Genomic DNA, 72,089 nt, shown 5'->3' on the forward strand with positions numbered 1-72,089 from the left:
TAATAAAAGTTAAAATTTTAATGCATGGGATTGTCTTTATAATAAAGAAGGCATAAGGAGAGATAAACCACAGAACTTATATGCATGTATGCATGAACAATGGACATGGACAACAAAGGGCAGGGTGGGGAGGGAGGGGGATAGGGGGATCAGTGGGGGAAAAAGGACAAACATCCGTGACAAAAATAAATAAATTAATACTTAAAAAAAAAAGAAGGCATGAGGAGTTTAGGATATTCTCAACAGAAATTAAATAAAAAATAAAATAAAATTATTAAAAGCGACCTATTCTGAGAAACATCCAAAAGTAAGCAACAACTTGAAAAGTAAACACTTTTACTTTTCTCGTTGAAAACTGCTAGAGCTGCCCTGGCCGGTTTGGCTCAGCGGTTAGAGCGTCCACCTGCGGTCCGGAGAGGCCCGGGTTCGGTTCCCGCTAAGGGCATGTACCTCGGTTGCAGTTTGTCCCCGGCCCTGGTTGGTCGTGCGGGTGGCAGCCACTCGATGTGTCCCTTTCACATCGATGTTTCCCTCTCTCTCTCTTCCTCTCTCCCTCCCACTCTGTCTGTACAAAAAATGGAAAAATGTCCTCGGATGAGGATTAAAAAAAAAAAAAAGAAAAAGAAAAAGAAAACTGCTAGAGCATTGGATAAGAGCAATACTCATAATATTCTTCCCTGAGAACATTTTTTGGAAGTGAGAGAAGCATCAAAAGTCTCCACACATCCCTCACTGACTGTTGAAGTATGTTAGGGAGCATAGGTAAATTGAAAGCCTAGGAAGACTGCAATTTGGCTATGCTATTTAATGTGTTCCTTAACCTACACAAGATCAGAGGGCACAAAGTGGTCTTACAGACTTCAGTTGTCTGAGAATAATCTCTGCAAATCATTGACTGACTACTAAAATACAGACAAGTTCAGCAGACACTCCCTAGGGAACTAGACCCAAATATGTATGTAATCTCAAAATGAAACAAAACAAAACAAAACAAAATCTATGTAGAGAAAGAGTAGCTCCACATCACAAGGTAGAAAAATTGCAGTGTTTGAGTCTATGCAAGTTAATTGCTTACTAAAACAACAAAAACAATCCTCATAAGAACAAAACAATATTTAGCATCATTAAAATGTATTATTTGAGGTGTTCTGTTTTGAATCACAAATTAGACATGTGGAGACCAGAAAGAAAATAAAAATTGTCATTCCAGGTTTATACAGCCAATGTAACTTTAATTAAAAGATGAAACAAATTAAAGACAATTTTATCTTACATATATATATATTTAAAATATTTTTTCTTTATTGATTTTAGAGAGAGAGGAAGGGAGAAGGAGAGATAGAAACATCAATGAGAGAGAACATCAACTGGCTGCCTCCTGCATGCCCCCACTGGGGATTGGGCTCACAATCTGGGCATGTGTCTTGACCCAGAATCAAACTGGTACCTCTTGGTGCATAGGTTGATGCCCAAACAGTGAGCCACACCAGCTAAGCTTAAGACAATTTTACATAAATGAAAACTATGAAAATTGATTAGTAGTGCACCCGGACTACAAAAAAATGTTTTTAAAAAACCCAAAGTCCACTTGGCTAAAGAGAAATGACAAGAGAAGATATTGAAAATATGCAAAGGGATATCATAAGTGTCAGATAGTATATATTTTTGTAACATTAAATTATGTTTATACTGTATATTCTATGGTTATGTATTATATATTATTTCCTTCCTTCCTTCCTTCCTTCCTTCCTTCCTTCCTTCCTTCCTTCCTTCCTTTCTTCCTTCCATTTTTAAAGATTTTGGTGCATTTTAAAAAAAAAATTTTTTCTTTATTGACCTTTTTAGAGAGAGAAGTGAGAGGGAGAGAGAGATAGAGAATATCGATTGGCTGCCTCCTGCATACCCCCACTGAGGATCGGGCCCATAACCTGGGCATGTGTCTTGACCAGGAAATGAACTGGTGATCCCTTGGTGCATGGGATGACACTCAGCCACTGAGCCACATCAGCCGGACTTTCTTCTATATTTTAAAAAAAATAACTATTGAACCCCAAACTAATTGCACTATATTGTTGGGTTTGCACATGCATATAAAACTAATATTACAAAGGTGGGATGGTGCAATTCTTGTGCAAAGTAATGCAAGAAAAAATAAGCTAAGAAGTTAATTAAGAAAAGAAAATATGCACAAAACTTTTGTTTAGCACCAAAGATGACAGTAAAGAAGGAACACACAAAAAATACAAAAAAGAGCAAATAACAAAGGAGTACATTTAAGTCCAATTTTATGAGTTACATTAAATGTTAATGAGTAAGCATTCTATCAAAAGGCAGAGACTGTTAACTGTATAAAAAAAATTTAATTCTTTGCTGTCTGAAACAAATGTACTTTGTTTAAAAATCCAAAAAGATTGAAGATAAAGGATAAAAAATGTAAGATGTAAGAAATTAACATATGAGAGAGAAAAATGGCGGCGGAGTGAACGGAAGCTACACAGACTGTCTCCCAGAACCAAACTGGAATTACAACTATAACACAGACAAATTGACAAGAAAAAGCAACAGAAAAGCAGCTTGTGAGGACCATAAAACGAGGGACACTGACTCGATCCTGGTAGGCTTCCGAAGGCACGAGACGGGGCCTGGGAGCCCACGGTCGGCAGCTCGGCAGTGGCCTTAGCTGGGAGCAGCGCCCTCGGGTCACACTCCCAGGCGGCCCCACAGCGGAGCCGGGACAGAGGCTAAAACAGCCACAGCCACTCACCCTGGGCTCCAGCAGAGGGAGGGCAGACTGGACTGGAACTGTGTTGGGACACTCGGGATTTGGAGGGCGCTCAGAACTTTTGCTGATTGGAGCCATGCAGGATGGTGGCCATATTGCTCCTTCCCAGGGCTCTGGGGAGAGGCAGCAGCCCCTCCCTCGGGGATCCAACCCCACCCTGTGGGCCAGTGAACTGCTAATTGAGGCTCATTAACAACCAGCATCTGCCCCATCCTCCTGAAATCCCCTTGTGCTGAGCACATGAGGGAGTTTTTCAATCAACAGACAACCCAAAACTCATCGAGTAACCTCGACTGCTAGCCTCCAGGCAAAAAGCTAGAGGATAACAGAACGTTTCCTGGGCGAGCCACTTTAACCAGGAAAGTAAGACTTGACAGTGGTGTTTAACGTGGGTCCTCCCTCGCTCATCTAAACACAGGAGAGGGAGCCACAAACAGCAGAACACCAACACCCAAGGGAAAACTTGACAGGCTCCAAAGACCACAGTGATAGCCAAAATGGCGAAACACAGAAACAGAAGCCAAATGAAATCAATGTGGAGCAATTAGGCATGTTAACAGAGCTAGAATTCAGAGCGATGATCTTGAGGAAGCTGAACAGCATGAGTAAGGACATAGAGACACTGAAAATAAGCCAATTGGAAATTAAAAACCATCAAGAAGAGATAAAAAATGACATATTAGAAATGAAAAACACATTAGAAGGTTTAAAAAGCAGAGTAGAGGAAGCTGAGGACCGGATCAGTGAATTAGAAGACAGGGTAGAAAAAATCAACCAATCAGAAAAACAAAAGAAAAAAACTATTAAAAAACAGGAAGACAGCTTAAGAGAACTGTGGGACAACAGGAAACGTAATAATAGGAGACCCCGATGAAGAAGAAAATGAGCAAGGGATAGAGAATATATTCAAAAAAATAGTGACAGAAAACTTTCCTAATTTGGTGAAGGAAGAAGGCATTCAAGTTCAAGAAGCACAGAGAGTCCCAAGTAAGAAGAACCTAAACAGGCCCACACCAAGACACATAGTAATTAAAATGCCACAAATTAAAGACAAAGAGAGAATCCTAAAAGCAGCAAGAGATAGGCAACAGGTTACCTACAAAGGAAACCCCATAAGGCTCTCAGATGACTTCTCACAAGAAACACTACAGGCCAGAAGGGAATGGCATGAAGTAATCAAAGTCATGAGAAACAAGAATCTGAATCCAAGACTATTCTACCCAGCAAGGCTATCATTCAAAATAGAAGATCAAATAAAGAGCTGCCCAGACAAAAAAAGGCTAAGGGAATACATTAGCACCAAACCAGCACTGCAAGAAATGTTAAAAGGACTGCTCTAATTAGCAGTAGAAATGGGAAGAAAAATGGAACCACACTAAACAAAAATGGCAATAAATAAGTACATATCAATAATCACCTTAAAGGAAAATGGGTTGAATTTTCCCATAAAAAGACACAGAGTAGCTGATTGGATAAGAAAGCATGACTCCTCTATATGTTGTTTACAAGAGACCCACCTCTCAACAAAAGACTCACATAGGTTGGAAGTGAAGGAATGGAAAAAAATTTTACAAGCAAATGGAAAGCAAAAAAAGTTGGGGTAGCAATTCTCATATCTGATAAAATAGATTTCAAAATGAAGACCATAACTAGAGACAAAGACGGCCACTACATAATATTGAAAGGATCTATCCAACAGGAAGATATAACCTTGATAAGCATATATGAACCCAATATAGGAGCACCAAAATATATTAAAAATCTTCTGGAGGACTTCCAAGGAGAAATCGACAACAATACAATCATAGCAGGAGACTTCAACACCCCGTTGACAGCACTGGATAGATCCTCTAGGCAAAAAATTAGCAAGGAAACAGAGACTCTAAATGAAGCACTAGACCAAATGGATTTAATAGATATCTACAGAGAATTACACCCCCAAACTACAGAATACACATTCTTCTCAAGTGCACATGGGACATTCTCAAAGATAGACCACATGGACACAAACTAAATCTCTACAAGTTCAAGAAGATTGAAATCATATCAAGCATCTTCTCAGATCACAATGGCATGAAACTAGAAATCAAGTGCAACAAAAACATGCAAAGACATTTCAACACATGGAGGCTAAATACCATGTTATTAAACAATGAATGGGTCACCGAGGAGATCGACGAAGAAATTAAAAACTTCCTGGAAACCAATGAAAATGAACACACAACAACACAAAATCTATGGGATGCAGCGAAAGCAGTTCTGAGAGGGAAGTTCATAGCACTATAGGCCTACCTCAAAAAACAAGAAAAATTTCTAATTGACTGTCTAACCTCACAAATTAAAGAATTAGAAAGCAAACAAAAAGAAAACCCCCGAGCAAGTAGAAGGAAGGAAATAGTAAAGATCAGAGCAGAAATAAATGACATAGAGACCAAAAAACAATTCAAAGGATCAATGAAACAAAGAGCTGGTTTTTCGAAAAGATAAACAAGATTGATGGACTCTTAGCTAGACTTACCAAGAAACAAAGAGAGAGAACCCAAATACACAAAATCAGAAATGAAAGAGGAGAAGTAACAACCAACACCACGGAAATACAAAAGATTGTTAACAACTACTATGAACAACAATATGGCAACAAATTAGACAATCTAAGCGAAATGAACAAATTTCTAGAAACACACAGTTACCCAAAAGTGGACCGGGAAGAGATAGAAAACTTGAACAGACCAATAACAACTAAGGAAACTGAAGAGGTAATCAAGACTCTCCCAGCAAACAAAAGCCCAGGCCCAGATTGCTTCATGGGGGAGTTTTACGGAACATTCAAAAAAGAACTAACACCCATTCTCCTCAAACTATTTCAAAAAATTCAAGAAGAAGGAAGACTTCCAAACTCATTTTATGAGGCCAGCATAATTCTAATTCCAAAACCAGAAAAAGACACTACGAAGAAAGAAAACTACAGACCAATATCCCTGATGAACATAGACGCCAAAATCCTGAACAAAATATTAGCAAATCGGATCCAGAAATACATCAAAAAAATTATTCATCATGACCAAGTGGTATTCATTCCAGGGATGCAAGGCTGGTATAATAATTGCAAATCAATAGATGTGATACACCACATAAATAAGATGAAGAATAAAAACCACATGATCATATCAATAGATGCTGAAAAAGCATTAGACAAAATCCAGCATCCATTTCTGATAAAAACGCTCAGCAATGTGGGAATACAGGGATCATATCTCGACATAATAAAGGCCATATATGAAAGACCTACAGCCAACATCATACTCAATGGACAGAAACTAAAAACATTTCCATTAAGAACAGGAACAAAACAGGGATGTCCACTTTCACCACTCTTATTTAACATTGTACTGGAAGTCTTAGCCACAGCAATCAGACATGAAGAAAAAATAAAAGGGATCCAAATTGGAAAGGAGGAAGTGAAACTGTCATTATTTGCAGATGACATGATATTATACATAGAAAACCCTAAAGACTCCTTCAAAAATCTGCTAGACTTAATAAATGAATTTGGCAAAGTAGAAGGATACAAAATTAACTTCAAGAAATCGACGGCATTCTTGTACACCAATGATGAACTCACAGAAAGAGAAACTGAAAAAACAATCCCATTTACCATCGCGCCAAAAAATTTCAGATACCTAGGAATAAACTTAACCAAAGAACTAAAGGACCTATTTGCAGAAAACTACAGGTCATTGAAAAAAGAAATAGAGGAAGATATAAAAAAGTGGAAGCACATACCCTGTTCATGGATTGGAAGAATTAACATCATTAAAATGTCCATACTACCCAAAGCAATCTATAGATTCAATGCAATCCCCCTCAAAATACCAACGACATATTTCATAGAACTAGAACAAATACTTCATATGGAAAAAAGTTCATATGGAACCAAAAAAGACCCCAAATAGCCCCAGCAATCTTGAAAAAGAAGGACAAAGTAGGTGGGATCACAATACCAGATATCAGGTTATACTACAAAGCGACTGTAACCAAAACAGCCTGGTACTGGCACAAGAACAGGCATATAGACCAGTGGAACAGAACTGAAAACCCAGAAATGGACCCAAGGCAATACACTCAATTAATATTTGACAAAGGTGGCAAGAGCATACAGTGGAGTAAAGACAGCCTCTTTAATAAATGGTGTTGGGAAAATTGGACAGCTACATGCAAAAAAATGAAACTAGACTATCAACTTACACCATACATAAAAATAAACTCAAAATGGATAAAAGACTTAAATGTGACCTCTGAATCCATAAAAATTTCTAGAAGAAATTGTAGGCAACAAAATTTCGGACATCATACGGAGCAGAATTTTCACTGATGCATCACCTAAGGCAACAGAAACAAAGGAAAAAATGAACACATGGGACTACATCAAACTAAAAAGCTTCTGCACAGCAAAACAAACAATCATCAAAATGGAAAGGCAACTCACTGTATGGGAGAACATCATTGCCAATGATGTATCAGATAAGGGGTTAATTTCCAATATATATAGAGTGCTCATACAACTCAACAAAAGGAAGACAAAGAACCCAATTAAAAAATGGGCAGAGGAGCTGAATAGACACCTCTCCAAACAGGACATACAAATGGCCAAGAGACATATGAAGAAATGCTCAACATCACTAATCATCAGAGAGATGCAAATTAAAACAACAATGAGGTATCACCTCACACCTGCCAGAATGGCTGCCATCAACAAATCATCAAACAACAAGTGTTGGCGAGGGTGTGGAGAAAATGGGACTCTAATACACTGCTGGTGGGAATGTAGACTGGTGCAGCCGCTGTGGAAAACAATATGGTGTTACCTCAAAAAATTAAAAATTGAACTTCCATTTGACCCAGTGATCCTGCTTCTAGGAATATACCCTAAGAAGCCTGAAACACCAATCAGGAAGAATATATGTACCCCTATGTTCATAGCAGCACTATTTACAATAGCTAAGATCTGGAAACAGCCCAAGTGTCCATCAGTAGACGACTGGATATAAAAGCTGTGGTACATATGCACAATGGAGTACTATGCAGCGGTAAGAAAGAAAGATCTCTTATCCTTTGAGACAACATGGAGGGACCTGGAAAGTATTATCCTAAGTGAAATAAGCCAAGCAGAAAAAGACAAATAGCACATGATCTCACTTATTTGTGGAATATAATGAACATAACAGTCTGAGGAATATGGTAGACCCAGAAACATGGAAGTAGGGACAGACTGACATCCCTCAGAAGAGGGGGTGGGGAGGTGAGAAGAGATAAACCACAGAACTTATATGCATGTATGCATGACCAATGAACATGGACAACTAAGCCGGGGACGGGGCGGGGGTGGGTTGGGGCGGGGGTGCCAATGGGGTAAAAAAGGTGAAATATCTGTATCAAAAAAATAAATAAAAAATTAAAAAAAAGAAATTAACATATTCTAATTAAAATTGCTATGTTTATATCAGTCCAAAATATTCTAAGATGACAACTATTAAAAACAAATAGGAATATTTCAAAATTATGAAACAAGTAGCATAATAGGAAGATTTAACAATTATGAATATACACTAAAAACCGAGCTACAAAATACTTAAATACCAAATTGAAAGGAGAAATATAGAAATCAAAACTAGTTGAAGTTTTCAGTATTTCTCTCTAAGTAATTGCTGGAATAAGCAGACAAATCAGAGAACATACAGAACACTTGAACTATACCATTAACCAACTTGACCTAATTACAAATATAAGAACCCATCACCCAAGAATAGTGCACCTGAAACATTCATCAGGATTGATAATGTGCTTTCAATAAAACAAGTTGTAATAAATTTAAGAGAATTGAAAGAATATAGAATATGTTCTCCAATCCCAATAAAATTAAGTTAGAAATCAATAAGAGAAAGAAATCTGTAAAATCCCTAAATGTATAAAAATTAAACACTGTACTGCTTAATAACACATTGTTCACATTTGAAATCACACCAAAAAAAAAAAAAAAAAAAAGTGAGAGAGAGAAAATATACTGAATTAAATAAAAATGGAAACAATATATTTATATGTATGGCATGCAACTTAAACAATAATTGTATTAAGAAAGAAAACTCAGATCAATGTTCTATGTTTGAACTTTAGTGAACTAGAAAAATGAAAGCAAATTAGACCCACAGCATGTAGAAGACAGAAAATAGTAAAATATAAGAGTATGTTTCAGTGATGTAGAATAAAGGTCACCACTTTTTTTGTAAACAATGAAAATAGTAAGTGATTTAAACTTTACAGACAATATGGTCTCTTTCACAGCTATTTAACTCTGTTGTATATAATTAATATATAAATGCAGTTATTTTAACATCTGAATAGCTGCCATAGATAATATATAAACAAATGGGTATGGTTTTGTTCCAATACAACTTTATTTACAAAACAGGCAGAAAGATGAATTTGTTCTGAGACTTAAAGCTCATTGACCCTTGATATAAATTATAGAAAACAAAAAACAAAGAAAGTGAATAAGGTCAAGAACTGGTTCTTTTCAAATAACAAACATATAATAAAACTTGGGTCAAGAAAAAAAGAGAAAATATAATATTAACACTGAAAAAGGTCATCTCTACAGATTTTAAGGGATTAAAAGGGTAACAAAGGGAAGAAATCTATAAATATATTAATAAATTTGACAAGAGGTTAAATAGATCCATTTCCTGAAAGACACAAATTACCAAAACTAACTCAAAAAGTAGCAGAAAATCTCAACAGATCTAAATCAAGCAAAGAAGTTGAATTAGTAAATTAAAATAATCCACAAGAAAAGTTCAAATTTAAGTGGATTTCACAGTAAATACTATCAAACATTTAAAGAAAAAATAATATTGATCTTTAAAAAATTTATTTGAGAATGTAAGAGGGGAAGAACATTTCTCAACTCATTATATGTGGCTAGTATTATGCTGATATTAAAGCCAAAATTATCACAAGAAACAAAATAGCTCTGGCCTGTTTGGCTCAGCAGTTGCGCATCGGCCCGTGGACCAGAGTGTCCTGGGTTCAGTTCCTGCTAGGGGCATGTACCCCCCCAAAAAAAATAAAATGGCAAAAGCCCTGTAAACCAAGAGTTCTTATAAATTTAGATATAGTTTCTTAATAAAATATTAACAAATTGAATTTAGAAGTATATAAAAAGAGTAACTTATCATAAGCAAGTGGGGTTTTGTCACTGAAATGCAGCTATTTTAACATCTGAAATCAATGTTAAATATCGTATTAATAAAGGAGCAGAATCATCTGATCATTTCAATAGATATGTAGGAACCTTTCGACAAAACTCAAATTTATGATAAAATCTTTCAGTCAACCATCAACAGAAAGGATAGTCCTCAATCTTATATGGGTATCTATTAAAAATTTACAGCTAATCTTACACTTAATGGTGAAAGACTGATGTTTCAACTTAATTAAAGGAAAAAAAGGCAAAAGGTCAACTCTCAATATTTCTTTTTAGAAATCATCACCCTTACTGATGAAGGTGCTCTGAGGGTGAGGGGTGTTCCTGGGATCCCACTATCTGTGACCCACTGTGGGTTCTTGGCTTCACACAGGAAAGAATTCAAAGGTAATCCAGCATAGAGTTTAAAGTGGAAGAGTTGATTCGTGAAGCAGTGGGACCGAGAGAAGGCTACTCCACAGAGAGGGCAGCTCCTCTGGAGTGGGATTTACTTCTTTCATCAAGGCTCATTTAATCAAGGGGTAGGGCACTCAGTAACAGGGAGAAAATTCAGAATTTTGTGGGAAAGGGGTGGACTTCTCAGAAGAGCTTGTTGGGCCATTTTGTCATCTTTTATGGGCTTTCTGGTTTTGATTTTGGCATCATGATGTGTATCCTTTATTATGCTTATGTAATACAATGAAGTGCATAATTTCATGGTAAGGTGAAATTAATTGCCATGTTTGATCGAGTTGGTCTCTGTTGGTTCTAAGCCATAAATTCATTGAGGGTTGGTCTTCTTGTTTCTGTGACAGTCTTTGTAGTCCTCAATAGTTACAGCCATGTTGCCACATACCTTAGACTTGGAAGTTTTATTGTGCTCTGGTAATCAATTTTGTGGATAGCCAAAATACAAATAAACTTTATGTTAGTAATTATATGGCAATATAATTCCTAATGGCCAGTTCGTAAGCCTCCCTGCCACAGAAGAACAAAGACCAAACTTTCCACCTCAGGAGAACTGACCAGACAAGAAATGCAACTGGACACCAGGAACCAAAGAAGCACCCAATTGCACATCTGTGTTTCCATAGACTCAACCCCCTGCCCAAACCTACCAACCAGGGCCCCAAAACCCTCTGACTGACAAAAGCTTCCCACCAGAGGATGTGTAAAAGGATGAAACTCCAGCTTCTAGGGACTGCCAGTACCCTTGGCTCGATAATGTGTAGCCCTTCCCTTTGGATATCCTCATCACCCACACCTTTTACTTTAAATAAAACCAACTTTTCTTGGTTCACCATGACCAAGCACTGCAAATCACTGACTTTCCCCCTTTCATTTTGGTGGCCCATACAGCGATCTGCAGAAGGGAAGATTTCCCTTCTCCTTTTCTCCCTTGAAGACTCTGGTGATAGGATAAACTGGGCTCAGAATGGACAAGATCGCATTAAGCAGCCTTCTGGTCTCAAGCAAACATCTGAGCAACTGAGGTACACTATGAAAAAGCACACATTTGCCCAAACCCTAGCCCACAACACCTGGTAGGATTTTATTTCAGGAATTGTAAGCCTTGGCATTGCCATTTCTGGTGTTTCAGGGGAAGATGGCTCACTGGTGGACTGGTCATGACACAATAGGGTTTCACTTGCGCTGGGTCTCACCAGTCTTACTCATACTAGGGATATATACGAAGAATGCTCCTATTTTTCCCTAGCCACTGGAGACTGATTTGGTCCAATCTGAACCTTTTTTTAGCAATGAGATGTCTCCTAGAATTGGTGTCAGCACAAGAAAAAAGGCAGCAACAAGGTCGGGACACCAAGCTCTTGGTTTCTTCCTCTCACAAGCCATTCATTTCTCTCTCCTCTGTAATTGCCTTTTTCATAGCACTACCATGGGCAACTCAATGTCTACTCATCCCAAGAATTCACCTCTGGCCTGTCTTTTTTTTTTTAAATATGTTTTCATTGATTTTTTTTTTTTTTTTTTAGGAAGAGAGAGATAGAAATGTCAATATGAGAGAGAAACATCGATTGGCTACCTCCTGCATGCCCCCTGCGAGGGATCGAGCTGGAAACCCAGGCATGTGCCCTGACCCGCAATCAAACTGGACCTCTCAATCCATGGGACGATGCTCAACCACTATTTCATGCCGGTTGGGCTGGCCTGTCTTTTAAAAGAGTACAGCATGACCACAATGTAAATTAGACAATCAGGAGATCTGGCCCTAAAATGGCACTCTTAAATATAAAACCATTCTCCACTTGAATGTATACTGCTACTACCTAGCCAAATGGTCTGAGATTCCCTATATTCAGGCCTTCTCTGAATTCCAGTCATCCTGCCACATCCTTTCTACCTCCAATCACTGGCCTCCAAAACAGAAAGAAGCCCACCTCTTAGCACGCACCGCTCTTGGCCCCTTTACCTCCATATTATCCTACCCTTCCCTCTCTGGCTTGCATCTCAGGCATTCTTTTAAAATAATTTTTTTTTACTTTATTGATTTTCAAAAGAGAGAAAGGAAGAGAGAGAGGGATAGAAACATCAATGAGACAGAATATCGATTGGCCACCTCCTGCATGCCCCACATTGAGGGTTTGGCCCCCACAACTTGGGCATGTGCCCTGACTGCAACCTCTTGGAGCATGGGTTAACACTCAAGCAGTAAGCCACTCTGGCTGGGCAAATCTCATGTTCATAGGAAAATGCTAACTTTTGTGGAGGTGGGAAGGGAAGGCTGAGAAATGTGGAAAGTTTGAGATGACTTGGAGCTCAGCACACAGGCAACATGCCTCAACCCAGTACATAATATATCTAGAGGTTTATTTGTATTCTACAGATCTCAAAAAAAACCTAAAATCAACAGGGGGAATTCTGCCCCAAGGCCAGAAACTCCCAGTCCCCATTAACACTCTAGACTTACAGAGATAGGAAGATTTAACTAGAAGTGATATCAATTTAAGATGGCTAAAATGTAACTTTTTTTATGCCTAAATCTTTTTTTTTTTCCATACAAATAAAAAAAGCACCTTTCGAATTAAAACTGAATGAGCAGGAAGCTAATCTTGATTGCAAATTAGAAGCTCCTTGGAGGAGCACAGGTCAATTACATTACAACAACAACAATGACCCCAGAAAGGCTGGTTTTAGGCAAGAGGGGAACAACAATTGTATAAGTTCCTTTCTCTGGGACCCTGATGGGTTAGCAAATAAATTTTATTCACTGTTAAAGAATATAGTACTGGGGATTCTCACTTATTTCATTTAATATACCTACTGATTCCTGGGAGCAAGGCAACAGGATTGCTGAATGAGTTCTGGGAAACTGTAGAGGAATGTGTTCCTCTTGCAGAAAGCCAGGTCACCTTAAAAAGGATCATAGAAAACCAAAATTTGACTTCGAGAAGAAACCAAAAGCAAGCATAGGGTTGCTGCAAGGGTATGTCCCCTCTTTCACACTGATAGTTTGGGAGGATGTGAAATTATCATTAAAAAGAAAGCCACTAAGGCCCCTATCACAAAAGGGGTTACTTTATTTGTTCCTAACCACACCCAGCTAAGTTGTCTCCTCCCTGGAAGTAAATCTTCTGTACAAATGTCAGAAATAGCTAATCAATGTCTGTTTTTAAACCAGAACCTGTCCACTTCCAACTAGGAATGTTATGGGATAATTTATATCTTTGCTAATCAAATCTGACCCAATTCACCTGATAAAGTGAGCTTTTGAAAATCAGTGATGCCCTCATATGCCTTTCTCAGAAAGGTAAATATGAATTTAGAATGAAATGAACTAGATACAAAACCAGAGGGGAAAGTGATGATTTTAAAGAAAGCTTCCAAGAGGAAATTAATCTTGAGACTGACTGAATGTATGATAATCATCTTTTATTCATTATTAACTTTCATGAGAGCCTCAGGGATGACTTAATAGGGTACCTGCCCTGCTCAAAATGGCCCCAAAACAGCCCAGAGACTTGCAGAAATACCTCTAACTCTGGCTTGCTAATTATCTGTCTCTCCATTGATGGGGAATGAGTCCAGAGTGCTTTGAGAGTCCCCTTTTGTGATATATGTTCACCAACTAAGAAAAATTTGACCCTGAGTCCCTCAAGAAAAAGCCTAATCTTTTGTAACAGAGTCTGGCCCCACTATAAAGTGGAAAATAGAGAGCTTAGGTCAGTTAATGACAATTAATTTTAATACTCTCTTGCAACTAGACCTGTTTTACCATTTCCAAGGGAAACGAATGGAGGTCCTATATATTCAAACCTTTATGACTCTCAGGCAACAATAAGCTATATGCTACCTGTAAACTAACAAAATGTACCCAAATGGGAAAAAAAATCATTTCACAAATGGATAGATTTGTCAGTCTGTTGCTAATATTTGGGTGGCAACCTAGATCCTGAGGTATTGAAAATGACTGTCCTTGTTTTACAAATGAAGTTTTCACAAGGCCAGAGGTGTGGCTCCAGAAACAATTCAAAGTCAAAACATCTTACCTTTCTAAAACCTCCCCTATGCATTACAAGAGGCCTATAGATAATTGGCTTTATGAAACCAAAGTCCCAGTTCCTTTGAAATGCAAATTAATGATCTTCACCAAGAGCTCCAGTCTGAGCCATTTTTTTAATGCAAATTTCTGAAAGGTGATTATTATCAAGAGAGAAGATCAATTTAATTTATTTCAGTCATTCTTTTCTAAATAGTAAATTTTGGTAAAAGTTATTGAATACTAGATGTTTTGAAATAACATGAATTTCTGAAACATGGATATCTAGAAAAGTCTTAAATTTGCCTTCTTTTGGCTGTAAAGTAAATTTGGAGCTAATGTTTCAAATGTGTGCTGGTTGTTTACTTGGTTATCATTGAGAACTGAGATTTCTAAAAGTTCAAAGTGGAAAGATCTATAACTTTGATAATAGAAGGTATAAGGTATAGAAACACATTTTTAACAGGACAAGGATTGAAATTGAGTTATTTGGTGGTTATTCCAGAATGGGTAAAAAGTTTGCAAATTATAGAAGGTTGTGAAGGTTTTAAAATTTCAAGTTTATAGAAAAAACCTCAGTCAGGCTCCCATCCTCCTTCCCTGACCTGATTTCTCTCTGGTGACATTATGTGACTCTTGGACCTGGAGTTGTTTTCATGACACTTTCCTCATTGTTGGTGTATGGGAAACATACCTGTCAGCTTTGGAGTAAATCCTTCATCAAAACAAGTCTCATCAATACTGAAATGAAAGGTAAACCTGCCCTCTGATCCTCCTGTTCTGGCAGAAATTTGGTCCGTGGGAAGAGACAGACTAAACACACTCGGAGGATTAGAAAATGACTGTTTAATGCACAGCGGTGCAGTCCCAGAGGAGTCACCTCTAAAGGCTGAGCCCTGAGACCGGGTCCCAGCCACCTTTTATCCATGATAAGCTTCCAGTTCCTCTGTAGTTTAGGCAGTTGGTGGATGTAAAGATTACAAAAGCCAGGGTCCTGGCTTGCTTTCTCATTCCCCCTCATGATTCTTAAGCTGCTCCGAGCAGACATAGAGAACATCTTAGAAAGGGAGTCCCCTTAGTGCCGTGTGAAGAAGAGGGGTGACTATCTCTCTGACAGCTTCCTGCTGAATAGGAGCATTGAAGTGAAGGGATGCAGCAACTAGAGTTCTTCACCATCCAGAGGAGAGTAGTTGGGGGGTCCTTATTTGAAGCATCATTTGGAGCTTTATTGTTTCTAAGAGAGAGAGGAAATGAAATGGGTTAACATGTTGAGAATACAAGGGCCAAATGGGAGCTCTATAAAAAGCATTAAGAGAGGACCAGCTAATGGGAGTACCCAAGATGCCCAGTTCCATATGTCACTCCAGGAAGTCCAAGATTCTGATAATTCCTCTCTTTTGTAATTTATCCCTTTAACTGCTGGGCCATGTCTCTAACTATTCCTGATTGATTAACATAAAAGCAACATTCCTCCTTTAAGAAGCATAGTCCTCCTTTTTGAGCAATCAGTAGGTCTAACCCCCTTCTATTTTGTAATACTACTGCTGCTAAGGAGTCTACTTGATCCTGTAAGGCTACTAAGGATGCAGAGTTCAATGCTGGGATCAGTCCAGCAGGGGATGACCATCCATTCTACTGGCAGAGGAACTTGTTGTAGACTAATAAGTAGGTTTCATAGTCCTTTTAAGGGTGACCTGCAGAGAATTGGTCTGGCTGGTGGTCACTCTCCAGCCAGGTTGGTTGTCATGTGGCAGGTGAGCTGTCTTCACCTGTGAGTGGTGGATTCAGGTATTCAGACCTGCAACCTTGAGAGCTGTGGGAGTGGTTAGTATAACTAAATAAAGCCTTTTCCAGGTTGGTTTGAGAGGTTCTCTTTTCAGTACAGTTATTTCCAGGGAAATGGGTATTCTATTGATTACTCACTTATGTACCTCAAAAGTGGGTTTTCTTAGTCCTTGTAGTTGTTTTTGGATTTTCAAATTTCCCAATTCTTTTATATCCCCTTTGAATTTGATCAGTGGGGGAGGTCTCCCATACAAGATTTTAAAAAGGGAGAACCCTATCTTTGCCCAAGGGGTACAATGAACTCACAGGAGAGCTAGGGGCAGGTTGGTTTCTTGACATAGTTTTGCCATCGTCTGCTTAAGGGTCTGATTCATGCGTTCTACTTTCCTTGAGCTCTGGGGCCAGTAGGCCATGTGCAAATTCCACTGGATGCCTAGAGTTTTAGCTACTGCTGTACTATTTCTGCTATGAGGCTGGGCCATTGTCTGATCCTATAGTTAGTGGCATTCCATACCCCAGGATGATGTCTCTCAGTAGAGCTTTGGTAACTTCTCTTGCCTTTTCCATACATGTGGGGTAAGCTTCAACCCAGCCCAAGAAAATACAGATGAAAAATCAGAAGATATTTATTTCTTCTACTGGGTCCTATTACTGAAAAGTCTACCTCTAGATCTTCAAAGGGTGCTTGGCTGCAGAATTGGATTCCAGCGGGCATGGTGGGGCCTTGTCTGGCATTGTTTTGAGCACAGAGGAGACAGCATTGGGAGATTGAGGAAACAGAGGGATGATAGTCAAGCAATCAGGTAGTACTGGCTTAATAAGGCTTCTAGGGCAGTTTTTTCCAGATGGGTGAGTTCATGTTGTTGGAGAACTAACTAATGGACTAATTATTCTGGCACATAGATTCTGTGGTCTGGGAGTATCCACTATGCTTCATTCATTATATTTCTTCCCTCCTGTTGTGAACATTTTTTTTCTGGGCCATGTGCAGTCCCAGGAAGAGAACTGGACACTGCCCCCAGAGCTCAAAGAGCAGTTGCCTCAGGATCCCCAAGAACTCCAGCCACCAGCCTGTGGGATCTGAATGTTTTGGACATAGTTCACACGGAGGCAGTGGCCACCCTAGCAGGCCTATGAGGGCCCACACAGGGTGCCATCGGCACATGGTGAATGCTTGGTCTGGCACATGGTGTGACCATTGAGATGCCCAGAGCACCAGAGGGCAGCACAGAGTGGCAGCAGCTTCACACAGTGGCGTGAGTTGGGCCCAAAGGTCAGCTGGCACTGGCAGTCTGTGTCATAGTCTTTGCCAGGGAAAGTCACAGGCAGGTACAGGGGAGCTTCTGGCTTGTCTAAGAGACAGTGCTCGTAGCCATTGCCCAGGAAGTCTGTGATGAAGCAGGCACTGCATGGGGACCAGGGCTCCTTGGAATCCATGTGAGCCATCACGGGAGCCATGATATGATGAGAGGTGCTCCCAGGCCCATTCAGACCAACACATGGCTTTGCCAAATTCATGAGCAGCAGTCAAGGCAATTAGAGCCTGCCTTCCTACATGATATCATGGCTCCGAGCCGGGTCACACACAGTGCCCATGTCAGCTATGTCCAGAGTGTCATAGGTAGAGATCCCACACAGGTCCAGACAGGTAAACAGAATGGCTGTGTCAAAATGATCAGGTCTGAGTCATCAGGGGTGTTGAATCCTCACTGCCAGGCACAGAAGCTGTGCAGGGTCTGGGTGGTTGCTGGGTCCTACCTGGGACCCTTCTTATCCTGGCCCTAGAACCACTAACCAAGTCACCATCAAGCTGACAGGGTTACGAACGCTTGGATGCTTGAAGGCCTTGGCTGTGACTGCCATGATTATGAGTAGGCAGCACTTCAGCCCTGTGCCGTAAAATGCTGCCACCTTGTCAGCTGCCACCACCAGGGTCTCCACAAATCTACTCAGGGAAGCAAAGCACTTGGCTCTTTGTGGGCTGAACCTGGAGTTCCCAAGAGGAGTCTTGACGCTGCGATGGGGCCTTGGCTGCTGGTGGAACTCTTCCGGCATAGGATGTGAGTCCCAGGTCCCCCACCAGAATAAGGGGTGGTGCCTCCCTCCAGGGGCTGGATGTGGAGTTCAGTCCCCTGATACTACAGCACCCCTAACAGGATTCCCTCATCCCAGTGCAGAGATGCCACTGACTCTGGATATCCATTGTTGGTACCAGTGAGATAGGTGCCCGGGCTCTTCCCAGCACCTCAGGCACCTGGCCTAGGTACTGCACTCTCAACCCCATGACACACACGCCCGGGTCTTGCTCCATCTCTAGTAGTAGTGTCTCCCCAAAGGCAGGCAAACGGTACCACAGCCCAGCAGGGGTGCCCAAACCAGGAAGGATGCTGCTGTTGAGTTTCTCAGGAAGAACAATCTTGTCCTCCCAGGGGAGGGGGCTGGCCAGCTGAGCTGAAGGCAGGAGGGAGGCCAGCAGCAGCAGGAGCAGTCACACCAGCATATGGGGAAGGTCACGGTGGGAAACAGCATATGGGGTTGGGCTCCCCACAGCCAGCTTCCCATCTAGCCCCTCCTGGGATGTGGGTCCAACTGAGACATGGCAGGGAGCTGAAGCTGGGAGGGACTGAGGCTGTCTGAGTACTGTGTCCTTCACACCCTGGCTTTGTGGAAAGCTCCTCTCTGCAGCCTGGGGCTCAGACTAGCCCCAGGATCAGAGGCAGAGTTTCAGAGAGGCTGGGGACCTTCAGACAAGATGGAGAATAGTTGCACTTTGGCTTGGGAGAGGTGCCTGGTGACCCGGCTCCTGCAAACCCTCCTCTCCTGCATCTATTTCTCTTCCTGCCTTTGTCTCCCTCAGCTTCTCTGGCCTCTCTCTGTTCACTCCAAACGCTGGCTTCACCTATGTGCCTTTGTCTGTCTCTCTCTGCCCTCTCCCATGTCTCTGTCTGTGGGTCTCCCTGAGGGTTCCTCATCAGGTAAGGCCTCTCATGCCCAGGCTTCTATGTCTAGAAGTCCAGCTGGTGCCTGTGTCTGGAGCCACTTTCTGGCTCCTGTGACAATCTACCGGCATTCTTTTGTATTGAATAGGGTGAGGAAAGTTGTTTACAGTTGACCCAGGAGGGGTGATGAGTGTTGAAGACTGATCTCCCCTCTTGTAGGGTCCCATCAAGGCCCATCCTCTGTATACCCCTTGCCTCTGGAAGTGGTAATTGCATTGCTGCTGAGGGTTTTGGTTCCTGGGATGTTTTCCCGCTGGCTCTGGTACCCTGGCTCCAGTGGTGCATTGGTGGATTGTGGGGGTGAGACATTTCAAAGTGGGCTATTGAGCAGGTGATGTTTCCCATCCTTAGGTAGTGGGACGTATGGTGGTGGCAGTAGAGGGGCCTCTTCCAAATCCCCTTGTAATATAGGAGCCACTTAATTCACCATGAAGTCTTCCTTTCACCTTGTGCCAAGAGGACCTCACACTGTCCCTGACTAGTAACACAAAATTAGACCCAAGGAGGCCTGATTTGGGCTATTTTCAACTACTGGTCTACGTAGGAAAATTGGTCCAGATGACCGGAGTATCCAGTGACTACCCTATATACAGCCTGCACTGTGGGGACATAAAGGGTGCCTTCAGAGGGCCATCCCACTCCAAAGGTGGGCTGCTCTAATTCACAGAGGGTGCACAATTTTCCAAGGGTCAATTTGAATTCTAATCTCCTGAGAACACCTTGTTAAGATTCTTTATCATACATTCCAGAACAGTGGATTTAGAGGAACTTCCCCCGATAATGATATCAAAGATGGTTAAGCAAACCTCCCAGTGAACGGGGTTGCAAGACAAACTGGAGGAAACTCTCATTTCGTCTGCCTGGCCACTTCTCTCATGGGGACTTAGGTGCCTCTTGGCATTGGCAGGGCAGTATTACCCCCTGACTCAGATCAGGTTCACTGGTGAAGACAATGTCCCCAAGAACCTGATACTGCCCTTAGCCATAGGAGGTCACCATGGATGTGCAGGTTGGGACTCACATAGGCTCCATAATAGGCATTATGGAGCACAGTCACTGACACAGAATTTAAACTCTCCACCTTGGAATTCCTATCCTGTGCAGTGTTTATGCCACCTGGGAGGCAGCAAGCTCTCCTTCTGCCTTAGAGGTGGGCCTGAACTTGGTCCTGGGTCCCAGAGACACTTACTGATCTGATGTTTTGGCAGGCTTTTCTATCCTCCCTGGAGTCCATTTGAACACAGTGGTAACCGACTAGAGTCAGGCCTGGCAAGGGTCAGGGTCCAGTGAAATCGCCAGTGGTGTGTTTTTTTTGTTTTTTTTTTTGTCAGGAGACCCAAAATTCATGGCTTCTTCCTGCTGGCTTCTGACAACGGTGGTTCAAGGGGCCAGCGTGGCTGTTGGCTTCCTGGCCAATGCACCAAAATGTTGTGGAGAAATTTGGTTGAGGGGAAGAGATATACTGCATGCACTCAGAGGATGAGAAAATGATTATTTAATGTGCACTGGTGCTGGCCCAGCAGGGTCACCTCCAAAGTCTGAGCCTCGAGCCAGGGTTCCAGCCACCTTTTATGCATGATAAGCTTTCAGTTCCACTGCAGTTTAGGCAGTTGTCAGATGGAAGGGGATTACAAAAGCCAGGAGTGGAGTCTCTGCACTGTCTAAGAGAGTTGTCTGCAGAAGGCTTGCCTCCTCAACTTGCCCACATGACTGTCTCCAGGCAGCACCTGGGTGACAGTGTCCAGTAAGTCAGGACCTACCTGATTACCCCTGATGTCTGCAGGGACCCCTTCTATCCTGCTTGTTTGACCAGTGTGGAGTTGAGTCCACTGCCTCAGTGGGATAAATTCATTCCCAGGGCACCTTGATAATGTCCTGGTCATATGTAAGTCCACCTTCAGGGCATGGGGTAAAAATGGGTCAAATGGGCTATCTGATTAAGTCCTCTCTCTGAGTGTGGTAAATCTATCCTCAGGGCATCTAATGCCTTGATCTTTAGTAAGGTCACCTTCAGGGCACAGGGTAAATGCGTCCACAGGCTACTCATATCTGGAGCACTTATTACCTCAGTTTTGACATCCCCACTCCTGTCATGTCACATCTTAAGTTACATGATAAGCTTTGCCAAATAAAAATTAGTAATAATGACTATGTTCTATTAGTATACCTATTTTTTTTATAATCCTCACCCAAGAATATTTTTTCATTTATCTTCAGATAGAGGTGAAGGTGGGGAGATACATCGATGTGAGAGAGACACATCGATTGGCTGCCTCCCACATGACTCTGACCACGGCTGGAGCTGAACTGCAACTGAGGTATGTGCCCTTGACTGGAATTGAACGTGAGACTCTTTGGTCTGCGGGCCAATACTCTACCACTGAGCCAAACTGACCGGGGCTATATACCTATATTTTTATTAAAATAGATGTGCTAGAAATTTCAGTCAGTTCTAAGAAGGAACTTACAAAGATTCAAAGCCAAGTTGAAACAGGAAACTCTCAGGGGTAGCTGGTGTCCAGTCAGTAACACTGGGCAAGCCAAAAGTGATGATTCCCTGTGGGGGCATCTGGCAATGGTATTTCAGGTGTTTGTAATCCACACATTGGAATGTTTATAGATTGTTTTAATGCTCAATGCACACTTCCAATGAGCCATGTGCAGCATTTTAAAATCTTATATATATATAATTTGTTTTGTTTTTGTTTTTAATCTATACCCAAGGATATTTTTTCATTTATCTTCAGACAGAGTGGAGAGAGAGAGAGAGAAACATCGATGTGAGAGAGACACATCAACTAGTTGCCTCCTGCATGACCCCAAAAAGGGGCAGGGACCAAACCGCAACCAACGTACATGTCCTTGACCAGAATAAAACCTGAGACTCTTTGGTCTGTGTGATGATGCTCTAACCTCTGAGTCAAACAAGCCAAGGTTATAATTTGTTTTTTTATATATTGAAATTGTATGATGAATCTGAAAATGTAAGCTTTGTATTGTTCTTTTGTATCATTTCATAATTACTATTTACCAAGAAATTGTTATCTTAGAATGCTATATCTTACACAAAAGCAAAGTTCTTTATCAATTATATTACAAACAAGTCATAACCATATCATTTTAAATTTCATCATTTATAGGCAGTCATTGTTTTACTCTGATGTATTTGCAAATGTGCTACATCTTTGGAAAGGTTCATAAAAAGGACTCCTGACTTACTCTAGATTACAGATTTCTAAGCAGGTCACCTCTTTGAAATAAAAAATAACTGGATTCATGGGTAAATCTTTTTGTTTTCCAGATATAAGGAAGCTTGTTTTTATTTCTCTAAAACAATTTGGTAAATTATAGCCTCAACAAACATTGAAGCATTTATATTTTTCTCCCTACCCAATCCTTCCAGAACTTGGGAACTCTCAATTAATGAGTATTATTTTTATGACAATATATTTATTGTATAAATGCAATAAGAATCTGTTCTTTTTAAAATATAACACACGAAACCAGGTTCTATTTGTGGTTTTGTTAACAAAGTCTTCGACTAGAATGTCAAGAGAGACATGCCTGGACTCTGGATGTAACCAAAAAGCCTTAAAGAATTGGGATTGACTCTCAAAACTGATCAAAGCTAATCAGAAGCCACTTGCAGAGAATGGCCTGGTACCTTGCTTGGTCAATGGTTAATGGCACTCTTTCCATGTAAGGAATGAAGGTTGTTTTCTTGAAAGATAGCACAAGAGAAACTTTAACATGTTGAGAACCTCAAAGACTTGAGGACATGACCCAAATCTGCAGGTATTCCAGGCACAGCTTGGTGGCAATTGTGGCTTTGGCTTCTCCACCCTGAGTGGCTGATTGCTGACTGCTCCTTAGAGTTCAATCTAAAGATTCTTTATGAATAACTTACATTCCAGCCAAACAAATTTGAGAAAGCTTATCAATTGTTAATTCTTGTTACATTTATGCAAATAATCAGGCCAAATTAAAACCAGATGCAGTCTCTTTAATAAAAATTAGGGTGATTTTAGGGAGAGAAATTGGGTTTCAAAGAAAACCACAGTGCCTAATTATGAATACTGGACTCTAGTGCAGTTGATTGTCTTTAAAGTTTAAAGTTTTGTTTTTATCTGTGAACTAAACTGGTTCCTGAAATCTTCTAGTTGCCTTCAACCCTCCAAACTATTTCATTTTTTTTCCTTTTCCATCCTTTGACTTGGAATTATTAAAAACCACTGATATGATGTTAACCATATAGAATTTATTTGAGCATCTGATGTTGTCCAATTGTCCCTGTTGCTTTCATTTCAGCAAAAGGAACTTTAATCCTTCTAGACTGACAGTCTTATAGACTCAGAAATTGGTTTATAATTTGCTGTGATTATTAACCTTTGTTTTTCTCTTGTTTTCATAGGCATACTATTTATTAAATACCTGATTTTTTACACAATATTGGTCTCACTTTGAAAGCCCATTTGTGCCCTTCTTTCCTTTCTCCAAAACTGTATATGAACTATTATGAGCAAACAAATAGCCCTGACCATGGCCTACAGAACTTATCCCTACCTTTATTTTCCAGTTCCCCAACATACTAACACATCTTAGAGACAGCTCTACACCCACAAACCAGCAGGAAGCAGCTACAGAAGAGATACCTCCACTCTAATTCCATAAGAATAATTACTAATAAATAGAAAGAGGAGGGAAGGAAATGTTAGGACTTACAGGACCATATAATTCCTAATAGCCATTTTACAAGCCTCCCCACCAGAGGAGAACAAAGACCAAACTTTCCAGCACAGGAGAACTGGCCAGACAAAAAATGCAACTGGACACCAGGAACTAAAGAAGCACCCAATTGCACATCTGCATTCTTGTAGCCCCAAGCCCCTGCCCAAATCCACCAACCAAGGCCCCAAAACCCTGTGACTGACAAAAGCTTCCCATCAGAGGATGCATATAAGGATGAAACTATAGCACCTAGGGAGTTGCCATTATCAACCCAATACCCTTGGCTAGGTGTGTAGCCCTTCCCTTTGGATTTCCCCATCCCCCATCCCCTGTTCTTTAAATAAAACCAATTTTTCTATATTCACCAACTGAGATTGCTATTTAGCATGCCCATACACCTTGTACCACCGACTTTCACTTTATAGCACATTTTACTAAAATCATTTACCTTGAACCAGCCACTATAGTAATTTATTTATATATATTGTGTTGAATACTTAGATAAACTCTCTCTCTCTCTCTCTCTCTCTCTCTCTCTCTCTCTCTATATATATATATATATATATATATATATGGAATTTTAGCAAGCATTTGAAAAATCTTTATTTAATTGAGGAGCAATGGTAATAAGGCTCTTTTCAGGGGAAGATGTTTCAGAAACCTGACTCAGCACCCAAAATGATTGCTCTCTCACCAGTAAACTCACATTAATGAAGATCAGAGACAGTGAGGTCTAAACCAGAATGCCAATTGATTTCTTTGTCATGTTATATGACACAGTCAGAGGACTAAAGCTCTCCTGTCCTTTAGTTAACACTGTATCCTTTTTTTTTGTTTTGTTTTATATTTGGGAAAAATTGATTTTCCCAAAAGTTAAGTTAGCTTGAATTCATAAACTCATTAGAGATGAAGCAAAGATTCTAATGAAGGTCTGACTGATTCCATTCTTGTAATTAAAACAATTTTTTTTCTTTATTGATTTTAGAGAGAGAGATGGAAACATTGATAAGAGAGAACAACATTTGGCTGCCTCCTCCCCGCCCACTGGCAATTTGGCCCACAACCGGGGCATTTGCCCTGACTGGGAATCAAGTTGGTGACCTTTTGGTGCATGGGTCAATACTCAACCAACTGAGCCACACCAGCTGGGTGTCCATTCCTGCAACTTAACAAGCTATTTTAGAATTTTAAAATTCCTGAACATTTCAGTTATTGTTTTTTTATGAATGTTCTTTATTAATTAGGATTTATTAAAACTCTTTTCTCAAGGCAAATAACTATCCAACTTAAAAAAATCTAATTTAATAAATGACCACACATTCTTTGAAACAATTATTATCAACTCATAGTGAGCATTGTTAATTGATGCAAGAAATATTATTATGTAATGCCTCAAATGAGAAACAAATATTATAGCATTGCAGAATAAATTTGAAAGAATAGGTCTTTAGTAGTCAGTGCTGCTGAATTTATCTTAAGTATTTCCACATTCTGTATTTCTAAGAATTACTCAAGAATCCTTTGTTTTGTCTGCATGAGATATATTCATCTTGGGGAAATATCCTGCAGCTCTGATGCTGTTGACATGCTCCTCAGTGGATATACACTCACTGCAGCTTCTATATCCCTGAGGATGCAAGTACAAATAGTCAGGTTTATGACTTTTCAGATTATAGAGACATTTACGTTTTATGTGTTGTACTTTATGATTCTGCTCCATAAATGCCACAGGAAACGTCTGCCCTATGTGGCTCAGCAGAAAAAAAGAACATTTTATTATTCTTCCTCCATATACTGAATTACTGATATCTATTAATAAAGGAAATGTCTCCAAACCAATTTTATTTCAGAATAACATTTTTTAAAAGAATAAAACTGATAGTTAATCAACAGCCTTTTTTTTTTGGAGGAGCAACCAGTGATCAAGGCCTTAAAGTGACTACTCATAGCTGGTATGACCATATACTTCCATATCTTTATATAAAATCTGTATTAGATTCCCTTTCATATTTATTTTTTAATATACATGAAAATAATGTGTGTGTGCAGTGTATAAGAGATGCAATTTCTTTCATCTTTTAAAAATGAATTCCCAATGATCCATGACCATTATTGAAAAGACTATTCTCCCCCTCCCCCACATACCACCCCCAGTGACCTGCTGATCTGCAGTGAAAACTCTGCCTGCTACTATGTATGGATCTTTTTCAAGCTTCCTTATTAGTTTCCATCAGTTTGGTTGATGTTTATCTTTGCATTCATAGCATAAAGTTTTAGTTCCTACAGTTTGAGTTCTTCCAACATGTGCTTTACTGAGATTATATTTGACATCTTACACTCGCAACTAAAATTCTAATCAGCTTGTCAAGTTCCAGAAAATATTTGAAATTTTTAGTAAGATTGCTTTACATCTATATATCATGCGTATCTAGATATAGAGATAGAAATTTGAAGGAAATTGACATGTATAATGCATACATATATAATTAAAAACATGAGAATTGTATTTAAATTGTGATGGAATCAATAAAAATTACACCATATTAAATTTGCTCTGTCCAGAAAAAGTAAAATACTAATTAGTAATAGACTTTGCTATGTTTAAACTACATTTTGACCTTTTGTCAACAGATTCCCCTAAAGGTGTAACCTTTTTGTGTTTCCATGTTTGCTTATATACTAAAATAATTTGCCTGTACAGGAGTCACTTGATGGCAAAAGAGGAGCTCTGCAGCAGAAATGAAGAGCTATGTCAGTAGCTACATCAAGCACTGCCAGGCTACATACGACATGGATACGACTAGAGAAAGTGATGAGTAAAGAGAAGGCAGTGGGGTAACAAATATGTACAATAAACATGCCCAATAAATGTACCCAATAAGATAGCCTTATATTTATAGAGCTAATTTAAAATAAGTGAAAGGAAAAATTTATAAATCCAAAAAGCATAGAAGAGATTTAGAGCAACTGTATTACTTTAGATAGCACATACAGACCAAAAAATTAGTAAGCAAATAGGAGATTTGATCAATTCAATGAAGAAACTTGATTTAATTGACATACATAAAATTGCCTCCCTAAACTTCAGAAAAGAGAATACTTGAAAATAACATATGGATTATATGCTAAACCAAATGACAATATAATTGGTGATAAAGCAATTTCAAGAATTTAGAAGGAATAAAATAATACAAATGTATGTTTTTTGACTACAGCATTAGTATTCTAAACAACAAGAATAAAAGCTAACTAGAAAGCTCCCATGTGTATTGAATTTATGAAATATATTTCTATGTATCCAAGAAAAAATCATAATGAAAATCAATGTATTTAAAATTAAATTATTGCAAAAATAGTACACATAAAAATATGACTTAAATAATGCCATGATTAGTGGAAAATTTATAGCCTTATATACATATTAGGAAAAAAAAAGTCTTAAGATAAATGAGCTGCACATATATTCCAAGAAGTTAAAAAAAGTGGAAAAAAGTAGAAGGAAGAAAAGAATTAAGGTAATATTAGAAATTAATGTAACAGTAAACTAACATGTCACAGATAGGATAAACAAAACAAAAATTTGTTCTTTATGAAGATAAACAAATTTGGCAGGTCTTTAGTGAGGGTGTTAAAGAAAAATAGAGAGCCCTGGCTGGTTTTGCTCAGTGGTTAGTGTTGTAGCTCACTGTCCTTAGAATCCAACTTGTCTTTAAGCTGCCCTAATTAACAACATCAGAGACAGCAAGATGAACAATGGGGAATGTTATAGAGGGCTTTAGCCCCATAAAAATTAACTAGAGTTTGACCTTCACTGGGAATTTGAAAAGCAACATCCTTCAAGAAAAGGGAGGACAGAAACGGCCCCAAGGCCAGAGTATCCTGCATGCTCTGTAAAGAAACTGATAGGGAGAAACTGAAGCTCCCTTTACCCCATAAAACTGTAACTGTTCAACATGTGTGTATTGCACCTGACTGACCGCTGATATCCGTCTCGAATTTGTTAGTTTTTAAAACTTGGATAATGGAATGAATAGCAGGACAGATGTATGCTGACCCAGTTCACCCAGTTCCCTTTCGCCTCAGCTCCCTCCCCCCTCCGTTCCCTCCTGCTTATTGCTAACTGCCTCCGCTTCTGTACAAGCAGCTTGCTTGCTCTGCTAAACTCTTGAATGACCCCTGCCCTATATAAGCAACCCTCCCCCTGAGCTCGGGGCTGCAGTTCTCCTCTGTGTAGGTTGGCTGCAGTCCCTGCGCAGGTAATAAAACATCCCCAAAAACTGAAAAATGGAGTCTGAGTGTGGTCGATCTCCTGGGTTACAACAGTTAGAGTGTTGGCCTGTGGTCCAGAGAGACCCGGATTCGGTTCCTGCTAAGGGCATGTACCTTGGTTGCAATTTGTCTCCGGGCCTGGTTGGGTCATGCAGGTGGCAGGCACTCAGTGTGTTCCTTTCACGTTGATGTTTCTCTCTCTCTCTTCCTCTCTCTCCCTCCCATTCTATCTGAACAACAACAAAAAAATGTCCTCGGGTGAGGATAAAAAAAAAGAGAAAGCACAAATATCTGGAATCAGAAAGAAGCATCACTGCAGATACTCCAGATATTAAGAAAATAATATTACAACTTTATGTCAATAATGTAAAAATTAATATTTATATAACTATATATAGTCTTAATATTAACTTAAGAAGAAACAGAAAAACTAAATAATCATATTATCATTAAATATATTGGGAGAGTAGTGAATTATATTCCCTTAATAAAAACTCAGGTCCCAGTTGACTTCATCAGTAAATTTTACCAATTATTAAAAGATTATCTATTTCTAATATTAAACACGCTTTAAAAAAAAAAAAAAACCAGAACAGGAAAAGACATTCTAAAACTCAAATCATGAAGCTGTCATACTCTTTTCTTTAAAGCCCCAAATTACAAATATTCACACAAAACAATAACATTTTCACTCAGATATAGATACAAATATTCCTAAACAAAATAGTGGCAATACCCTATTCTAGCAGTATATAAGTGTTTAATAAGTTTTATAAGGTGTTTATACCTGGAATGAAAGTTTTGTTTAATGTTGAAAACAAATTAACTACATTAACAACTCATAGAAAATATAAATTATATGAGTATCTGAATGTATGTAGAAAACACACTTGATAGTTTTTAACATCCTTTTATAATAAATAATATGAAATTTTGAGATTCACGAGGATTAAATAGAAAAGGACTTTTAATATGATAAGTACAATAGAGAGCAAATCTTAAACTTAATACTGAATCATTGAAAGTTATCACACTGTAGAAGTTTTATAAATTAAAAAAAGAGAGATAACAGGAGAAAGAGCTAAACATTTGAAAAGTCTTTATAAAAAGAAATCTTAACATACATAGAAAAGTGAATATGTTCATTAATAATCACATACTTGAAAATTACAATCACATCTTCACATATATCATTTTGGCAAAATTATAATTCTGACAGTATCAGGTGGTGGTAAATATGCAGTGATAAGGAAATTCTAATATAATGTTATTAGAATGTAACTTTCTACCCTGTAAAACTGTTTGGTATTATGGAGTGATTTAGAAACTACCCATATTCTATGACTCAGCAAATCTGGCTGTGTTAGAGAATTTGGACAAATTTTCACCAGAAAATATATACAAGAATTTTCATAGCAGCATTTCTCTCAATAATTCCAAACTAGAAAAAATTCAAGTATTTTAAACATTAAAATGTATAAATAAATTGTTGTATATGGAATTTATAAACAAGTGAAATAAATTTTAAAAATCACAAAATAAGTATGAATCTATGAAACTTGATGTTGATCAAAAAAGCATTTAACAAAGAAACCTATACAGAACATTTTCATTCATAAATGTTCACGCCAGGCAATACTAACTATATCCTTTAGGTATGGCTATGAGGCTGGTAAAATTATGATGAAAAGAATGCATTGTCAAAAAGTCAAAATTTGAGTACCTAATGAGGATCAAGAATTATAGAAAATATACAGAATATATGGTGTGTGTGTGTGTACAAGAATGCACACACACACTGGAAGATGAGAATGTGAATTTTTCTCACCTGCCAATTTCTCAACCATGAGTTTTAAAGAAAAGCTTAAAAAAATCAAAGCAACTCATCTACCTAAATAAAGATTCCAATCCACAATCTAACAAGAAAAAGGCCTGTTGTAAAAAATAAATCTACTTTTTTATGAAAAGGCAATACATAAAAATTAAAAAACTGAAAAAATCATGAGGCAGCTATAAAACTTAGTGCTTGTCTTTTAAACAGACAAGTGAGAATCATGAGGTATTTATAGAAAATCAAGAGTTCTAGGGGGTAGAACCAGATAATTAAAACTGATGTACAGGTTGATCTCAAAGAGAGGATATTTATAAAAGGGGAACATTATAAAATTAATAATATGAGTACCAAAAAATAAAAAAAAGGCTGTGAATAAAGTTAGATATTTGAAATAATATAAAGATATAAAGAAACAGAGAAGAAAAAATCAAGAGATATATAAGAACAATTTTTATATATCCCTATAAAGAAATCTCTAAATTCAAATGTTACAGATTCTAAAATGATCAGAGAAAATGATGGGGAAGAAGCAATCTCATATGTTACAAGTTTATGATTTTGGCATTTTTTGTATGTAATTATATCATATTCAAATATTGAATACTGTACCTTATGTTTTCCAAATTTGTAATTCTCAGATTTTTTCCTTATCTTTATTTATTGGCTAGATCTTCCAGAATAATTTTAGGTAATGATGGTGATTGTAGACATGATTTCCTTAAACATAAGTGTTGGTTGTTGGGTCTAAATAGCTATTTTTCCTCTCTTTAAGGAAGAATTCTTCGACATACAGTTTTCTAACAGCTTTTTGTTTTAACATGATTTATAAATCAGTAAGGAATGTTGAATTTTAATAGATCTCTTTTTTAAAAACTTTTTGTTGTTGTTGATACTATTACAGATGTCCCTATCTACCCCCTTTGCCCACCTTCATCCAGTCCTTATGCCCCTTTGCTCTGGCCAACACCACACGGTTGTCTGTGTCTATGGTTATGCATAGATGTTCTTTGGCTAATCCCTTCACTTTCTTTCATCTAGTTCCCTTCTCCCTCCTCCCCTCTGATAGCTGTCAGTTTGTGTCCATGCCTCTGTTTCTATTTTGTTTGTCAGTTTATTTTGTTCATTAGATTCCACATATAAATGAGATCATATGATATTTGTCTTTCACTGACTGGCTTATTTCACTTAACATAATACTCTCCAGGTTCCTCAATGCTGTTACAAATGGTAATAGTTCCTTTTTTTTTTATGACCTTACAGTATTCCATTGTGTAAATGTACCATAGCTTTTTTATCCACTCATTGATTAATGGGCACTTGACTGTTTCCAGATCTTAGCTATTGCAAATAATGCTGCTATGAACATAGGGGTGCAATATATTCTTTCTGCTTGGTTTCAGGATTCTTAGAATATATTCCCAGAAGTGGAATCATCGGGTCAAAAGGCAGTTCTATTTTTAATTTCTTGAGGAAACTCCATACTGTTTTCCACAGTGGCTGCACAAGTCTTAGCAGATCTCTTAATAGCATTTATAGTGCTGATCATATGCTCTTCTTACTTCAGCATTTCAATGTGATAAATTATATTGACATATTTTTTTAAAAACTCATCTTTACTGTTGACTGTATTACAGATGTCCCCTCTTTTTTTCCCCATTGACACCCCCTCCCCGCCCCCTTCCTGCCTTCCCCACACTATTGTCGGTGTTCATTGGTTATGCATATATGCATAAAAGTTTTTTGCTTTATCTCAGCCCTGCCCTCTCTCCCCCCTTCCCTTTGAGGTTTATCATTGACACATTTTCTTTCATTAAGGTCTATTTGAATTTCCTGAATAAACATGCTTCTTCACAGTACTTAATTTTATGAAACAATCAAGATGAAATCCAGAGCTGGGGTAAGAACCTTGCCCTTCTTGGGGCTACTGGAAATGTGTATGCCTTCCTGTGGAAGGTAGACCCCCAGAGTCTGTGTACTTGATGTTAGAGAGTGTTAGGCTCTCCCAAAATGCCAATCCTGGGAAGAAACTACATTGGCATTTTGAAGAGCATTTTGGTGTCCAAGTTGGGAACAATAGCTTTTTACCCAGAGGGAAGTGTGTTTATAAAGTATAATGCTCATAGCTTCTCAGAAGTGGGGTAGCATTTGCCCATTCATTGCTGGCCAACCAAAACTGACATAGCTCTGGCTCAAAAAATTATAAATGGAACTACCTTTTGACCCAGTGATTCCACAGCTGGGAATATATCCTAACAATCCAGAAAAAATATATTTGAAAAAATATATGCACCCCCATGTTAATAGCAGCATTCTTAACAATAGCCAAGGTCTGGAAACAGCCAAGTACCCATCAGTTGATGAGTGGATGAAAAAGCTGTGGTACATTTACACATTAGAATACTGTATGGTCATATAAAAGAAGGAACTCTTACCTTTTGTGACAGCATGGATGAGGCTGGAGATTATGGGTAGGCCAGTAACTTCCTTAGGAGTATCTAAAATGAGGGAATAATACCAATCTGACCTACATCTCCAAAAGAAGATATAATGAAAAACAATGCCTATCTCAGACGACTGAAGGTCTAACTATTATTATCTCAAATGCCAGTCTCTCAACAAAGCCTACTTTGAACACTGTATTTAAAATTACAAACTTGGGGAGCTGGTGAAAAAGATGAAGGGGTTAAAAAGTACACATTGGCATTTAAAAATAGTCACCTGGATATAAATACGGTCTATGGACTAGAATCAATAATATTGTAATAACTGTATATGGGTGCCAGGTGGGTACTAGACTTACCAGGGTGTGGTCCTTCATAAGTTATATAATCACTATGCTATACACCTGAAACTAATATAATATTGTCAACTGTAATTGAATATTTTAAAAAATTAGATAAAAGTATAAACCCACATCCTCTTTACCTTGAATTTATACCTTTTTTACTTACTATTGTTTATTTATTATGTATAATGCTTAATATGCTGCTTTCTTCACTAGCCTATGAGCACTGCGAGGGTAGGACTTGGTCTGTTTTGTTCAGTGTTTGGTCTCAGCACATGAAATAGCTCCTGGAAGATAGTAGATATTTGATAAATATTATTTTAAAGAATAAATAAAAACTCCTGGCCAGTTTTACTCAGCGGTTAGAGCATCAGCTTGAGGTCCAGAGAGACTCAGGTTCAGTACCATGGTTGCAGTTTGTCCCCAGCTCTGGTTGGGTCCTGTGGGAGGCAGCCACTTGATGTGTCCCTTTCATGCCCATGTGTCTCTCTTTTCCTCTCTCTCCCTCCCAGTCTATCTGAACAAAGAATGGAAAAATATCTTCGGGTGAGGATTCAAAAAAAAAAGAACAAATGAACAGAAGCATGCAATACTTAAAATTACAGAATTATATACACATGTATATATTCACACTGAACATCTTTTATATCTTTACATTTTATTTACACTGAGTTATACTTGTGCTGAGCATCTAATGTATGTAAATGCTTGATAAACTATTTCTATTATTTGTGGTGCAATTTATTTATTTATTTTTAAATAGATGGGTATGCTCTTCAATTACATTTTATTTATTTTTAAAATTAATTAATTAATTAATGTTACAAATGTTTCTCATTCCCCCCACACTGATACCCCCTCCCCTTCCCTCCCCGCCCTGTCCCCAGCTTTGTTGTCCATGTCCATTGTTTATGCATACATGCATATAAGTTCTGTGGTTTATCTCTCTCCCCCAGACCCTCTTCTGAGAATTGTCAGTATGTACCCCACTTCCATGTTTCTGGGACTACCCTGTTCCTCACACAGTTATGTTCATTATATTCCACAAATAAATGAGATCACATGATACTTGTCTTTCTCTAGTTGGCTTGTTTTGCTTAGGATAATATTCTCCAGGTCTTTCCATGTCATCTCAGAGGATAAGAGATCTTTCTTTCTTAAAGCTGCATAGTACTCCATTGTGTATATGTACCACTGCTTTTTTATCCTTTTGTCTACTGATAGACATTTGGGCTGTTTCTAGATCTTAGCTATTATAAATAGTGCTGGTATGAACATGGGGCTACATATATTCTTTCTGATTGGTTTTTCAGTCTTCTAGAGTATATACCTGGAAGTGGGATCACTGGGTCAAATGGCAATTCAATTTTTAATTTTTTGAGGTAACACCATATTGTTTTTTATAGTGGCTGCATCAGTCTGCATTCCCACCAGCAGTGTATTAGAGTCCCCTTTTCTCCACAACCTCGCCAGCACTTGTATGATGATTTGTTGATGGCGGCCATTCTGACAGGTGTGAGGTGATACCTCATTGTTGTTTTAATTTGCATCTCTCTGATGATTAGTGATGTTGAGCATTTCTTCATATGTCTCTTAGCCATTTGTATGTCCTGTTTGGAGAGGTGTCTATTTAGTTCCTTTGCCATTTTTTAATTGGGTTCTTTGTCTTCCTTTTGTAGAATTGTATGAGCACTCTATATATATTGGAAATTAACCCCTTATCTGATGTAGCATTGGCAATTATGCTCTCCCATTGAGTGGGTTGCCTTTCCATTTTGGTGGTTGTTTCTTTTGCTGTGCAGAAGCTTTTGAGTTTGATGTAGTCCCATGTGTTCATTTTCTCCTTTGTTTCTGTTGTCTTAGGTGATGTATCAGTGAAAATTCTGCTACGTATGATGTCAGAAATTTTGTTACCAACATTTTCTTCTAGGATTTTTATGTATTTATGAGTCACATTTAAGTCTTTTCTTCATTTTGAGTTTATTCTTGTGTATGGTGTAAGTTGATGGTCTAATTTCATTGTTTTGCATGTAGCTGTCCAATTTTCCAAACACTACTTATTAAAGATGCTGTCTTTACTCCACTGTATGCTCTTGCCCCCTTTGTCAAATATTAATTGAGCATATTGCCTTGGGTCCATTTCTGGGTTCTCTAGTCTGTTCCATTGACCTGTCTCTTCTTGTGCCAGTAAAAGGCTGTTTTTATTACAGTGGCTTTGTAGTATAACCTAAAATGGTAATGTGATCCCTCCAACTTTGTTCTTCCTTTCCAAGACTGCTGTGGCTATTTGGGGACTTTTTTGGTTCCATATGAACTTTTGAAGTATTTGTTCTAGTTCTGTGAAATATGTTGTTGGTATTTTGATGGGGATTGCATTGAATCTATAGATTGCTTTGAGTAGTATGGACATTTTAATGATGATAATTCTTTGAATCTATGAACAAGGTATGTGCTTCCACTTTTTTATATCTTTCTCATTTTCTTTTATCAAGGACCTGTAGTTTTCTGCGATAGGGCCTTTATTTCTTTGGTTATTTCTAGGTATCTTAACTTTTTTGCTGCGATGATAAATGGGATTGTTTTTTTAGTTTCTTATTCTGTGAGTTCATCATTGGTGTATAAGAATGCTGTCAATAATTTGACGTTAATTTTGTATCCAGCTACTTTGCCAAATTCATTTATTAAGTCTAGTAGATTCTTGATGGAGTCTTTGGGGTTTTATACGTATAATATTATGTCATCTGTGAATAATGACAGTTTCACTTCCTCCTTTCCAATTTGGATCCTTTTTATTTTTTCTTCCTATCTGATTGCAGTGGCTAAGACTTCCTGTACTGTGTTAATTAAGAGTGGCAAAAGTGGGCATCCTTGTCTTGTCCCTGTTCTTAAGGGAAATTCTTTTAATTTCTGCCCATTGAGTATGATATTGGCTGTAGGTGTTTTATATAAGGCCTTTATTATGCCAAGATATGATCACTCTGTTCTCAGATTGCTGAGTGTTTTTATCAGAAATGGGTGCTGGATTTTGTCGAATGCTTTTTCAATGTCTATTGATATGATCATATGATTTTTATCTTTCTTTTTTTTTTTTTTTTTTTTTTTATGTGGTGTATCACATTTATTGTACCAGCCTTGCATTCCTGAGATGAATCCCACTTGGTCATGGTGAATAATTTTTTTGATGTATTGCTGGATTCGATTTGCTAGTATTTTGTTCAGGATTTTGGCATCTACGTTCATTAGGGATATTGGCCTGTAGTTTTCTTTCTTTGTAGTGTCTGTTTTTGGTTTGGGAATTAGAATTATGCTGGCCTCATTCAACGAGTTTGGAATCTTTCTTCTTTTGTAATTTTTTGAAATAGTTTGAAGAGAATGGGTATTAGTTCTTCTTTGAATGTTTGGTAAAATGCCCCCGTGAAACCGTCCAGGAGTGGGCTTTTGCTTGCTGGGACAGTCTTGATTACATCTTCAATGTCTTTTGTTGTTATTGGTCTGTTCAAGTTTTCTATCTCTTCTCGATTCAGTTTTGGGAGACTATGTGTTTCTAGAAATTTGGCCATTTTGCTTAGATTGTCGAATTTGTTGCCATATAATTGTTCAGAATATTTGTTAACAATCCTTTGCATTTCTGTGCTGTTAGTTATTATTTTTCCTCTTTCATTTTTGATTTTGTGTATTTGGGTTCCCTCTCTTTGTTTCATGGCGAGTCTAGCTAAGGGTCCATCAAGCTTGTTTATCTTTTCAAAGAACCGGCTCTTTGTTTCATTGATCCTTTGAATTGTTTTTTTTAGTCTCCATGTTATTTATTTTTGCTCTAATCTTTACTATTTCCTTCCTTCTACTTGCTCTGAGGTTTTCTTTCTGTTTGCTTTCTAGTTCTTTAAGTTGTGAGGTTAGTCTATTACAAATTTTTTCTTGTTTCCTAAGGTAGGCCTGTAGTGCTATACACTGCCCTCTCAGAACAGCTTTGGCTGCATCTCATAGATTTTTGTGTTGTTGTGTGTTCATTTTCATTGGTTTCCAGGAAGTTTTTAATTTCTGCTGCTGCCCAGTGGGGCTCCCGTCCAAAGCACGGAAACCTTCTGCTCCACGTTTCTGCACTGCTGGGGTTTGGTCATCCACTTTTAATGTCCACTCACACTCTCTCATACACTCACCCTCCCTCTGGTCTTGCCCACCGCCATCTTCACTCTTCAATTCTTGTGGTGCAATTTAATCCAAAATATATCTAAGGTTTAACTCAACCATACTCAGCTATTCATTTAACTCTTCTGCCACTAGAGAATATTGTAAGAGAATGCTGTAGGAAAAATTACCTAAACTTTGGATGATGCATCATTTTTTAAAATCTTTTTTACAATGATGTATTGTTGGCAAATCAAACTTTAAGAAATCTATCTGTCAGGGGTGGGGAAAGTTTATCAAAATGTTTGTAGAGAGAAAATCTTGTAATTTTAAAACGACCTAATAAAGTTATGTTTATTGTAGGCTGAAGGAGGAATGCTAAAAGGGATATTCCAGAGAAGATAGGAGGGGTTGGAATTAACATGACAGATAACTCTGGTAAGCGGGTTTACTTCATCACCATGGACAAGAAAGACCTTTTTAAAATGGTAAATAAGCAAATTTATGACTAAATAAAAGCTGTGTCTGATCCCCCCCCCCCCCCAGGGGAGAAAAGTTTAATTTAATTACATTCCTCAAAATTAAAAGTGAGCAATGTGAAGTCTAGAATAGGCTCAATGAAGATTGCAGTAATCCTGTGTACTTGCTTAAATATACACTAAATAACTATGTTTGTCAGGTCTTCGCACTTAGCTCAATGTGCATGAGCATGCCTCTCATGTGCATAAGAGTGGATCTCTAAAAGTAAGGTGCTGTCATTTACATGTTTTATTGGAAAGCATTTTTTGTGAGTTCAGTCAGCAAGCTCATTCGTTCAGTAACTGTCATCCTATAGCCTCTCTCGTCATCTTAAAATCTGCTTTGGGTATCCATCATTTTAACGAGGCAGGGTGATTAGTGATAAAGGCTCAAATGAACATAGAATTGCTACCTGGATTTTACTGATGGGGAAAAAGTTGACCTGCTGTGTATTCTGCTAATATCTTTCTCCCATCTTCACTGTTGTTTTCCCCATTTATGGCGCATTCAGTTTTGGCACTGTAAGTACTTACAAAGATGAATACATTTCAACTTGTTAAAAAACAGAATACTGGGATTGTGTTTCCAATTCACCATTTTTATAACAATGCTTCTGCTTGTTAATTATATTCCTATTGTGCACAGGGTGTAGTGGAAGAGGTGTGTCCAATCAGGTTTGGTACAGAGATATATTTAGAGATAATTAACAAAATCATTTTGTCCCAATTTGTAAAAGTGAATAGAGCAATAAAATTACAGAGTATGCTTGAACTGTTTGTTTGAGTGTGAACAGCTGAGTGTACAAGAGGCCTATGCAGTGGGTCAAGAGACAATGTTACACTGAGTAGCAAAGTAACACTTGGCCAAATCTGTAGCAAAATAACACTCAGATGGGAGCTGGACCGCTGATCCAGATCTCAGAGAGGATTTAGCTCCTACACAAATGAACAGAGAGCAGGGAATGGGCCCACATTCTGTCTGTTGACAAAAAATAAAGTTAAAAAGAGTAATTTATTTATTTTTTAGCAATTAGGAAAAACATTTTGGAAAGAAAGAAAAACATGGAAAAATTTATTTAAATATAGTCATAATGTCAGCATCAGGTTTTAACAAACCAAACACAAGAACATAAATTAGGAATAAATAGTATCTGACCAATATAGTAAGATTTATTTAATAGATTTATTGAGTTGGTAGTCTAATAACCAAAAAATGTTTTATAGATGATTTTTAGAGATTTCTAAAAATTCAGCCACTAGAGAAAACACAGAGAAATAATTATAATTTATAGCCCATATTATCTGATTATGATGCTAAAAAGAGAGTAAAGCAAAACAATAAAATATTATATCAATTATTGTAGAACTAAAAATTAATACTCATGTCAAGAAGACTAACAAATTGAATTAAATAATACTTAAATAATTATAAGAATGGACCTTGTTGATGATTATTAAGTGAGGCTCAAGTGTGCTCTGAGGAAAATTTATAGTATTAAATTATTTCATAAATAAACTAAAATACATTAATATAAATAGCCTAAATTTAAACTGAAGAATAAGGAAATGTAATTGACTTTAAAAAACTTAGGAAAAGCATGAAGAATAAATTATAAAGAATAAATGTTGATGTGGTTGAATTGGAACTTAGAAATAAAGTAGTAGAATAGATACTATATTAACTGATTTATTTTTTAAAAGATCCTAAACTGTAGTATGGTCTTTTCGATGTTAAACTTATTATTAACAAAGATTTATTTTATACTTCATTTAATACTGTGAGATAATTTCTTTCTTTTTGTCTCCTAAATTTCTGAAGAGTTGTATTCTGGATGTTGCTGTTCATATATCCAGGGTAAGGCAGGCCAGGGTGGGAAGAACCACTTGAAAAGTTGCCCCAGGAGAGTTAGGGGAGAGGGTTCCAAGTTCTAGTTGCTATATTTCATCCTCATGTCCACGAGTGAAAGTCAGACATGTAGAGATACACAAAGTGCTATATTACCTTTTGAGAGAGTTGCTTGTTTCCTAAAGTAAAACCTAATCATACAGTAAGGTGGATCTACAAAAATGTTTGTCAGTCTGATTCAGTGGAGATTCACAATTACTTACACACTGGTTAATTTTTGGTCTCTGTATTCATTAATACTCTGTTTCATTATTCTTCCGTGAGATAATTAGTTTGGAAAGTTGGAAAAGGCTGCATTAGGAATCACTAGTTTCATGTAAACAAACATTTTTTGTCCTTTTATAATCAGTAAATCAATACACATCTTTTGTATGGGATTTCAAGTTATTTAGGGTTCATTTCCCATTTGAGTCCGTATTTAAATTATACTTGATAAATTTGGGTTCTCTTGGTGGCAATCAGTTTTGAAAGTTATTTCTCCAACTGAATTATTTCTTTCAGGCATATTGTAATTTCACCCTGAAGTCCTTGTTTAATTACAGATAGAGATAGCATCATTTTTAGGGCTATCCAAAGTGTTCTAGATACAGAAGAAAGCTAATACAGTGTATCTTGTTCAGTCAGTATGAAAGAATGAATTTCTTTGAGAAGTGTAGCCTTTAGTGGTGATCCTAGAGTGCCACAGACCATAATCACAATGATAGATGCGGGAACTCTCATTTGGGTGTAGGCAAACCAGAGCAAAATATTGTGGAGACAGTCAATTGTCTGATGGTGTATCAGTGAGAAGTGTCTCTTCTTGACAGATTGGGTAGGGATCAATACTGATCTGTTGAAAACTAGACATTTTACACAAGGATTTTTCTGTCTCTCCAGACTGAAAGCAATATGATATCTTAGATAAAAATATGATCATGATATCCTACTTAAAGACCTTCAGTATTTCTAAATATATAGAATATAAAGACCATGAGCATTTTGAACTTCATTGGAAATTGAGCCCAATTATTTCAGTGTAGGAGTTTTCACGTATTCAGTTTTCGTTTTTAGCTTCCACATTGTTTGAGACTTTCAGTGGTTTCTTAGAAAACTGCAGTGTAGGGAATCTCACCAAGTGAGAACATAGTTAAAGAACAGTGAATAATAAACACTTTTTTTCTTCTTTGAGGAAATTTTACTTTCAGATTCTGCACAAGCTACATCTGTGCTACCCTATATGGTAGATTGTTTAGATAGTTTAATTTAAATTTATATTAATTAAAATGAACAAAAATTTAGTCACTCTCTCTTGTCTTCCAAATCTGCTCCATTCTTCATAATGTCTGTCTATTTATCTCTGACTCATGTCTGTCTGACTAGTGGCTTCGTTCCTGGCCTTCTCTTTTTGTTACGCATATTCTTTCCCTTGGTTGACCTAATCCTCTCAAATGATTCTGCATGAGTTTGTTCTCCAACAATGGAGTGCCACTGGGCATGTTGATGCGTGCTCTGCATTTTACTTGTCATCTAACTCAATAAATATATGGTACATTTATACTTTATTACACATGACTTTCCCAAAAATTTTGCTAAATTTTCGGATACAGTATCTGCTTTGGCAAGAAGAGTACCATAACACTATTTTTATAATATTACTGATTTTTTTTCTCTTTAGAAAAATAAAACATTTTCCAGGAGGTATTTAGTTTATATGAAAGATAAGTCAGTCAATTATTATTCATAAAATCTTAATAAGATTTTAATAAATAGATATAAAAATTTGAGTAGAAAGTTTTAGAAAATGAAATATTCTACCAATTGTTTTTCTAAATGAAGTTTTGATAATCACTTATAACTATGCTTTTTATGAAACTTTTGTAAAAAGTAATTATTTAAAAAATTTGCCTTAGCAAAAAAAGTGTTAATAGTGATTATATTAGATAAAATTTAAGTGATAGATAAAAATTAAAAATTGATTTTAATAAGCTTAGCTTAAGATAAAGATGTTTTACCTAAAAGATATTCTCAACTAACATAATATTCGCTTGTATTGGGAAATATTGCTAGCTCACATATAATTTCTTGGTTATGATACCAGAAATAGTGCTTCCAATATTAGACATTGAAAATTTCCCCTAAAAAAAGTTCTCTTCTAAATCCTTTCATCTTTTTCACTAATCCTCTCAACTCCCCTCCCATCTGGAGATGTAAAATATAGCATAGGGAATATAGTTAATAATATTATAATAACTATATATGGTTTCAGATGGGTACTAGACTTATTGGGGTGATCACTTCACAACTTATATAAATGGCTAATCATGGAATTGTAAATCTGAAACTAATATAATATTATACATCAAACTTTAAGTTTAGAAATATATATTTTAAAGAAGTTCTCTTAAGAGAGGTAGACATTATTGATGGTAAGTCAGCAAATGTCATATTAAATTCCCTCTGTAAGCTGCTGACCAAAGGTTTGCATCCTTATACAGACTTGTATTCAAATGCTTAATTTTTTATTAACACTTTGTGAGAGTTAGAAGACATATCTCAGTTTATACTTTCAATTTAGATTTGCTTATTCTGAATATTTTATATATATAGAATTATATAATAATAGCCTTTTACATCTCACTTTTTTCACTTAGCAAATTGTTTTCCAGGTTTATCCATAGTGTAGCATATATCAGGTTTTTATTCTTTTTTTTTTTTGTTAATCCTCACCAGAGGATATTTTTTCTATTAATTTTTAGAGAGAATAGAAGGAAGGGAGAGGGAGGGTGGGAGGGGGAGGGGGAGAGAGAGAGAGAGAGAGAGAGAGAGAGAGAGAGAGAGACATTGATATGAGAGACACATTGATTGGTTGCCTTGCACATGGGCCCTGTCCAGAGTGGAAGATTGAATCTGCAATCCAGGTATATGCCTTTGCCTGGAAATCGAACCCAAAACCCTTTAGTGTGAGGGCCGACACTCAAACCATTGAGGCACACCAGCCAGGGCAGGTTTTTATTTCTTTTTAGGACTGAATAATATTCCATTGAATGGATATATCATCCTTTGTCTATCCATTCATTAGTTGATGGACACAGGTTTCTTCCAATGTTGAGCTCTTATTAAATACCACTGTTGTAAACATCCATGTACATGTTTTTGTGTAGATGTATGTTTTCAGTTTTCTCGAGTATATGTCAGGAGTAGAATTGCTAGGTCATGTGGTGGTAGTGTAATTTCACTTTTTGAGGAACTGCCAGACTGTTTTCAAAGTGGCTGTATACTTTTACATTACCACTAGCAGTATATGAGAATCTAATTTCTCCAAACCTTGTCAACACTTGTTATTTTCTGTCTTTCTGATTATAGCATTCTAGTGGCCATGAAGTAGTATCTCATTGTTTTTTGTTTTGTTTTTTTAATTTTTTTCTTTGTTGATATTTAGAAAGAGAGAAAGGAAGAGCAAGAGGGAGAGAGAGATAAAAACATTGATGACCATTGGCCACCTCCTGCATGGCCCCCACTGGGGATTGGGCCCACAACCTGGGCTTGTGCCCTGGCCAGGAATCGAACTGGTGACCTCTTGGTGCATGGATTGATGCTCAACCACTGAGCTACACCGGCCAGGCAACAATTTTTTTTGCATAGATAACAATGATTAAAGCTATATTTTTAGTTTATTTTTATTATTGACACCATTGAAGATGTCCCCATTTTTTCCCTCTGCTCCCTTCCACCCAGCTCCCCTTCCGTCAGCCATCACCACACTGTTGTCTGTGTCTATAGATTATGCAATTATGTTCATTGGCTAATCTCTTTACTTTCTATCTCGTCACCCTCTCCTTTCCCCTCTGACAGTTGGCAATCTGTTCCATGTATTCATGCCTTCGTTTCTATTTTGTTCATCAGTTTATTTTGTTCATTAGATTTCACATATAAGTGATTTGCTATTTCTTAATGACTAATTATGCTGAGTATCATTTCCAAATGCTTATTTGTCATTTATATATCTTATTTAAAGAAATGTCTATTCAAATCCTTTGTCCATTTTGCTTGTGATTTAGGTGTAGGAAATCATTGATTAATTTAAGGTCATACAGATTTACAGATTGTTTCCTCTAAGAATTTAATAGTGTTAGCTCTCCCACATTTAGATATTTAATCAATTTCCATTTTTCAATTAATTTTTGGACATGTGGGATGTAGAAATCCAACCTTATTTTATTTTTGACTTCCTTTTGCCTTTGTGATTTTTTCCTATTTCTTATTTTATTCATTTCAGCTCTAATGTTTATTTTTTTCTGTTTTTGTTTGCTTTGGGTTTTAGTTTACTCTTTTTAGTATTTTAAAATGTATCCATAAGTATTATATTTCACAAATAATGTTCTTTAAATATTTTTTCTTTTGTTTACTCGATAAACTCAACTTCATCTTTTAAAAGACCTATACAAATTCCCTCTGAATTCTGTGTAACTTAACAGTGAATAAATATGCCACATTATAGGTAACTCCTTGCTGCAAATTCACTTCCATGTAAATTTCTGGATCTTTGGGAGACTTTCTCAGGCCTAAAAATTCTGAGTGGGATTGGCATAGCAACGTGATTAGTAAATACTGATTGTTCTTTTCTGTACCAGGTTTTACTCCTACTAGAAGTACATGTAGAGTCCTCTTTTCTCACATTTTAGCTAGAAATTAAATTTTATGTTATTTTATATTCCATTATGTTATTTTTAAATGTTTGTCGCTATCAAGATTGTAGAGTCTCATTCTTTTTTCAGTCTGTATATCTGAGAATGTTAGCAAAGATAAACATTTATTTGTATGATTGTTGGTCTTTAAAATTTTTTCTAACTTGAATTTTTGTTTTTATTCTTTTTTTCTGTTTTTATATAACTTGTCTTTTCCTGCATTATCAAGAATCATGGAATGTTTTTAAATTTTTGTATCATGTTTTAATTGCAAGTATCCTCTTTAAGTCCCATGCTTAACTGTGTCTATGTTTTTTGTTGTTGAATTAAACACTTTCAATTTTATGTAATCAAATTAGTTATTTCTCCCTCTTGCATAAAAATTATTCATTTTCCTCTAATTATAAAGGTGTCTTCTTCGATTTTTCTTCTATTACCTTTGTAGTTTTAGATCTTTTCTGTGTATAGTATGAGGAATCTAACTTTATCTTAAATTGTTATTCAAGTTTTAAAAATCATTAAAAACATCTAGCATTTTTTTCAGTGACTTATGATGCTATGCCCATCACATATCTAGTCTGTACATTGGTCTGTTCCTGGGCTATCTATTCCATTGATATATTTTATATATCTTTGAGTGACTGTCATATTCGTTTGAAGGGAGTGAAGTTACGATTCTCTAATATGTGGTATCTTCTGATAGGACAAATCCTTCATCTTTACTCTTCCTTTCTAATTGTTGTAGTCATTTGTGAATGGTTATTCTCTCAAAAAAGTTACATTTGACTTTCAAATCACTCTCTAAGTCTTTCATGTGCTTTACAAAGCGGAACTTTGAATATGTGATTAGGTATAAATATATGCACAAAATTGAGTTATGTTTCTGAGATTTTTCTGAAATTGTATATTTTCTGCACTGTACCTTAAAAAATTTTTTCCTGTTAGTAAGTTTTTAAAAACAATGTTTAAAAATAAACAATATTGAAAAATAAACAATGGATTAAAGAAAAGCTCCACAGTTGATCTGATATGAATTGTGTATGAGTGTTGCAAATAATTGACTTGTATTTTCAGCCAAGATATAAGATATGTTTTCACACAATTTACAGATTACTGGCTGAGAATTGAAACAATCCAAGCATAAAACTACTCTTTTTTTTTTACACTGGTAGCTGTAAATACATTTATAGAAAATTTAAAAGATCATCTGAAGTAACTTAATACCATCTCATTTTAACTCATTTTTGCATCATGAAATAATTTCTTCTCTTCCAATGTATATTGCATTCTTTAAATAGATGACAGCTTTTTAAAAATTGAGACATTAAATTCACAAGTATTCAAGAGAAATGCAAATATAACTAAATTTGATCTTCTTAGAAATTTAGAATGGTTGTGTATCTTCGTTAATTTAATGAATGGTGGCAGAAAAAAGTTTAACTTTATGATTTATGAACAGGTAAGTGATGTATTCTTAACAATTAATTTTTAGTTCTGAAAATTTACATCTTTTTTTTTTTTTTTTTTATCCTCACCTGAGGATATTTTTCCATTTTTTGTACAGATAGAGTGGGAGGGGGAGAGAGGAAGGGAGAGAGAGAGAGAAACATCGACGTGAAGGGACACATCGAGTGGCTGCCACCCACACGACCAACCAGGGCCGGGGACAAACTGCAACCGAAGTACGTGCCCTTAGCGGGAACCGAACCCGGGTCTCTCCGGACCGCAGGCCGACGCTCTAACCGCTGAGCCAAACTGGCCAGGGCGAAAATATACATCTTTAATTGACTATACCTTACAAGTTAATTTTTCCTCTTATACTTATGCTTATACCTCACTTACAACTACATTTATGTTTATGAAGAACATTTATGTTTATGCCTAGGAAACAGCAGATTCTTGGAGAATATTGAAAGGTGGAAGAAAAGGTCTAGGAAAAATAAATCTGCCATGATCTCTGAGATTTTCATTAACAATTTTAAAAGAAGCTTCTTGTGTGTCACTGAGAAAGCAAACCATAGGCAGAGCCACAAGCTAGGCTAAAATATGATCCTACAAACTTGAAAGTGGAATAAGAATTGTAGAAATCATAAGTTGACACTGTATACTCTTTAATGTATTTCCAATAGAATACACTTATTATGCAAGCCATGTAATCACTTTTTAAAAAACAACCTGAATGGCATATTTATTTATATAAAAATGAAGTAAAACCTATCATCTTCAATAAAAATGTTTGAGAAGCAGTAATGAATGTTGTAGATAGTCTTGAATTTCTTGTCATTATGTTTAATTTGGAGAAACATTGCTTTTGTAAGCTTCATTTAATCTGTGCCTCACCTGCATTTATTTCTTATCTATGTGGATACATATGTATTCTGGTTCAGACAGGCCTCACAAGAAATCAAGAACCGAGAAATCTGAAATTTTCAGGAAGGATGAGCAGGAATAACTTTTATATCCTACTGGGAGATCAATCATTAACAGGAAATGAGCGGGATTTAGAGAGAGTTCCTTACACTGTGATGCTGGATGCCTCACATATTTTATCTAAGATGTAACAGCTTGACTTTAAGAAACATGATGCTGACCATTTTATTGATCAATATGATTTTTAACATTTCTTTGGAGTTTACTACATACCACCGATTGATAACAGATTAATTTAATTGTGACAAAAACCATAAGATAAGAATATTTTTAGTATCTTTCTTTAAAATACAAGAAGAAAACATGTCAGTAACTTTCTCAAGTCCTCAAGCTGGACAATGGTGAAAACAGGACCCAAAGCCAGGCAGTCTGATTCCAGAGCCTGCGCTTACACACATTATGCAGATTTTGTTTAGAAAGAGACAGATTTTGTTGTAAGAAACAAAGATCAGTGAAACTGAGTAAAAACAGTTCAAGAAATAACCCATTTTTATTATGAAAATTTAAGAATATGGTATGTCCACAGGTACATTTTTCGCAGATTCAAATACTACCAACAATTACCAGTCTGGTTTCACCTATATCCTCACTCACCTCTTTGCCTCCTCTACCCCACCATGGGCATTATATCTGAAATAATTAACAATCATAATCTCTTAATTATATTAAATATATAATCTGTTTTAAATTTTATTTATTTTATTTAAAAACATTTGGCTTGTTTACATCTACATAAGAACCCAAAGAATAAATGTGTCCCTTTTTCTTTCCCTCATTGTCTTTCATCTAGTCTCCAAGAAGTCTAGGGTACTTGGGGACTCTCATGCGTTATGAGAGTAAAGTGCTCTCTGTCCAATCAAGACACCCTGCAGGCAGGTCAGGGAAAGATTGTCAGGGATTTCAGGAAACTGTTGACCTCAAAGGAGTCCTGTCTAGGAGCTAATTATCAGTTAATTACTGTTATTCCTGAATATTAATTAATGCAATAAAATTTGGCAACCTCTTCTCTACTAAGGTTTGGGCCCTGGAAGAGAGGAGTCTTTGTCCTAATTGGACCAGAATGTGAAAGGTGTCAGAACCCAGAATGTAGGGAGCAACCGCATGAAGCTCAAGGATAGTAACAGTAGCCTGAGCTAGAGAAGATAGTGGGTAGCTAGTAGCCAAGCAACTAGATGGAAATGGAAAATACAAGAACTATTTGAACTCTTGTGAATGTACATATGTGTCTATACCCTCACCTAAGGACTCAGTAAGAGATAAAATACATGATAATATATATGAACAGTTAGAAAATAAAAAGTTCTCGTGTCTCTTTGTTACAGATAGCATCATTTACTCTTTCATGCTTGTGAAGCCTGAATTTATAGACACACACCTTTGGAAGACAGGCATGTAGACGACGTTGAACTATATCTGTATGTGTATATAATTTATTAATTAATTAATCATTCAATATCCATATATCTATTCATCTCATCTGTTTCCCTATCTATGTTTTTATGTATTAAATTTATATTTAGAAGCCCTAGATGAAATTAAGAGATAATCACTATAAGACTTATAGATGTGTCTGGCCAGTGTGGCTCAGTGGTTGCCCATGCACCAAGAGGTCACCAGTTTGATTCCTGGTCAGGACATAGCCCAGGTTGTAGACCCAATCCCCAGTGAGGGGCATGCAGGAGGCGGCCAATCAATGTTCTCTCTCATCAATGTTTCTATCTCTCTCTCCCTCTCACTTTTTCTCTCTCTAAAATCAATAAAGAAAAAAAAAATCTTTAGGAAAAAAAGACTTACAGATGTCTGACCAATTGATGTGTTGGTCCTTCCAATTTTGTATCATTTAAAAAAAACATTATTATAAGACATTAGGAATTCTGTGTGTGTGTGTGTGTGTGTGTGTGTGTGTGTGTGTATCTTTGGGTTGTTAAAATGTATTAGGGAATAACCAAAATGAGAAAAATGTCAGAAAATGTTATGAAATTATTTTGCATAATTGTATAAATATTTGGAAGAGTGTGAATAGTCTAAAAGAGAGGGAAGGAGAGAGTACAGTTGACCCTTGAACTATACATGGTTTAGGGGCACTGGCCCCCACAGAGTAAAAAATTTTCCTATAACTTTGACTCCACCAACATTTAACTACTAACAGCCTTCTGTTGACTGGAAGCTTTACTGAAAACATAGCTAATTAACACATGGTTTGAATGTCTTATGTATTATATGCTCTATTCGAATAATAAAAGTAAGCTAGAGAAAAGAAGATGCTATTAAGAACACCATAAGGAAGACAAAATACATTTATAGCATTTATTATTTAGTTGATTTGAGAGAGAGAGAAATATACATTTGTTGTTCTTCCAATTATTTATGCATTCATTGGTTGCTCCTTGTATGTGCCCTGACTGGAGATTGAACCCACCACCTTGGCGTATTAAGGCCACATTGAGCAACTCCAGACAGGACTATGGTATTTATTGAAAGAAATGCATGTATAAGTGGACCCATGTAATTTAAGCCCATGTTTATCAAGGGGCAACTGTATAGGAAAGGAAATAAGTAAGAAGAAAATTAAGAATCACTGAGAAAGACCAGTGTGATGAGAAGATATTGCACTAGAGGTGAAGAGTTCCTTCTCAGGACTGTAGAAAATAGACTTTTCTATATGAGGGCAATTTAAATTTACTTTAAATATTGGCTGGACTGTATCTAACTAGAAGGAAATCCTCTGAGTGAGAGTTAACATCTACTATACTGTCTAGTGCAGTTTTTTTTTTTTATGATGAAATCAAAGAAATGAAATACAGTCTCACATCAAGGTCCATGTAGGATGGCAACACAGTAACAAAGTAAAAAGTTTAGATGTAGGACAATTGTCAGTTTAATTGAATTAGAACAATGTGTCCAAGAGTTGATGGGGTGGAAGCCTGTATTTTGTATTCCAGAAGATATTGGAGGGATAGATTTTTAGAGTGCCCCACAGCACACACAAATATATTGGAAGAGGCAGATTCTGCCTCAACTATAGCAGTAATGTAGAACTTTATTTAAAAAAAAATAGTAGAATGAGTAACCCCTGATGCTGGAGTGTGTGTATATTTGTCCAGTCGACATGTTTCTAGCTCTATGGCTGGCTCTATATTTAAAAATAAATCTAGCAATATATCATACTTCTACTCAAAGCTGTTCTCTAAAATAAGAATCCTATTAAGATAAAAATTAAAAGATAAATATTACACTTTTAGTTTCCCAAATCCTCCTCTAATAACTATATGGTTATCCATGCTCTTGGAGGTTCCTCTGAATCAGGTCACAGCATCGTGGAATTGTACAGAGGATTATATGTGTCACTTTCTTAGGCAGGTTGTCAAATCACATCTCAGAAAAGAAAACAGAAAGGGGTTTGCCTAAAGCCACACACCTGGTCTGATAGTGATAGGCTTTGAGTGTCTGTGAAAGGAATTTGGGTTATTTTTACCCAACTATATTGCTTACTTAACATTGACTACAATGTTAAGCTCATTTGTCAATTGGGTAAAAATCACTAAGTAAATATGAGATATCATATTGGAGATACATATATGTATTGCTACATTTCAGATGCATAGAAATCAATAAAATTTGACAAAAATGGAGTGTAGATTATTAGTATATATTTTTGTTACACTGTCCTCAATATTCTAAGAACTTCTCCGAGGTACAGCAAAATGGTCCATCCGTCATTTCTAGCACATCATGATTTGATGTTATAAGAATCAAAATAAAGGAAGAAGAATGTGTGCTCTTTTCCCAATAGAAGCACATTTATAAGATTTGAAATTATACTTTATTCATGTAGGCTGCACTGAAATCAGTGAGGTATTATTTATGAATGTTTAAAATTGCACGCTAACCTGATGCCCAGCAAAGGCAGTTGTTAAATAAACTATGGACATCAATCTGATGAGATATTATGCATCAATAAACAGTGAACATTTTGTAGACTGTGTAAAAAGACTGAAATGAGGATATGAAGAGCTGTTTTTTAAAACAAAAATTTTGATTCTTATTGCATTATTAATGTGCTATATAGTTTCTGCAGTTGCTCTATCCTGGAGAATATTCCTGTGTACTTGAGGAGATTGTATAATCTGCTTTTATTGAGTGGGGTGTTGTGCAAATGTCTAAGTCTAGCTGTTTTACAGTGTTGTTCAAGTCTTTTGTTTCCCTGTTAACCGAGGGCTTAGCTGGTTTGTAGGATCAGTCTTTTGGTTTTTTTGTTTGTTTTTTGGTATGTGCCTCTAGTGGGAACTGAACCCGGGACTCTCTGGTCCACAGGCTGATGCTCCAACCATTGAGCCAAACTGGCCAGGGCTAGGATCAGTCTTTTAAAGTCATATTGAAAACTAACAGTAAACAAAAGTAATTATACAAAATCCACACAACTTCTGTATAAAAATTAGATTTTAAGAAGAGAGAGGATGCCCTGGCCGGTTTGGCTCAGCGGTTGGAGCGTCTGCCTGCGGTCTGGAGAGACCCGGGTTCGGTTCCCGCTAAGGGCATGTACCTCGGTTGCAGTTTGTCCCCGGCCCTGGTTGGTCGTGCGGGTGGCAGCCACTCGATGTGTCCGTTTCACATCGATGTGTTTCTCTCTCTCTCTCTCTCTCTCTCTCTTTCTCCCTCCCACTCTATCTGTACAAAAAATGGAAAAGTGTCCTCGGATGAGGATAAAAAAAAAAAAGAAGAGAGAGAAAACCAGAAATCCAAAATAAATATAGAATTATTGTAAAGGACACATAACAAGAAAGAAATTTTAGGTAAATATTTTCCCATACCTATTTTATTTACAAAAAATGTCAAAATTATAGAAGCATACTATTCCATCTGTAATTGGTAATTAAGAAAATGTCAGATTACCTATATGTTTTGCTTTCTCACCTTCTCATAACAATTGTCTGAATGATATCAATACTTAATTTGTCTTTACCCTTCTTTATAGTCACATGCAATTATATATAGTAGTCTGTAAGCAGAACAGTGACTCTAATTTAAATTTAGAAACCTTAGGTAGGTACCTGTTTATTAAATATTATTGTTTCGAGCAGGTCTCTTAAGTTGTTTCAAATTAGATTTTCTTTCAACTAAATAATTTTTACAGTTATCTGTCCTAATAACTTTGTGAAGTAGATAAGTTGATATCATAATCAATATGATCTAATTAGTAAGTAGTATCAAATCAATTCAGTATGTTTATGTGTGTGTGTGTGTATCTTCAAATAATATTGTCATTCTGACAAAAGAATTGACATATTTTGAGTTGACATATTTTGGACACTATTTGGGGGCCATTAAGTGGATGTCTGGCATTTGATAAAAAACTGAATCCTGATTTAATTTAGCAGAAACATTTTCTGAGGTTGGAGGGTTGTGACAAGAGAGATGTCACCAAAATGTTTTTTTCTCTACAAAGGTTAATCTCAGGTTTAGGTGACAGGTAAACCAATCAAATAATCTCTGCCTCAAATGGATCATTTTATAAGATATTCCACTTCTACATAACCTTTATAATTATGGAATATTAAACCATAATATTGCCAATAAGAACTTAACCATTGATTCATGCAAAACAGACTCAGGAATTCCAGATAATGCTTATGTGATTATCTAATCGTTATCTCTATTTGCTTTCAGAAAAATCAGAGACTCACAGCAGTATTTGTTTATTCATTCAGTTAGTTATTATTAGTGAACATTCATACCTGAGGACAACAGGGAGAGATGAATTAGAGGTGATAATAGAAAGGCTATCATGTCCAAGATCAGAAAGCTTCTGTCTTGCTGTGCCAAACACTTTATAGGAACTGTATCTAATTATTAACTTGAAATATGGATTAATAAACAGGTTGATGGAGTAAGACCAGAGAAAGAGTCGTTAAGAGAATGAAGCAGTAGTTTAAAATTTTTAAAAAAGAGATCATTATGCCTTGGCTGGTTTGACTCAGTGATTAGAGCGTCAGCCTGTGGACCAGAGAAGCCGGGTTTGGTTCCCGCTAAGGGCATGTACCTCAGTTGCAATTTGTCCCCAGCCAAATTTGTCCCTGGTTGGGGTTGTGTGGATGGCAGCCAGTCGATGTGTCTCTCTCACATCAGTGTTTCTCTCTCTCTCTTTCCTCCTCTCTCCCTCCCACTCTATCTGAAGATAAATGGGAAAATGTCCTCAGGTGAGGATAAAAAAAAAAAGAGAGAGAGAGAAATATTATTACGTTCACTAGAATTCTAGCAATCAATAAGATAAATGGAATGGAAGTTTTTGTGGTTGATTTCTACACAAGAAGCTCAGAGGGAAATAACTGTGATCTGGTGTCATTTATATTCCTTTATCTGACAACATTCTTTCTTATCCTACTTGTCCCTTCTCCATGAAAGCTGACTTTTATTTCTATTTCTTCCATTGTTATATTTACAGATGTATAATAATTTCTATTTCATCTATGAATGAATGAAGGTCACAATTTGGGAGATAAAAGACTATATATAATCAAGTCTTATCTGTGATGATCATTTATTCCCTAAGTTATTTTCTAGTTCTATCTTATAATAAATTTTTGAAGTTTCTTCATAATTATATAGGTCAAGTCATAATTTAGTTATTTTTTGACTTCCTTTTCTTTTTCTTACCTTTTTTCTTTCTCTCTCTCTTTTTATTTCTTAGCCAAGGACATGATTAGAGAGAGAGAGAGAGAGAGAGAGAGAGAGAGAGAGACATCAGTGTGAGAGAGAAACATTGACTGGTTGTCTTCATATTCTCCCTGACTGAAAGTCAAACCTGCAAACCAGGTATGTGCCCTGACTGGGAATCAAACCAGCAACCTTTTGGTGCACAGGACAATACTCAACCATCTGACCCACTCCAGCTAGGTTTGGCTTTTTTTTTCTTACTTAATAAAAGTATAGTAGCAGGATTTTAATTTTAGCAGTTTCTAACATAAAGCACAATGGACAAGTAATCATCACTGTGTATGTGTGTGTATATGTGTGTGTGTATATTCAAAGACTATTGTACGAAGAATGAAGTTAAAGAGTTCAAAACACATACTTCCTGAGTTTGAATACCAACTTCATATTGTACTAACTCTCTGAATTCAGGACAAATAATTTAATTTTTCCATGCATAATTTTCTCATCTCAAAATGAGATAACTATAGTACTCTCTTGTAGTTTATTATAGGATGACATGTGTAAATTAACTGTTGAGCTAGAGTAAATTATTTAATATTTATAAAATATTTGGAAAGGTGGTGACATAGGTAAATGTGTTACTCCAAATCTCCCACAACTGCATCAAAATTACAACAAAACTATAGAAAAACCATCCTTGAGAACTACCTGAAATTTAGCTGAACAGAAGTCCTACTGATAAAAGAAGTAAACCACCATTTTAATTGAGCCACCATCTTAGAAATGGCATGAACTCTTTCACTTTGGTGCCCAAAGAATGCCCGGCCCAGCCACTATAAATCTAGGCATGCCCTACAACTTGGGGCCCAGAATTTGGAGACTGCCTTCTCTGGGTCCCCATGCATAAATAAAGGAACCTCTTCACTTCCTTTGGTGTTCTGTCTGCGTCTTTTCTGTAACATTTTGGTTCCCTGACCAGGAAACAACTCACACGAGCAGGCAATTGCCACAGTGAGAGGGCCGTGCGGGACACCGTGGAGCCTGTGACTGAGGGAAGCACATGCCCCAGCCGTTTCCGGTCCTTGCCCGTTCCAACCAAAAGAAGAAAAGGCAGGCCGATAGGCGATTGGGACCTGAGACCCAGGTGCCTACCATCCTCAGTCTGGCAGGCCTAGACTTGGACTAGGGGAGACCAGGCTCACTACTCCTTGCCCCCAGGAGCCCATGGTCCAAATGACAGTAGGGGGCCAAACCCTCCCCTTTTTGGTAAATATTGGGGCGGAACATTCAGTAGTAACAACCGCGGTTGCACCTCCCTCAGGGCATGAGATTTCTATCATTGGTGCCACTGGACAGCCTAGTGGCCCCAGACAGTTTTGTCAAGCCCGAACTGTAGAACTCAGGGGCCACCAGGTACAGCACAAATTCCTGTACATGCTGGAGTGCCCGGTTCCACTTCTGGGAAGCTGCCTTCTTTCTAAGCCAGGAGCCCAGATCTCCTTCACCCACTGGGTGAGTCTAACTTACAAGTTGGCACCCACACCACATAGCAGTCTTAGTTCTCCAGGAAGAATATCGACTCTATAAGGAGGCAGAGGAAGGCCAACGGGAGCCCACAGAGGGAAGGGGAACTGACCTTTGAAAGAGATACCCAAAGGTCTGGGCAGAAGAAAATCCGCCAGGATTGGCCAGGAACCATCTGCCTATAATTAAAGAACTGAAGCTGGGAGCCAGACCAAAACTCATCAGCCAGTACCCCATCCCCAGGAAGGCCAGGCTGGGCATCACAGAGGTCATTCAGAAGCATCTGAGGGAAGGTGTATTTGTCCCAGGCCAGTCCCCCTGGAACACCCCCTTGCTGCCAGTGAAGAAGCCAGATGGAAGTGGATAAGGCCGGTGCAGGACCTGCGAGCAGTGAATGAGGCAACAATCGCACTGCACCCCGTGTTACTGAACCCCTACACGCTCCTTAGCCAGCTCCCGCCAGAGGCAGCCTGGTTCATCTGTTTGGACTTGAAGGATGCTTTTTCCTGCCTCCAACTTGCAAAGGTGAGCCAATCACTCTTTGCTTTTGAATGGAAAGACCCCTACACTGCAGTAAAGACCCAACTGACCTGGACCAGACTGCCACAAGGATTTAAAAATTTTCCCACTCTCTTCAGAGAGGCCCTGGCCAGAGACTTAAAACTGTTTACTGATACAGAAATGGACCTAGTGCTGCTACAATATGTGGATGATCTCCTTCTAGCTGCCCGCACATTGGACCGGTGCTGGGAGGGCACCTGCCAGCTTCTTGAACTGCTAACAAAGGCAGGTGCCGGGCCTCGTGGAGGAAAGCACAGCTATGACAGGCCCAGGTCAAATACCTGGGACTCCTCACTTCCCAAGGAAAATGGGTCCTGGGCCAGAAAGGAAGCAGGTCGTAATGGCCCTACCAACTCCAGCCACACAGAGGGAACTTTGAGAGTTCCTAAGGGTGGCTGGGTTCTGCCGAATCTGAATACCAGGGTATGCAGCATTAGCCAAACCACTTTATCAAGGGCTAAAAGGCTCAGACACAGCACCCCTCTTATGGGAAGCTGAACAGAAGAAAGCCTTCCAGGCTATAAGACATCATCCTGGGCATGTGCTGGCTCTAGGGCTGCCAGACCCCAGTAGCTCTTCAACCTCCACACACATGAAAAGGAGAAAATAGCATTAGGGGTCCCTACACAACCAATGGGACCATGGCAAAGGCCGGTTGCATACCTGTCAAAGCAACTGGACAACCTAGCAGCAGGCTGGCCGCCCTGCCTGAGGGCCACAGCGGCAGCTGTCGCTCTCTTACAGGAGGCAGACAAACTAACACTTGGGCAAGAGATCAGCATATTTGTTCCCCACGCGGTATCTAGCCTTCTGGCTGGACAGGGACACAAATGGCTCTCCAACCCGAGACTGACACAGTACCAGGGACTTCTCCATGAGAACCCCTGAGTAAAAGTCAGTACTGTCCGGTGAACAAACCCGGCTACGTTCCTCCCTGTTGAGCTGGAGAACCAGACCACGACTGCCCCGAGACAGCTGCAGAGGTGCCTGCCAGCCGCCCAGACCTGCGGGACCAGCCAACGCTCTGCACCGATGGGAGCAGTTATATGTCAGGGGAAACGAATGGCGGGTGCGCTGTCGTGGACAATTAGAAAATAATTGAAGCAAAGCCCCTGCTGCCGGCTGGTCCTCCCAGAGGGCAGAACTCTGGGCATTAATTAAGGCGCTTGAAATAGCAGAAGGAAAAAGGGTCAATATTTATACAGACTCTCGGTATGCCTTGGCCACCATACATATCCATGGGGCAATCTACCGAGAGAGAGGACTCTTAACAGCCAAGGGGAAAGAAATGAAAAACAAGGCAGAAATATTTCAACTGCTAGAAGCAGTCTGGGCCCCTCAGGGAGTGGCAGTAATGCATTGCAGGGGCCCCCAGAAGGAAGAGACAGAAGTAGCCCAAGGAAACAGAAGGGCAGATCAGGCAGCAAAGGCAGCAGCTACAGAAAGGGAGGCGCCGACAAATACCCCAGCCATAGAAGGTGCCCTATTAGAACTGAACCTCAATCAGCCAGACTGCACCCTGGAGGAACAGAAATGGGCCACACAAGAAAACTGCCTCCGAACACCCACATGGAATCTGCCGGTCGAAGGGCTCTACATACCCCAGGGCCAGGCCAGCAGTCTCGTCAGGCAATGCCAGGCCCTCCACCCCTGGGGAAAACCTCTCTAGAGGCCTCACTCAGGAGGTGTTACTACTTCCCTAACATGTCTGGACTATGTGCAGCGGCAGTGGCTCAGTGCCTGGCCTGGGCAAGGAACAATGCAGCAGGTCACCTGAAAAGGCTCCCCGGACTACAACACAGCGGGCAACAGGCTTCTGAGGACCTATAGAAGCCAAGCCGGGGATACAGATACTTATTTGTATTAGTCTGTACTTTCTCAGGATGGGTAGAAGCATTTCCCACCAGGACAGAAAAAAGCAGAGAAGGAGTCAAGACCGTCCTCAGGGAAATTATCCTCCACTTTCGGTTGCCTATGACCGTTGGCAGTGACAATAGGCCAGTGTTTGTTGCAAAAGTGCTTCGGGAACAAGCAACACAATTAAAAATTACTTGGAAGCTACACACTGCCTATCGCCCTCAGAGCGCAGGAAAGATAGAACGCATGAACCAAACTCTGAAGGAAATCCTTGCAAAGTTTCATCAGGAGACTGACCTGCCCTGGCCGGACCTGCTACCCTTAGCGTTATTCAGGGTATGAAATGCCCCTAACACCACAGGGTATACATTTGAGTTAGTTTATGGGAGGCCACCAGCCATACTACCCCTCCCTAGAGGAGAGCTTTGAATTATAGGGGAAGCAGGGCAGGGGAAACACGTAGCTAGATCCACCAGGCTGGATTAGGCCAAGGACCCTTACCAAGGTGGGGGGCCAGCCCACTCAGATAAACCAGGGGACTATGTATAGATTAAAGACTGGACAAAGGAACCCCTCCAACCCACATGGACCAGGCCCCACCTTGTCATACTAACAACCCCTACTGCACTTAAGGTTGCAGGAATCACCCCCTGGATCCATCACAACCAAGCCAAGAGGGCAACGGACGCAGCAGATTCCAGGAGGATGGATGGGGACCCAGAGGATCAGCCGCCACAGTTGCCAACCTTGAAGCTGAAAAGGAAACCAGGCACTGACGGAGGCTCAGAGGAAGGGACAATTGCCCAGGATGGTACCTGACGGCAGTGGGAAGTTTTGCCATAATCTTAGGAATTGGATTGATGACTGTGGCCCCAACAGAATGGAACACCTGGGAGTGACTGGCTCTCAGGGGAACATATCTTGGGCTTGTCTGTGCTTTTGGATACTTAGTATGCTCTGCTTAGCAGAACCTGCCCCAATTCAAGCCTCTGTATATAAATGTAGCAAGCCTGCAGAAAGAATATGACTTGCAGGAGGAGTAGCAAGCTATAGATCCCCTGCATCGCCCTTCACATATGCCACTGCTATGCCTGTGGAATGCCTATAATGCTATCTCCCAGGTAGCAACCAGGCTGGGCCCCCCACATGTGTCTGGGACAATAAATTATACATGATGGGGAAATTGGGAGGGACTATTGGATACCAGAGTCAGAAGTGTCATATGGGTCCCTGGGTAAACAGGTTTGTTGGAGTACCTCATAATAGGGACCACAGTCCACTGTAACCAGGCAGGCCACAGCCAAAATACTGGCCCTCCAACAGTATCAGTACAGATATCAACTCCTACAAAGGTCTGAAGACCCAGATTATAGAGATCTGTATCATGATGCAATTGGCAGCAATAGCAGCTAATAGCATCAAAAGCGCAGAATAACAGAGGAAGTAAACCACCATTTTAATTGAGCCACCATCTTAGAAATGACAGGACCCCTTTGGCTTCCGACTTCTGTAAATTGCTTACCACTTTGGCGCCCAAAGAATGCCCTGCCCAGCCACTATAAAGCTAGGCTTGCCCTACAATTCAGGGCTCAGAATTTGGAGACTGCCTCCTCTGGGTCTGCATGCATGAATAAAGGAACCTCTTTGCTCCCTCCAGTGTTCTGTCTGAGTCTTTTCCGTAACACTACAATTAAGAATGTAAAGAAGAAGCCACATTAAGACTGATTGGAGGGGTAGTTGCACACCCATTGAGGCAGTTAAAAATCAGGAGGGATATCTCAGCTGCAGAGGTCCCCCCTGAGGAGCCAGGGGTCCCAGTCCAACAACCCAGGGTTCCAGCGCTAGGAAAAGAAGTCCTCATGAGGCAAGTTATTAAGAAAGTAGGAAAATGTCTGGGCCACTGGAATGAGAATACTGAGACAAATGGCTAAACAAATGGCCAGAACAGCTGAGCAATTAACAAGTTGAAAAATCACAAGACTCCGTAACCAAAGATACTATCAGGTGGTTTAAACCTATCATTCCTAACCAAAGATATCCAGGAGCAGGTGGTTTAAATCACCTTAGGCAGGGAGATAGATAACAATAACCACAAAAACCAACAGTTAGAGCCAGACTAATCCAAAGGTGAAACTAACCAAACAATGACCCCTGACTCTACTATATGCTCTTTTTTGATACATCAATATGCTAAATGACACACCTGGAAATCTGCTCAATATTCTGTTAAGATCCTCCTCTGGGACCACTCCTAAAATTGCCACCTATAGAAAATAGTTAAATCCCTCAGGACAAAGGATGTTAGTGTGTGCTCTTCTTTGAACATGCCCACACCCCTCTTTTCTCAGGGGTATATTTGCTTCATCTACCCTAAGCTCTAAGGGTCCTGACTAGACCTGCACCCAGGGGAACAATGGGCAATGGCAATTTGCCCTGGGGTCACCCCCTGGTCCTGGCTCCAGGGGCCCTTCCTTCATATCATTGTCTCAAGCTTTAATAAACATACTCTCACTTTCAGCTGGACTTGAGTATTGACATTTTTCCTGCTTATCTCAAGAACCTGGGGGTTGCCTGAAATGGAAAAAGTCTCAAACCAAGCCATGGCCCTGCCCCACCCCCGCCCTGCAGAAGTGGCTGGCCCAGTAACACACATACCTCTGACTGAAAACCAGTGGGGACTGTGGCTGAATGAGACAGAGAGGGCTGCTGAAGTCCCAGGTGTTTCTCTAAAATGGCCTGTGCATTGACATACTGTGACTTATTTAAAAGGCACTAGGAACTTACAGGGAGAAACTGAATTGTCTGGCTTCAGGGTGAGAGCTGGAGGAGAGGCCACTGTTCCTTTGCTGAGCCCTTCCCCCACACAGCCAGCAGGAGGGTGCCATATCTGTTCCCCATCAACCTGGCTATCACTGGTCCTCCAGCCCTGCTGATCCTCTAAGGACACCGCCCTCTGCATTTGAAGGCCCACCAAAATAATTTCCACTGACTTTCCCTCTTCTTCATGATGCCAGAATTATGGATGATAATTTAAGGAATCTAAAGAAAACAAGCAATAAATTATGCATAGAGGCTTTTTACTTCCCTTTTGCTTATTTTCAGCACCTGCAAAACATTGATTGGAATCAGTGGGATACATGCTGTTCAGGTAATCAGAATAAATACCCATGTTTTATTAAAGGTAACATGAAGGCAGTGTTTTATCAAAGGTAGAGAATATTGAACACACTGTTTCCATAGAGAAATTTTTGTAATCCCCCTGTGTAATCCAATCTAACAAATCTGCCTGCATCATGACTTTTGTTTCATATTGTTACCCATTTTCTTTTTCTCTATGGGAGAGCAAATAAATACATTTATAATGCTCTTTCTCAACGTGGATATGGGGATTTGGTGTTGGAAAAAGGAAGAAGAGCAGTTCCTATTTGATAGAGAGGATGTAAGAACCTTTTCTGATTCAGTTTATTGCAGTATAAGAAATTGGTAAATTATATTTGTTCTGACATAGTCCCAGTATTTACAATATATCAACTTGATACTGATACTGTATTTCCTATATTGCCCTATTTTAATTAAAGTTCTGTAGAGGAGACTATATCTCTTCTTAGTACATAGCCCTTGAATTCATTTTTGTGACCACAAGGGAAAGCCACCTGCATGTTCAGAGAAAGAATGTGTCACCACTCACTGTGTGGTCCTCACCTTTTCCTGCGCTGCTCAAATGAGAATTTATTATTCAAACTAATGAAACATAACTGATGTAACTTTCAAAAAACACTGTTATACAGAGATTTGTTGTTTTTGTGGTTGTAGATTTCTTTTTGTATTATTAATTTTTTATCCCTAGCTTGTACATAAAGAGTTTTTAAAACTTAGGTCACACATTTTAGACTTTCAGCCAGGCCACTAAATTACATAGATATTATTATTTTAAATATGTACTGGACTCTTCTGGTCTTTTATTATCAGGGGTTAGTGGACATTTGTGAGTCTTTTATAATTGTAACTTCATGTTACAAAGTAACTTTTAAAATTTTTAATCAAAATAAATAGAAAACACAGATAAACTTCAAGAAGACAAACTTTAATATATATTAATATATACATTGTGTATGTGTATATATGAATATATACATATACACTGTGTGTGTGTGTGTGTGTGTGTGTATGTGTGTGTAGCCTCAATAACACGATACACACATATTAACAGACTATAAAGAGAAAATAAAACAAAAAGTTTTCCTTGGCCCCCTGGCCTGTTTGGCTCAGCAGTTAAAGCATCAGCCTGTGGACCAGAGAGACCCAGGTTCATTTCCCACTAAGGGCATGTACCTGGGTTGCAGTTTGTTCCCAGCCTTGGTGGGGTTGTGTGGGTGGCAACCAGTCAATGCGTCTATGTCACATGGATGTCTCTCTCTCTCTCCCTCCGGCTCTATCTGAAGATAAATGCCAAAAATAAAAAGTTTCTCTTGGAAACAGCAGAATCTAGGGGCCTTCTGGGATGCAGGCTCTAGAGAAGAAGAAGTACCTAATGGATAAATATACCAAAAAGTTTCCATGTGATCCAGCTTTATTGCTTAAAGCCATGGGCTGGAACTGGGCTTGTCATTCAAGAAATGAAACTTGAATCATTGTTTTTGTGTGGTTTCAGAGAAAATGACCTCACATGTCTTGGACTGAACTTAAAGAGGAAAGCTTTGTTAAAACTGGCTGTGCCCTGAAGAAAGTTTCCATATCTAACTAATCTTTAAATTTACTTTCCACTGCTTGTCAGGGCACAGGGAGCAGGGAAAGATACCAGGACCCAACCGAGTGGGTGTATCTAACAGGAAATACTCATCACAAAGATATGACCATAGAAAGTGGAATTGGCTGTAAATGTACCTCCCAGGAAAAGTTTTAAAAAATTGCTTTGCTGGAAACTTGGTTTTAGTTGGGAAAAAAAGAAAAAGTCTCCTATAAATTTTCATAAGAGTTTGTAACCATCAATGGTCCTCGAGTGGGTCTGCAGTCAAATTAATAGAGCCTGAGTCGTTCAAAATACCTCAGGCCAAATATCGACTTAGATGAAAATCATTTTCTGTAGTATCTTCAAGTGCTGTATATGCAAATAAAAATTTTCCCTTAGCCTATCTTCAATAGAAGTAACTAAGAATTGCCACAAATAAACCTCCAAGGAATTTGGGCTCAAAGCCCAAACTTACAAATCCACAAAGAAATGATTTGTCAATGATTAAATCCTGACAGGCAACTGCATCAGACATCAAATGCTACAAGTACCAGAGACCACATATAACTTATACTACATTTTATATATATCCTAATCATATAGTAAGATAAAAACATATGTGTAAAGGGCAATACATTAATTAAAACAAGTGCTTAGAGAAACATACAAAACTTCTAGAAAAAATTGATATTTAAAATTTTTTTATATATATGAGCAGAATACTCATAGTTGAAGAGAAAATTTATAAACTAAAAGATAGAAATTAAAAATTATCTAGAAAAATATGAAAATATGGAAAGTAATGAAAAGAGGTTAAATGCACTAAAGGATAGACTGTTACATTTTTTTTTTAACAGTGATAAAATATATTTTTATTTACTTTGTTGAGTATGAGGGTTGTAAAAAAAATTATTGCTGAAGTAGATATCAGGCAAACAGAAAGGTGCTTTAGAAGTCCAGTTACCTTGGAGTTTATTTAAACTAAGAGGAAAAGGTCATAATGTTTTCATGCAATACATACTTGATTCTTTAAATAACAATTTTGACAAATAACAGAAAGAATTAAGGAATGCTGTACTTGTGATCCATACAAAACACCATTTTGGGTTGTACATAATTTAAAGAAATGTTTCAAACACTTTTGAAATATTGTTGTAGCCATACATAGAAGCATGCCTTAGGTGGGCACAGAAATGCAGTTTAGAAAAGAAAGCAAGAAAAATCACACTGGAACTACTCAATTTCTTCAAAAATCACTGAACAAGAAAAACGACATTGAACTGCCATACTGATTTTACACAACTACAGTAGCTTGACTCAAATCCAAGAGCAAAAGTTAAGACTCTCTTCCTCCATTTTTGGTAAACTTAGATGACTTTTTCCCCTGGATTTTACCTGGGAGTGGCCTTTACAATTTTTTTATTTAAAAGAGGGTAGGTTTGGCACTTTTATACTGATGTCATCAATGTTAAATTTCTTGGGATCTCAGGAAGATTCATATTCTTTACAGCTGATACAGCATGGGCTGGAGCTCCCGCTAAGCCAGCCTCAGATTTATGTTGTGCATTGATTTGTGTAACAATCTCATTCATGTTGGTCTCCAATACCATTCCCCCCATCACCATTTCTGTGAGAATATTGTGAACCTTGTCTACATGGAAAATTAAATCCAGTTCACAAACATTTTCAAAACACTTGTCTAATGTTTCCACAAATACCTGAATTAGATCTAAAATGCCAAGTTCACTTTCTGAAGAATCCACACAGAAGACAAAATAGAATGTTGCATAATGTCTATAAATCAGTTTGTTGTCAGATCCTCCAATTAATAATCCTCCTTCTAAGAAATTACAAACATTTTCATCTCTTTTAGATACCAAATAGAATGTCTCCCTGATGATTTGCTGTTGTGTATCTTCACTGTAAGGCTGGTAGAACTTGGAGAGCCGCAGCTTCCCGTGGTTGTTGAAGATGAGAATCGCCTTGATCAATGGCTGAGCCGGGGGGCCAGGTGGGCGCTGGGGGCCGGGGCGGGGTGGGCACTCGAGCCTCGCCTCGGGATCTCGCCGGCGATCCTTCCCCACCCGCCCCCTCAGACTGTTGTATTTTAACATACATTCAATTTGTAATTTCAAAATAGAGAGAAAATATAAAGGGATGCAACAGATGAAGAAATATTGGCAATGGATTTTCCATGAACAATAAAAACATCAATTCACAGATCCAGAAAGCCCAATAAATCTCAATCAGGCTAAAAATAACCTACTTAAATATATCATAATAGCCCTGGCTTGTTTGGCTTAGGTTAAAGTGTCAGCCCACAAACCAAAGAGTCCTGGGTTCGGTTCCTGCTAAGGGCACATATCTTGGCTGCAGTTTGTCCCTGGCCTCAGTTGGGGTTGTGAGGGTGGCAACCTGTCTATATGTCTCTCTCACGTCGATGTTTCTCTCTCTCTTCCTCCCTCTCTTCCTCCTGCTCTATCTGAAGATAGATGCAAAAATGTCCTCAGGTTAGGATAAAAAAAAATATATATATATATACACATATATATATAATGCATAATGTAAAAGATAAAGAGAAGATCATGAAAGGAACTAGCATGGAATATACAGATAATCTATTTGTACAAATAAAAAGAATGGCACTGATGGCTTTTCATCACCAACAATAAATGCTAATGAAAAATGTCTATAACTTGCTAAGGAAATAATTGCTTGTATACCATACATTCGTATACCAAATAAAAATGTCTTTTAAGAATAAAATTGAATAAATAATTTCTGAGAAACAAAACAGAATTTAGCACTAGTAAATCTTTATCAGAAGAAATTCCAAAAGATATATTATGGGGTAAGAAAAGTAATCCCAGATGTAACCAAGGTAACAAGTCTCAGTCGATTTTGATTAACAAGAGATTCCTGATATGACCCATAAAAAATTACCTTTGCCCTGGCTCAGTTGGTTGGGCATCATCCTGTGCCCTGAAAGGTTGCTGGTTCCATTCCTGGTCAGAGCACATACCAGTGTTTCAGGCTCCAACCCTGGCAGGGAGCATGCAAGAGGCAGCCAATCGATGTTTCTCTCTCTCTAAAAAAAAAAATCAATAAAAATCTTTTAAAAAAGATTTTTGTATTCAAATACATTTGAGGAAAGCCAAACTCCTTTAAGATTTGCAATAAAAGCAGCATGTAAAAGGTAATGGAAAAGAAATCTGTTAAAGTCAGCATTACTCAAATCAAACACTATAAAAATTTTCTTTTGTCTGTGAGTCATTGTTAGTATCTCAGAGAATATACTTTTGGGAATGTGGAAATATGCTTTCATAGCAATAGCTTACACATATTTCTAAACAAGGAAACAAACAAATAAAGCACATAAGAAGAGGTTAGCAGACATGGAAAGCATATACACAGGAAAAAAAAAAAAGAACCAACTTGTACTCCCAGATGGCAAGTATTATAATGACACAATTTCCATATTCCCATAAATTTGAATATTTATATTAATCACATAAAATAATAAATCATGATCCATACGATTATAAAACACACAGGAAAGACATGAAAAAACTGAGAGGGGATTAAAATATTTATTACATAAATCCTTTTCCCAATTCAGAAAGAGAAAATAACAATGCAATTTACTAAAGGGAAAAAACTTAGAGTTAGACAGATCTGTGTCTGTTCAGCTACTTTTCTAGTAAGAAGTTAAATAGGCAGAATGTATTATATTGTATCAACTTGATGCTTATAGAATTTAATAAAGTAAAAACAGATTTAAATTTTTTTTGCCAGTTTGACACTTATTTTCCACATCTAAAGAAATGATAGAAAACCTACCAGAAAGAATTATTATATTAGTAAATTATTTAAAAATTGTTTACAATTACGTAGTGTTCTATAAAAAGTAGAAATGCAATATTTTTCAAATGGAAATCTAAATTATAAAGTTAAAAATGTTTTTCTTGCCCTGGCTGGTTTGGCTCAGTAGTTAGAGTGTTGGCCTGTGGTCCAGAGAGACCAGGGTTCGGTTCCTGCTAAGGCCATGTACCTCAGTTGCAGTTTGTCCCTGGCTCCAGTTGGGGTTGTGTAGGAGGCAGCCACTTGATGTGCTCCTTTCACATCGATGTTTCTCTCTCTCTCCCTCTTCCTCTCTCTCCCTCCCACTCTATCTGAACAAAAATGGAAAAATGTCCTTGAGTGAGGATAAAAAAAAAAAAAAGTTTTTCTCAATGCAACGGGCAATGTTTCTAAGGGTTTGCTGAAATCTATAATTTCACATATCCTAGAAGGGAAGCAAATGTGTATAAAATTTCCATAGAAATATTTGGCAATATAAATCAAATGGTTTATAATATACATTCAATTGACCCCAGAATTTCATATTTGAGGATAGTTTTATTTTCAATAATGTGTTATTGGCTCTTTTTTTTTTTCAAGAGATGCAATTTCAGATACATAAAGAAATATTTGTAGGTATGTGTATATACACTGGTTAGTATAAATACATATTCTAAGACCTAAAATGTCAAGGGCCGCCTCCTCTTGGAATCCCACAGGGCCTCAAACACACAGTTGTGTGTCCCCAGTTATGACCTGTGCTCTACACGGGAAAGGCTCTCCACTCAGCTACTTCCTGTATTAGGCAGACCAACTACACTCCACCTTTTCCTCAATCTGCCAGATTTTATATTTTGGCAGCCTGCAGAATTAAACTAGTTGTATCCTCTGGTGTAACCAGCAAACAACCTATCATCTTGTTACCACAAAGCCTGCATCCCACAGCCTCTGTTTGTTTCCTTTGCTCTTCAACACAAGCTCTGTGTGGCCTGAATGATATGTGTTGTCCTCATCCCCAAAACAGTGAGCATGTGTGATGAATAAATTGCTGTTAGTCTCATGTGTCCAGCATTCAGTATCTCATATTATTTATGGTGGAAAGGAGATCCCTTTTTCTCACCTTTGGGTGAATAGGAGGCAATCAGAACACACAAACATTTTCTTACTCTGTTAACTGAAAGGACCAAAAAACAATGACACCTTGGTAGCAATGAGCAAACCCAGCACCCAGGTCCGAGTTTCTAATACTATTCTCCAATAAAAAGAACTAGGCTTCCTTGGAGAATTTGCTGATTATAGGGCTGGAAAGTATAAAAAATGAGCCTACACCATCTTGTTGTGGCAGAAATTTACAAAAAACAAGGCTTAAAAATTCCACAATGACAAGCTTTGTCAAAGCACAAATGAACCAAATAGAAGAGCACCCAACAGTTAAAGCTGAACCAAATTAATGTAGTAATATCAGATTATATCACAAAGTATAAAATAAGTATTATATAAATTATATTGAACAAATGACTAAATAATAAATATATTAATTAATTAGTTAATTAGTTGGATGGAATAGACAAATCTTCCATCTCCTGTGCAGAGGAATTTTAAATAACTTAAGTATGTACTTAGTCTCGAGTAGGTGAAACATCATTCCCCTTTAGGTGGGCTGGGCATAGTAACTTCCTTTTAAATAATACTTTGCGTAAAAGTGGATAAAGAAAGTTTACAGTGCAGAAACTTAGAAATATTGACTAGGCCAGGTGATCAAGGCCAACATCATCAGTGATATGCCATGTCCATAGCATGTCCTTCTGATGAGGACACTTTACTTCTGTGGTCTTTCTTCCAAAACTTTATGGCCCCAGAATAATCATGATAAAACCACAATGCATAACAAAATTGAGGGACTTTTTACAAAATACCTGAGCAGTACTCCTCAAACTACCAAGGTCATCAAAAACAAGGAAACTCTGAGAGACTGTCACAGCCTGAGGAGCCCAAGGAGACATGATGACTAGAGTAATACAGGTATCCTGGATGAAATCCCGGAATATAAATGAGACTTTTTATTAAAAACAAAAAAATCTGAATAAAGTATGGACTTCAGTTAAAAATGCATCAATTTTGATTAAATTAATTGTGACAAATGTACTATCCTAAGGTATAAAGTTAAAAATAGGGCAGACGGGGTGTGGAAACTGTACTATCTTTGCAACTTTCTGTACATCTAAAGCAGTTCTAAAATAAATAGAGTATTTAAGATACTGAATAAGATATGTAACCTAGTTAATAACACTGTGCCCATGTCAATTTCCTGGTTTTGCAAGAGTACTGCAGTTATATAACTGGGTGAAGCTGGGTAAACCATTCTTGAGACTATATTTTTTGGCAACTCTCTGAGTGTAATAATCTCTAAATAAAAAGTTGAAAATGCTTTCTCTAAGAATATTTGCAACTTTATCTTTCTGTAACAGACCTTAACTGTTAGGTTAAACCCCATAAAATTGCCAATATTTGATTCTCATTAACCTACAGACATGGCAATTTTACATTCATCACATAATGCTATGATGAGCTTCTGTTTGAACAATGAGAGGAATCTGACAGGTAAATTTGGAGTCCCTCTTCCTTTGCTTATTACTGGAAGAGCTGACAGGCACTAAAGCTCAAGGAAAGGGGATTTTCCTTTGCCTACCTTCTCCCGGGTTGGCCTCCCCAACAGCAATTTTTTGGACAGATACCAGGCTTGCAGTCTATCCATTTAAGATTGACTCACCCTTGTTCTTGATTGAAAAATTATTTGTTTTGGTTCTCTCTGCAAAGTCCAATGAGCTGTTCAAAGAACCCTGTATTATTCTTTGGATCTTATGCTGTAGTGACTGCAGAAAAAATCATGAGGCCATATATGCCCTACATGGTGTTGACCCCAACAGAGAAAGGTCTACGTTCCCTGTACCAGAGTACAGAGTAACTGCAGTTTTTCTCAACTGCTCTCTGACAAGGGACAAAATAGAATTATTTTCTTGGCCCTTGCCTCCTTAAGAACCTCTATGAGAAATGGAACCTAATATCAAGCTGAGATTTCTGAAAAAGCTCACAGTAGGGAGGGCATACAGAGTCTACCAAATTTTGGTTTTCTTTGATATTTCCTCCCCCTTTCACCATTCTGAGGATTTTAGCCTTGGACTCACCAGATTTCCTTTTTTTGTTTTGTTTAATTAATTTATTTTTATTTTTATTTTTTTACTTATTTATTTATTTTTGTTGCAGATGTTTCTCCTTTTTTTCCACCATTGACACCCTCCTGCCAATCCCGCATCCCCCACATCCCAGCATTATTGTCTATGTCCTTATTTATTCATAAATGTGTATAAGTTCTGTGGTTTATCTCTTCCCTTCCCCAGTGTCCACCCCTTCTGAGCTTTGTCAGTCTGCACCCTACTTCCATGTCTTTGGAACTATTTTGTTCCTCACCTTGTATTGTTCATTATATTCCACAAACAAGTAAGATCATGTGATATTTGCCTTTACTGATTGGCTTATTTTACTTAGGATAATACTCCCCAGGTCTCTCCATGTCATCTCAAAGGATAAGAGATCTTTCTTTCTTACAGTTGCATAGTATTCCACTGTGTATATGTATCACAGTTTTTTTTTTTTGTTTTTTTTTTTATCCACTCATCTATTGATGGACATTGAGGTGTTTCCAGATCTTAATGATTGTAAATAGTGCTGCTATGAACATAGGGGTATATATATTCTTTCTGATTGATGTTTCAGACTTCTTAGGGTATATTCCTAGAAGTGGGATCACTGAATCAAAAGGCAGTTCAATTTTTAATTTTTGGAGGAAACACCATGTTGTGTTCCACAGTGGCTATACCAGTCTGCATTGCCACCACCCATGTACTAGAGTCCCCTTTCTCTACACCCTCACCAGCACTTATTGTTTGATGATTTGTTGATGGCAGCCATTCTGGCAGGTGTGAGGTGATATCTCATAGTTGTTTTAATTTGAATCTTTCTGATAATTAGTGACATTGAGCATTTTTTTTTATATGTCTCTTGGCCATTTGTATGTCCTGTTTGGAGAGGTGTCTATTTAGGTCCTCTGCCCATTTGTTAATTGGGTTCTTTGTCTTCCTTTTGTTGCATTGTATGAGTACAGTATATATTTTGGTAATTAGCCCCTTATCTGTTGTATCATTGGCAATTATACCCTCCCATATACTGGGCTCTCTTTCCATTTTTATGATTGTATCTTTTGCTGTGCAGAAGCATTTTAGTTTGATGTAGTCCTATGTGTTCATTTTTTCCTTTGTTTCTATTGCCTTAGGCATTGTATCGGTGAAAATTCTGCTGCATGTGATGTGTGAAATCGTGTTGCCTGCATTTTCTTCTAGGATTTTTATGGATTTGTGAGTCACATTTAAGTTTTTTTATCCATTTTGAGTTTATTCTCATGTATGGTGTAAGTTGGTGGCCTAGTTTCATATTTTGGCATGCAGTTGTCCAATTTTCCCAAAACCATTTATTAAAGTGGCTGCCTTTATTCCATTGTATGGTTTTGCTCCCTTTGTCAAATATTAATTGAGCATAATGACTTGGGTCAATTTCTGGGTTTTCTGTTCTGTTCTATTGATCTATCTGCCTGTTCTTGTGCCAGTACCAGGCTGTTTTGATTACTATGGCTTTGTAGTATAATCATATGTGATATTGTGATCATCCCTACTTTGTTTTTCTATTCCAAGATTGCTGTAGCTATTCAGGGTATTTTCTGTTTCCATATAAACTCTTGGAGTATTTTTTCCAGTTCTGTGAAATATGTCATTGGTATTTTGATGGGGATTGCATTGAATCTATAGATTGCTTTCGGTAGTATGGACATTTTAATGTCAATTCTTCCAATCCATGAACAAGGTATATGATTCCACTTTTTTACATCTTCCTCTTTTTTTTTTCCAGTGACCTGTAGTTTTCTGGGAATAGGTCTTTTACTTCTTTGGTTAAGTTTATTCCTACGTATCTTAATTTTTTTTTTTTCTGCAATGGTAAATTGGTTGCTTTTGTAGTTTCTCTTTCATTGAGTTTGTTGTTGATGTACAATAATGCTGTCAATTTCTTGATGTTAATTTTATATCCTGCTACTTTGCCAAATTCATTTATTAAATCTAGTAGATTTTTTGAAGGCGTCTTTAGGGATTTCTATGTACAGTATCATGTCATCTGCAAAGAATGACAGTTTTACTTCCTTCTTTACAGTGGGATTATTTTTATATTTTCTTCATGTCCAATAGTTATGGCTATGACTTCCAGTACTATGTTAAATAAGAGTGGTGAGAGTGGGCATCCCTATCTAGTTCCTGTTCTTAAGGAAAATGCTTGTAGTTTTTGCCATTGAGTATGATATTGGCTGAAGGTTTTTCATGTATGGACTTTATTATATCAAGATATGATCCCTCTATTCCCACAGTGCTGAGAGTTTTTATCAGAAATGAGTGCTGGAATTTGTCAAATAACTTTTCACTGTCTATTGATATAATCATGTGGTTTTTATCTTTCATTTTGTTTATGTGGTGTATGACATTTATTGATTTGTGGATATTGTACCACCCCTGCAACCAGAGATGAATCCCACTTGGTCATGATGAATAATTTTTTGATGTATTGTTGGATTCAATTTGCTAATATTTTGCTAAGGATTCTGGCATCTGTGTTCATCAGCGATACTGGCCTGTAGTTTTCTTTCTTTGTAGTGTCTTTATCTGATTTTGGAATTAGAATTATGTTGGTTTCATAAAATGAGTTTGGAAGTCTACCTTCTTCTTTGATTTTTTGGAATAGTTTGAACAGAATGGGTGTTAGATCGTCCTTGAATGTTTGGTAAAACTCCCCCATGAAGCCATTCAGGCCTGGGCTTCTGTTTGCTGGCAGTTTCTTGATTACACCTTCAATTTTCTTAGTTGTTATTGGTCTAGTCAAGTTTTCTATCTCTTCCCGGTTTAGTTTTTAGAGATTGTGTGTTCCTAGAAATTTGTTCATTTTACCTAGATTGTCCAATTTGTTGGCACATAATTGTTCATAATATGTTTTAATGATTCTCTGTATTTCTGTGGTGTTAGTTGTTACTTCTCCTCTTTCATTTCTGATTTTGTTTATTTGGGTCTTCTCTCTTTGTTTCTTGGCTAAAGGTCCATTGATCTTGTTTATCATTCCAAACAACCAGCTCTTTGTTTCATTGATCTTTTGAATTGTTTTTTTAGTTTCTATGTCATTTATTTCTGCTCTGACCTTTACTATTTCTTTCTTTCTACTTGCTCTCAGTTTTTCTTTTTCTGTACTTTTTAGTTTTTTGTGTTGTAGGGTT

The 72,089-nt window shown here is 37.8% G+C and overlaps 2 pseudogenes; both read right to left on the reverse strand.

Moving 5' to 3' along the window:
- Positions 1-17,238: 17,238 nt before the first annotated feature.
- On the reverse strand, positions 17,239-18,903 carry LOC118632098 (annotated as a pseudogene).
- Positions 18,904-63,307: 44,404 nt separating this feature from the next.
- Positions 63,308-64,002, reverse strand: LOC118632100 (annotated as a pseudogene).
- Between the last annotated feature and the right edge of the window lie 8,087 nt (positions 64,003-72,089).

Source organism: Molossus molossus, unplaced genomic scaffold, assembly GCF_014108415.1.
Source record: "Molossus molossus isolate mMolMol1 unplaced genomic scaffold, mMolMol1.p scaffold_m16_p_17, whole genome shotgun sequence".
Classification (NCBI taxonomy): domain Eukaryota; kingdom Metazoa; phylum Chordata; class Mammalia; order Chiroptera; family Molossidae; genus Molossus; species Molossus molossus.